This window comes from Anarhichas minor, unplaced genomic scaffold (genome assembly GCF_050575085.1).
Source record: "Anarhichas minor isolate MPS153535 unplaced genomic scaffold, ASM5057508v1 ptg000054l, whole genome shotgun sequence".
NCBI classification, from domain to species: domain Eukaryota; kingdom Metazoa; phylum Chordata; class Actinopteri; order Perciformes; family Anarhichadidae; genus Anarhichas; species Anarhichas minor.
In genome coordinates, this window is record NW_027466500.1 from 4,705,124 (window position 1) to 4,777,212 (window position 72,089).

Genomic DNA, 72,089 nt, shown 5'->3' on the forward strand with positions numbered 1-72,089 from the left:
GACATAGAACCCTTGATGGCGTTCATCACATCCTGGGTGAAGTCGCTGTTTGCATGACAGGGCAGCATGTTCGAGATTGTGCCAAATACTGCACACTGGATGTAAGCCATTACGTTATCAGACATCAGGTAGGAGCAGATCTTCAGGGCCTTATCGTCTATCTGACCGCCCATCATTTGCAAACCGAGATCCTTAACCATGAGCATCCTGTCTCCCATCTGGGGAGCCACGAACCACAGTTTTTTACTTTCACGTTCTATGGTCTTGCAACCCTGCATACGTTTCAATACAGCGCGTTCGGTCCAGCTGAGAAGATTCACATCAATCCCGCTTGACACATCAGACCCTTTGTTGTCCAGTTCATACCCAGTGAACAACCTGTAACATTTCAGCATCGCCTCAGGGTCCTGATTGTCACTTCCCTCACCCTTTCTCTTTTTCTTACCCCCTTGCTCGTAGAATGGAAGGAACATGGGTTTCATCAGAGTTGCTGCGCACAAGGGATTGCAGAAATTGGCCTCCAGGAAGGGTGCCGAGGCAACACTCATGATGGTAGCAATGTCATTATCCTCCATACAGCTGCTCACAAATATAGCCAGCAACTGTATCAGGTACAGAAATAACATGTGCTGAGGCTCCTCTCCCTGTTGGCATATTATATCATCGCAAAGTTCGGCATAGTCGAACAGCTCCAGTAACTTGCGCAGTAGAGACACAATCTGACCTGCTTTGTTTTTGTGGAAGTTCACGAAAACGCGTGGGTATGCGTGTTCCCCACCCTCTTCATTGTAGGTCATATCATGGATTTGACTCAGAGTTTCGTCAGTCAGGGTATTCTCGTACAGGGAGAGGACCTTTTCCCGAGTGAATAATTTACACAGACCCAGAAACAGCGTCCGTTCGATCTCTCCGTCTATAGGAGGCACGTTCTGTAAAGCCAAGAAGTGACCCAGGTGTTCTGCGTGGACCTTCAGGACCTCCTGTGGAAAGAGGTTCGGACAATAGAGATGCAACACCACCGGAGATTTGAGAATCACAGGCGCGAATGGTTTAGCGGGGCAGGGGTAGATGATAGCAGAGTCGTCTGGTCCCGTGGCTATGCAAAATCCATCCTCTTGCAGGCTTACTTGGAGTGTCTTAGTGCAGTGTGTCATTCTAAACAGAAAAATGACGGGCCTACACCCCGACTGCAGGCACAATTAGTGAAAATGTTGACGTCTAAGACAAAGATTCCACACCACGGTGATGCTCACGACTTCTGTTGGGAGCTATGGGAGGAATTGTCCTTGCCCCTACTTCAATCACAGGACTGGAGTGCTGTGCTGCCGAGTAAGGACGCGTTGGCTCAGATGCAGGGATGTGGAGTTGTGATCAGACTGGCTCTCCTTGCTGATTTTTATAGGTACCAAAAGGAGGACCTTGCTTTAAATAAGGAGGAGTCCACGGAGAAGTTGTGTGCCATTAGAGCAGAGCTATTCCGATTCCTCACAAAGGGAGTGAATGTCCAACCGCAGCCGAATCATCCGACCGAGGACAAAACATCCGACCAAGGGCTGAACATCCGACCGAGGACGACTCATCCGACCGAGTGCGAAACATCCGACCGAGGACGAAACATCCGACCGAGGGCTAAACCTCCGACCGAGGTCGAAACATCCGACCGCGGTCGAATCATCCGAGCGCATCCGAATCATCCGACCAAGGGGAATTTCTCGTTTGTCCTACCGAGTGACCATGTGGAGGTGGGCAAATACACCCCGCCCACTCGAGATTCAGAAGTGGAGACATCTCTCAGTCTGAATGAGAGCGGTGTCCCGATAACACCTAAGAGTGGTGTCACGGTGGAACCCGGGTCAAGAGAGCTGAGCACAAGAGAGTTCTGCAGGAAACGCAAACTGAAACCGGGACCTTGTGGGCCTTCGGTGTGTACGAGCAAGTACAAGAAGGGGAGGTTGAATAATAATACGAATGCTAAGAACAAAGGAATTGATCGAGATGACAGACTTTGCTTGCAGTCCGTTGAAAACACAGGAAAGGGAGACGATTGTATAAAATGGTCACAATTCAGTTTTTCGAGGCGGAGGAAATCGTACTACACAAAGCTCATAGCAGCCTTCCAGGTGGTGAAAACCGTAGGCTACCCTATGCTTACACTCAATTCCGAATGGGGCCTGAGTTGTTACTACAAGTTAGCTCTCGCGTACACAACCGATCAGCCACTGGAGATGGCCGCTGCGTGTATACCCGAACTACGCGAAGCCGTACAGATTATCCACAGTGAGCATTTCCAGAAGCTGCGTGAACTAACGCTCGAGTGTCAAATGCTCCTATACGCGGTGCTCAACTGTCACATTAACTGGATCGACCACAACCACAAGAAGATACTCCTCGTGCCCGGAGAACCCAGCACCCGGCCTCCTTGTGAGGAGGGAGACCTCAGGTGCTCGAGATGTCTAAAGAATCAGACGTTCCACTCGTCCGAGGTAAAAGGTAACCCGAGAAACATCGATGTGGAATTCGATTTCGAGCAGATGAAATTCGGATCTTCGTGTTGCGCTGCACCCATGATCAAGGTGCCGCTCAGCACCACAACTGTCAACACCTGTACGTTCACCGACATGAAACAGATGTACACCGCGTGTATGAAATGCAAGCAGCCTATATTTTCTGAAGTACTAGTGGACATGGAAACGCTCCACTCGCGCTGTGTAGTGTGCACATCCAAAGGTCTCTGACACGGGCTCTCGATCTCACCGAGAGACACGTACTTGGGTATGACTGAAACCACGTCAGGTCTTGTGTATCAGACGGACGTTGCGTTGTTCAGATCCGTGCACAATATACCCTTTGCCAGGTTGAAAGAAATCATCTGCACACACTACGGAACTAAAGACTTTAACAATGAAATGCGGAGAGTACGAGGTACTCGACAGGGTTCGGTTAGCTGTAACAATAACCTCTACCTGTACCTGAGCATCACAAACAGACTGGGCAGAAAAGAGGGAGCTGTCGGAGACATTATGAGAGTGTACAAAGACATCAGCCGAATTGAATCTCTGAACAAAGACAGAGTTGAGACCTTGGCCTCACAGCAGACAACGCCTCTAGTGGACCCTGTGGACCCCTCCGTGGCCTCACAGCAGACGACGGCTCTCGTGGAGCCGGTGTACCCCTCCGTGGTTGATAACGTCATCATCGAGGCGACTGACAGTGTCATGGAACTCGAGGATGCTGAAGATGTGCGCAAGTACATGGAGGCTTTCAACTGCAATACAACTCGCAGCTGCTGCCTAGAACTTGGGATAGCGTCTTACAGAAGCGAAGATTCAGACGATGACTGTGAACACGAGAGCGAGTGGCATTCGGACCATGATGAGTCTGGGTCAGTCCAAGGCAAAAAAGTGATACACGGAGATAATGGGGACCGGGGTGTATTAGAAGACGAAACTGTTGAGAAGTCTAACGTTGTCATCGAGGAGGAGGAGTAGTGACTGTGTACAGTTGTGATTGTTATACTATTTAGATTATCTCATGTCTTCGTGCTTGTAACACTGAAAAAATAAAACGATTCCAAACGCAAGTCTGGCTCCTATTTTATTTGCGCACTTCCCTCGAGCTGGTGACCATGGAACCCTGTCAGAACGGGAACTGGAGCTCTACGCGGTATTTGGCGGTATGTTTCGACGATGTACATGTCATACATTGTTTAGAGTACACATGGGTGCAAATGTTCGATATAGAGAAGCGGATACCTATCACGGTAACCCTACCGAAGCCTGGTCTCGATGGGATCTTTCGTGTACCCATTGAGTCCGATGTGGTCCCAATTACGAGTTATATAGTTCTCCGGGGTGTATACACACACGGGGGCGATAGCTACGGTCTCGTTACAGGCAAACATTTTTCCGAAACGTACACTGACACCAAGGGGCACAAGGTGAAAAGAATCAGCGGTCTAGCCAGCGCGCCCTTGGCCTGGGTGAAGATGAACACACCTCCTGATATGGTGTGCAACCAAACCTACCCTTTTACAGGGGACACCGTTTGCGGCCATCAACCCGATATGATCGTTGCGAGGATATACGCGAGTATGACGCGTTACGTACACACTGTCGCTTCCTCGTACACCTCGGACTCTACAGAACGGTATAATGTCTCCGAACTGGTAAGCGAGACGCTATCCGCGCTCGGGGCTCCGCTTGCGTTCAAGGCCTTACATGAGCAGAGCAGGCTAACCCTTGAGCGGTTGCGAAACCGCAGCGGGAATGACATCCTCGCGATACCCGATGCACGACACGCAGTATGGGGAACGTGTGTACTGTGGCAGATGGAATCCGACCCACACACTCTCTCACGTGCAACTGTTAACAAACACGAGCTGTCACCGGTCCCCTCGTCCGATCAGTGGTTGCAGGTAAGGCTCACGTACGAGGGTTTAGAGGTGACCAGGTGCTCAGGAGGAACCTCTACCAAAGACGTTATAAAGGCTCCTTACTGGGCAGTTATACTCACGGCCCTGTGTTGCGGAGCGCTGGGCCGTTGGTCTCGCGAACTAGACAAATTATCTGAGGTGTTGAGAGTCGAGGCATCTCTCTCGTGTGATCACAAGGATGAGTTGTGTCAACGCTGCGGGTACGCTTATCGGATATCACCCGTGGTTTGTGAGCCCGAACCCAAGAGGGTTTCAGCTGTGTTGCAGATAGACAAGTTGATCCTGGGCAGAATCTGCACTACCTTGTGCGCTACGGTCTCCCGATACACCGGAGATGTATGTATTGCGGAAGGATCAAGTGCAGAAGCACAAAACCAAGGCCTCGGATGGGAACCTAGATATTGTCTCAGTCATCGTAGGGTCTACAGCTCGAGCTATGAAGAACGCTGGGAAGAAAGAAGATCAAGAATCGACATCTACCACGGTCAAGCAGATGAATATGATAGCCCGCAACTGTCCCCATGTGACAAAAGAACGAGACCGGACCAGATCGCATCATGGTGGGAGATCGGATCAGGGTGGTACTGGGGACAGGAGGAAGGAGAAGACGATCAACAAAAACTCAGATCGAGGCAAATGCTCTCCACTTACAAGGAAGGCGAAGAAGAGCGATCGAGTAAGAAGCGAAAGATCCGAAGAGAAGACCCCCAATATGACCCAGATCCAGGTTGGTGGTCGTGGCAGAAAGACTCTCGACAGAGAGAGAGTTGTAAGATGGATGGACAAACTGTCCGCAAACATAGGTTCTGGGAGCTCTACTCATCCGGACCACACAAGGGGGACGAACACTGTCGAGTGTCCGCTTCAATCGGATATTGGAAACAATTCTCGTGTCATGTTCTTGGATATCATATCAAAACTCTTCCCTTTGGACATCAAGGTGGAATCCTCACCATCTAGCACAACCCCTTGCGTCTCCACAGCCCCGGGGTTCGGATCGCCCATGCCCAGCTCCCTGGATGAGACCTTAGTAGCAGTCGAAGCTTTGGAGAACAATTTCGAAAGCCTGGCTAAGTGGTTTGAATCGTTTGAGAGCACGAAAGCTCGGGACGTGATAGGGTTCGATCTTGCCATGGAAGTGTGCGGTTGTTATGATATCATAATCCGTAGACTTGGGAATGGTCTAAGAGACACATTTGGAGAGTGTAGTTTTATACAAAGCGCACAACAGGTCAAACACGCTGACCATGTGCTGAAGTACATTCAGGTTGGGTTTAAGTCATACGTTGACCTTGAATTGAAACCTGCCCTGGAGAATCTGTTGAGCCTAGTCAAGGACCCCACAAAAACCGAGCCTGAATTCGAGGCCCTACAGAACGCTGTCCAGACCTTGACGCGTGACCCTGGGTGCCTATCGTCTACGCACCAGCTCGAAGAGGTTCTTAAGGTGCCATGGGTCGGTTTACTCGAGCTAGCACGTGCTGTCATCCCGATACTCGAGAACCACAGCACGCGGGCTACCCGGATGCAATGTGAGTGTGATGATGCAAAGAAACGTGTGGCTGAACTCCAATGTAATCAGCTCAGCATGGAACAAATGTTGCATACAGCAGAACTGTGCCAGGAAGAGACGGAGTCGAAGTACAAGGAGACTATCAATGTCATCGCCGAGTTAAAACATTTGCATGGCAAGACTTTACAGCAACAGGAGGACATGATAAAGGACAAACTTGCAATGGCGTACATAAAAACCAAGTCTGAATGGGACAGGGATCATGACTATGTCCTCAAGCAGCTAGACACAAGAAACGAAACAATGCGGAAGGAATACATAGAGAAACGAGGTGCACTTGAACAGCAGATCGTAACTCTGTCAGAGTGTAAGGCTGACTTGACAAGGAATATTGCAGAGCTAAAGGTTAATATGCAAGAAGTGAAGAATAATGGCACGCAAGAGCTCCATGAAGCTCGAGGTGAAACAAGTTGTCTTGACGAGAGACACTCTCAAGACGTAGCCTTAATCAACATGCTTAATAGCACCATCGCTATACGTGACAAAACAGTAGAGGATCTCAATAGGATTGTGGAAACACTTGCCAGTGAAATAGAGACTCTGAATATTAGCAATACTGAATTGTTCAGGGTTCAGAGGGACTTGTCTTCACTTGAGCAGTTCATAGGTGTTGATAAATGTGGTGTTGGAACTGCGCTAAATAGACTCGAGATTCAGATAAATGCCTCGATTGAAAGGATCAACAGTGAGCTTCAACGAACGTGCATTCAGGTGGATGAACAGGTTAAGCGTGATCATAGCGAACACGATGTGAACACTCTGTCCGATACAGGTCCGATGTTCAGAGAATATGAGAGTCAGATACGCGCCATTATACAAAGACTCAGGGTTGAGCATGAACCCATGGAATGTGGTACAGAAAGAGTACAAGTGTCGCGCGTGCGCATGTTAAAACGAAGGCGTAGTGACACGAACACCCTCCGCGCAGCATACCACCCTCCTGAGAAGCAAGAATACAAGCTTGAAGAATCGAACCCTGGATACAATAACCAAGAGGATCTCAAACATGATGTACCACAAAATTGGCTCGCTTTGATCGATTCAGTCCGGGACAGCGGTCACAGTGCGGTTCACACGTTTGATATTGAACTTCGTGAAAATGACACCGTTGTCAGGACATCAATCCCCGCGTACATCGCACAAAGCCTGATTGAACACGGGGACGTAAAGATCGTCAGCTTAGGACATAGGAACCCTATCCATACTCTCTTCAGTCTGTTACAAGTAGATGGACTGGAATTCGATGCTTGCTTTGAAATCAGACAAGGCGCCTGTCATTGTTCACAGTTGAGCCGAGTATCTGGAAGACTCAAATGTACCATTTTTACATCATGTACACCAGGGGGAGAACACGAGGTATACGGGGATGAACACAGGACGCAGTGTGTGTATACTATGATAGTATCCAAACAGGAGAATGTGAGATGGTACTACCTACTATCTATCAAAGTCGATGGTTCCTACATGTACAACCTTGCAAAGCTACCATTCGTATCACAGTTCCAGCCACCCACACAGGCCTTTCTACATAAATCAAATGGTACATGTCCCGGGCCAAGCTTCTACAACCACCCACATACCGATATACAAACAATTGAAACCGGTCAGATTGTGTTACGTGAATATTGAAACCGGTCAGATTGTGTTACGTGGGAACATACGAACATGTGCAACAATGTGAGTTGTGAACCGTTTTTATTTCTCACAGGTCAGTTATTAGATAGAGTACGTTGTAAAAGGACCACAAATGGATTATGTACATTGGGAACAACAATTACACTGTATATCATTGTCACATATGGATAATGTACTAATAAAAAACACTGTTATGTCAACGTTTCGTCCTCGAGTCTTTACAATGGCGAGGAAACACTCTTCGAAGCTTGGTGATGACCTTAGAACAAACAGGGCATCTTGTGTTGTGGCACAAACATGTTACACGTCCACAATCTATCCTCCTCTCCTCCTCTCGTCCTCGAGTCTTTACAATGGCGAGGAAAACACTCTTCGAAGCTTGGTGATGCCCTTAGAACAAACAGGGCATCTTGTGTTGTGGCACAAACATGTCACATGTCCACAATCTGTCCTCCACTCTTTCAGTTTGCAACATGCCTCGCATGTATAGTTGAAGTCCTCTGCTATGTGCATGCGTTTGTAAAGGGGGGATGTGTCTCTGCATACACCGCATGTTACCTTCTTGCGTAAGGTTGCCATTCTCCTCATACAGGCTGTGCAACACACGTGTCCACAGTTAAGTATAGTGTCAGCAGACGTGTAGCAGAAGATACATGGGAAATGTACCACGTCATCAGACTCATCATCATTTTGGTCATTTGAAGGCTCCGTATCTAAGGACATACAAATGGCATTGTTAGAACAATGGCCGAAATTAATGTTTACAAAACATGTATATATAACAACGTCCTTACCAGTAGTGCGCGAATTCTCCAGGTCATCTTCCGGTTCCTCATCTGCCGTAATGATCAGGTCATTTTCCGGTTCCACTTCTACGATGTGTGTCCCAACATGCTCCTTGTTTTTATCCTCACACCTGACAGATGGAACAAATCGACCGTCCGCTGCGAGGATATCTGCAAGTGTCGACATTAGATCAACGTAGTACAGGGCAACTGGTATACACTCGCTCTCGGTATTTGTAGCCATGTTGTTGGTCACAGTTAGTGATGGTAGAGAAGGTACTACCGATCGGAGGAGAGGCATGGTGTAGGGTCTGTGTTTTAGAACTTTGCGCTTGGTCTCCATTCGGATGTGTCTCATGTTGTGGTAGAAAGTGGTCAATTTGGGCTCTTCACCAAAGGCATCCGTGTGGGAGATCCTGTTTACATGAACTATCTTCATGTTGTGGTCACGCAGTGCTGTACAAGGAGCCCTGGCTGACAGGGCTATTTTGGAATCCCACACATTGGAACATGGCAGGTCGTACTTCTTCATCAGGTCATATATTCTCTGGGGCTCCTCACATCGCACTCTTGTCATCTGGGTTGTAGACCCCGTGGTGCCAGACCTCTGGACTAACACCATCACACTGTGTGGTTCCTACGGGTGAAATATGCAAAACACGTGTTGAAAGGAGCATAACATAGTTCCTGTGTGAATCAGTTGATGGTGAGATACTTACATGTGCGCAGTGCAGCTTGAACATTGTCCTCTTGTCCGCAATGGTGAGTTCCTTCCTGATGTTCCAACCGTACCCTTTCACTAATGTCTCAGTGTTACTGACATGTTCGTAAAAACTGAATCCTGATGTAATGTCCACGTGTGTGACACTATAGGTGTTGAAAACGCCGTTGAACTCGGTTGTGGTTTCCAAGAACGTATCAAATGCTCTCGAGTCCATTATATTATGTCTCTGGTCTATCCATAAATTCTTCATTACATCTAGCGTATCTCGTATATATTCAGTAACATTCTTAGATTTAACTTGAACACAGATAACTGTCAAATGACGCTCAGGGATTGAGGATGTCCACCTGCTCATGTACCAGTTTGAGACTTTATCCGTGATGAAGTTGATGTGCATGTGTGGGGTACAGCACCATCTAACAACTATTGTCATATACTCCATTATTCTAATGCGCTGTGAGGAGAGAGAATGCGAGACCCGTTGCTCAGAGTAGACTTGTACAGAATGACAGTGCCTCTGCACTGCTTCTATACCCACAGCAGGAGGTGTGACCATCCAACCTTGGCTGAAACATCCGACCAGGCTTCGTTTATCCGACCAATGTTAAGCCTATGGGGGGGTTTCGAAACATCCGACCAGGCTTCGTTTATCCGACCAATGTTAAGCCTATGGGGGGGTTTCGAAACATCCGACCAGGCTTCGTTTATCCGACCAATGTTAAGCCTATGGGGGGGTTTCGAAACATCCGACCAGGCTTCGTTTATCCGACCAATGTTAAGCCTATGGGGGGGTTTCGAAACATCCGACCAGGCTTCGTTTATCCGACCAATGTTAAGCCTATGGGGGGGGTTCGAAACATCCGACCAGGCTTCGTTTATCCGACCAATGTTAAGCCTATGGGGGGGTTTCGAAACATCCGACCAGGCTTCGTTTATCCGACCAATGTTAAGCCTATGGGGGGGTTTCGAAACATCCGACCAGGCTTCGTTTATCCGACCAATGTTAAGCCTATGGGGGGGTTCGAAACATCCGACCAGGCTTCGTTTATCCGACCAATGTTAAGCCTATGGGGGGGTTTCGAAACATCCGACCAGGCTTCGTTTATCCGACCAATGTTAAGCCTTACATACTGTTCATACTGACTGCCTTCTACTCTGTCAATTTTGACCCAGACCAAGAATTCCCTTAACGCAAGTGTCTATACCAAATTTTAAACTACAGATCTATTTAGAATGTCTAAATAGCATATGTCTCATTAATACATGTATGAGTAATCCTTAATAAATGTTTCAGAGAGCAGGGAGAGTTTATTTTTTTAAGTTTTACAACATTCGTTTTTGGAGAAACACATTATCATGTCCTGTTTTACATACGATATAAAAGCCATAATGATCTAAATACATTTTAGTGCATTTGAAAATGTCATTAACATTCTGGAACTGTATGAATGTATAATATAACCATGTAATCACTATCAACCTCCTCATCTTGGAAGAACAGATCAAGGGCGTATTTCACACTAAATCCTGCTGCCATGATGTCAGTGTCTGAATGGCAGCACGTGTACCTTTGTAATGTCATTTAATTATAATACCATATGCAATGAACATCATACAATCACACCGTGATCAAAGGTAGTCTGCTGTATCTTCTGTTACTGGCATATAGCACATAAATGTAATACAAGCCGTGCATAAACAAAATTACAGTCAATATTACAATCATAACCATGCTCCATATGCACAGACTTTGAGGGATTACAAACGATTGGTACAAAGTGGTGTTATTGGGAAAGGTGGATGTAATCTCGGCCATCTTCGATCCTCCTTACTCCTCAGAATCCTGGCGCTGGCGCAGTTACATCAGAGCAGAGCACACAGTCTTTGCGAGGTGTAGAGCGTTTTCTGCAGAGGCCCTTTTTGCACTTCTCTTGTTGACCCCGTAACCTGAACAGATGTAAATATTGTCTTAAGCTAAACACGACTGACATACTCGTCCTGTCAGATATAAGACAAAAAATGCCTACCCTTCACACGTATCTCGACTTCACCGTTGTACCTCTGAGCGGTCACATTGACACTGCAATGGCACACGTACAGACCAGGTGTAAAGTCCTGTTCGGTGTAAGATGGTAGAGGCCAGTTGTTCTTCTGACACAATTCCTAGGGTACAAAGTGTGTATAGTGAAAACATATCCTTGGGTTTATAGTTAAAAAAAACAACATAGGACAATGATCACGTACTTGCAGGTCTCCAATAACGTTCTCGCCGAATCCGCATGGGGTCTGAGACTCAATTGTGTATATGTCACTCTTAGGGGTTTTGTCAACCTGGTTTATGAGAGCCATCAGCGATCGCGCAGCTTGTACTTTGGCTGCTTTCTTCGTGTTACCAGTACCCACAGCTTCAAGGTTATCGTCACAGAGGAGTGTGACTTTGGTGGTGAACGTTAGATTATGGGATGCTCCGCTTGCACACATGTCGTTGTAGTGGACGGTACACTTGTTGACATCGGCATATTCCTTCAGCGCCACGCACCAGTTTCCACCTGTACCAGTCATGGTTCTGGAAGCGCTAGATCACCGTCGACGTGGAGGTGTGTGATTCTCTATAATACTATGAAATGAAGTGGAAGGATGTCGTTCCTGTTTAAATACACCCTACCATTACACAGGCTACAGGTGAGGAACAGTGGTTGGATGAATGCAAATACTCCTCGACCTACAATCTCGTGATTATGTCAATGTCTGAGCTAAGGTGACCATCTCCCATGTTCCAAACCCCCATAGGCTTAACACTGGTCGGATAAACGAAGCCCGGTCGGATAAACGAAGCCCGGTCGGATAAACGAAGCCTGGTCGAAGGTTTCGAAACGCCTCATAGGCTTAACACTGGTCGGATAAATCAAGCCTGGTCGGAGGCTGAGGAAATTTTATGACTTTGCTAAAGTGACCCAAAAAATACACAATACAAATATTTTAAAATGTTAGTCTTTATATGAGTCCTAGTAATCTTTATTATCTCAAACACATGTAATACAAATACAATTATAGTATTCTATATAACGCTGAAGGGGTTTTATTGACACGGAAGTTCCCAGGTGTCAGAAGGGCTACAAGGGACCTGTCACACTCCCCACGGGTCCCGGTGTGGCATGATGACCCTCGACGACCTCCGGTTCTGTTGAGCAGCAGCAGAGTGAGAGTAAGACAACAGACACTTGACCACAGTTGTTTTTATATACTGACCCGAAGGCATATTACCCCTTCCCACAACACCGGATCACCTGAGGCGTCTTTAGCGTAGATGACATGTTCATCGTCTTGATCGTTCACAACATCGCAGCTCACGAGATCACATCTCGTCTTGTCAAAGGCACACGTTGTTGGACCATACACGGGGTCGTACGGAGGGGACTGTACACGCGAACATGGTTTGTAAATACGGTAGGACCGTCTGCTACAGATCCTGTGAGTGATCAGCATCAACCCAAACACAATCATCCACACCGCTACCCAATAGTCCGTCTCGATACTCCTCCACAAGTAAATAGTGTAGTTCTCATTGTGTTCCGTCATTGTTAGAGTCAGGTGGTCGGTTTTATTAACTGAGATTTAGTTAACGGGTGTTTCGTCAGTATCACCAAAACGGGACTGTTAGTTTCGGTTCTTGTCAATGAACACTCGCCTCGTTTACATAGATGTGTTTTATTGTATATTGTATATTGTACACATAGGGGTTACATAGAATGATCACAGAAAGCGAATAACACTCGGTCCCGGTCCAGCATAGCCTGTTGTGTTGCGGTAGCCTCATCCAACTCAGTCACCTGGGATTCAGTCAGTTGAGCCCTTGGGTCGCTGAGGTTAGTGCTACCACCTGGTCCATTTGCTCGATTTGTGTTAAGATCAGACTCATCACACACACTGTATCATGGTAGTACTTTCCGCAAATATGTTCTGCTAGCGAGCATATCGTCATATGCTCGATTTCTCTGTAGGGACTATAAGGGTAACCCTCAACGATTTCCCAGGACAGCAACCTTTTCACTCGTTCAACATCAGCTGCACAGAGGCTGAAGAGTGTCCTTTCCATGACATCCTTGATGGTGGGATGGCAACGCGTTTTACGGTTTACAACCTTCTCAAGACCGTGCGCATCAAGATCGTCCATGTCGAAGGAAAGGTCGTTTTTCTTCAGCACGTAGGCCAAAAAGTTGCACGTGTCAACTCCGGTCAGGTGGCTCCACATTGCATCAATCAGACAATCGGGATGTTTCTCAATCCCGGCGGACTTCTGCATCCTAAACATCCTGACAGTTCGGGCTGTTTGGACGCTATCAAATGGTAGATTCGCGTAGTCTTTTATAGTTGCCACCATTTTATCAAAGGCGTCCTTATTCCTCATAAGGTAGTTGGCCATTTTATATTTCTTGGTAAGTTCCATTGCGCGTACCTACTCTCTGGCCTGTAGGATCCGTGGAGATGTGCAGGTGTACAGATAGATGTGATTGTGTATATACACGCTTTAACAATGCCAATCCAAAGGGAGGGTTTATCCAATCACAGTGGTCGGATATATCAGCCCTGGTCGGATGTTCCAGCCCTGGTCGGATGTTCCAGCCCTGGTCGGATGTTTCAGCCCTGGTCGGATGTTTCAGCCCTGGTCGGATGTTTCAGCCCTGGTCGGATGTTTCAGCCCTGGTCGGATGTTTCAACCCTGGTCGGATATATCAGCCATGGTCGGATGTATCAGCGTTCAACAACTGCTGACTCTAAGGCGGTGACTTATCCAACCAATGGCAAGCGACTGAGGACTCGGTCAAAGTCTTGCCTTTAAAAGCCCTTACACGAGCAACACCAGCATTACTCTAGGACATCGAGAGATGTGTGACTGTCTCTCCTACACTGTATCCTACAGTGTACAGTGTGATTGATTTAAGAGACACAGGCGACGGAGGGTCTTCAGCTTGTAACAAGATGAATGCTAAACCGATGCAATTCGTTGTGACAGAACACCCTCCGTGGTATGTGAAATCTGATTACAAAGATGTTTTCAATTGTGAAAGCACAGAAGGACTGTTTGATACAGTGGTCGAGATGATGATGTGCAAACAAGCGGACCTGTCCGAAAAAGAGAAAAGGTACAAACCTAAAATCATCTACAAGACTATCAGGAGCAAGGTGATCGAGGACGCTGGCAATATACAGCACAAGCCCTCGCTCTCGCTGCTGCTTGCGCTGATGGACCTAGTGGACATTGAAGGTGGGAACGAACTGGACTCTATGGCAAGTGTAGACAAGGCTGGTCTCAAACACGTGCTGCTGGCATATGGTAACTACACCAGTTTCTATATACCGAATAAAGAACTGATCAGCACCACCGGTAAGAAGGTGATTCCTGTGGTCACGCAGTACTCTGAAAAACACAATCTCGTATACTACGACAGCCAGAGGTCCATGATCGGAACCTACACCGTGGTAATACCGACAACGGGGAACGGTAATGCGAAGTCATACTTCGTGCAGGAGGTACTGTTCGTGCCGGGACTTGAGAGCCTAGAGCTGCTTAAAGGGGTCACGGGTAACAAGTTTGATTTTTGGGACATGGCCCTCGAGGTGCCCACGCAGTTCACAGCTCTCACCCCTTCCTTTCAACAAATCCAACCTTTCCAGTTGTTGCGCACGGACACCAAGAACCCGTCTACCCACAGCCATACCGAGGCACTGGTCTCTCGCATGGAAGATGTACACCCCATGTGCTGTGTGATAGGCACGGCGTCGGCTGAAACTTTAAAGAGGAAGAAGCGTGATGCTAGCGTGGATTGTTTCACAGAAAACCAAGTGAGATGTGATCTGAAGCACTTCCGCTATAAGAACGGTGGCACTCGTACTGTCTACTTTAGAAGGAACGGTAAGCTCCTGGATGGCAAGCGGGTGAACCTGGTCCCGGTTGTTGCCTTGAGAAAGGGTCAGGCTCGGGCTCCCGAACTGTTTGTCTCTACCACGGTGAGATTCTGTAGGGCCGTGAAGCACTGTTGCGTAAAGGGCAACGGGGAGTTGGTGAGCTGTTGGAATGACACGCTAAAAGAGTTCGAGAGGGACACATTTATCACCGGACCGTACATGTATCAGGAGATACACAAGCCCGCTTTGACAGCGTTCATCAAGCGTGTGAATCCAAACACCTGGTGCAATCATATACCCAAGCACGTTGAGAGTATGATTATGGACCCTATCATGGTGGAGGTGGTGGAACTGGCCATCGCATTCATGGACAGCAAGATCCCCAATGCGTTCGCAGTGGCAGAGCTGCTCTATTGCCCGATTGAAAAGGTGAGTGAATACCTCAAGGTGTGGAACATGTACTCCTCCGACAAGACCATGCACACATCCATAAGGAAGAGGCGTATCGGTATGGTTGAGGAGCAGATGAAAAGTGACTGGGCTGCGTTGGCCTATATAGCCTCACATTACGGTCGAAAGAGATACGGCAAAGATGGAAACTCCAAGATGGTCTCAGCGTGTGAAGAGTTGTACAAACATCAGACCCTGGACAACGCAGGCAAAGCTCAGAAAATGTGGCAAGGCCTGGTCAAGCATGATACAACCAAGATGAAGGACAAGGAGCTGGTACAGATGTATTCCGACGCTAAGGTGCTCTTTTTAAAACTCCGCACTTATCACAACAAATTGAAGAAGGGGCTTAAGGTAGGCGAAGGAGAGCGCGATCCACAGAGCGGATCATCCTCCCCACAGTCTACTGAAGCCCAAGACGCTGATGTGTCTACTGAGTGTCCTGCTGACGTCGAAGAGACCAGTGGACAGGTTACGATTTGTGTCACTGAGAAAGATGAGAAAGACGACCTTATGTATTCTATCGTGACACCGGAGTCTGTTCCTATCTACACGTGGATCAAGAGCATGTCAACACTGCTGCTGAGCGAACCCTGGTTGAACGACGATAATATCAGGAGAGAAGCTGTTTGCACTCTCCTGGCATTGGATAACACTCTTCTGGACAGAAGACATGGCAACATCCTTAGCGAGTGGGTCCTTGCCAACCGAGCCGTCGTAAACATACTCAAGATGTACGGATTGCAGGACAGACTCAGCAAAGCTCTTGTGGATTGTTTAGAGATCACGTCCACCGACACCTGGAGACACAAGGTATTGTTGTCTTTCCAGGGTAGCAAGGGTCAACCAAGGGAACATTCGGACCACCATCCCGTGGCTAAACCGTACACGAACCCTAGTGTTCATGAAAGCGATCAGCGTGGCAAAGGGATCGGAAAATGGGATAAAGTGCCTTTTCATCAAACGAAAGCGGAGAAGCGAGACCGCTCAGCTTCCAAGGCAAATAAGAAGACTTCAGCTTCCAAGGCAAATAAGAAGACTTCAGCTTCCAAGGCAAATAAGACTTCAGCTTCCAAGGCAAATAAGACTTCAGCCTCTAAGTCATCCTGGTCCAAGAGCGATGAGAATGACCTCGGTTCACAATCACGCAGCTCGGGCACTAGGTACTACTGTCTGACTGAGGCTGAGGACGTGAGCATCAAACGTGGGGTTCGTGGGAATTTCCAGGCATATTATGATGAGGAATCCGACATTAACGATTACGATTACAACGACGACTTCATAGACGAGGGGGCCATCGAGGAGGACTACAGTAGCGAAGAGGAGGATGATGAGACATTCTGTGAGCAGCGTAGTACCAAAGAGGCTAAGTGTAAGAGGAATGTTAACCGCAAGTGTAAGAGCTTGTTACATCCACCGTCCGAGGAGGATTCCCCCGAGCCTGCCTCTAGTGGTGTCAAAGGCATTGTGGGTTATAAGCGCTCCCTGGAATCTGACTCTGAGGAGGAGTTGATCAAACCAGATGTAAAGCGCGTGAAACGTACAAAAACGAACTCACAGTCCGACAGGAGTGAAGGGAATAAGCCTGGCAAGAGTGTCAATTTGTTTAAAGCGACCTCTGTCCAGCCATTTGACAGTGAAGCTAACACTGATAAAAAAAAACACAAGGACAAGTCTACCAAGAGGTGTGACAAAGATATAGTAAAGTCTGTTGAGAACAAACACACCCCACAGCGGGAGTCTCCTCTGTACAAAGGTGATCTCTCAGACAGGGAAAGTGATGACTACAAAAGGGAGGTTCCACTGAGGAAAGGTATAAAGAGGATCACTTCCAAGATAAAGGGCACTAGCTCTCCCGTCATTGAGACCGATTCAGAGGAGGAGGATAGAACCCAGAAGACTCAGGGTAGACCTGTCAATACCCTCAGTCAGAAACGCAAAAAGACAGCGGAACCTGGGAGGTTCCTCGATCAACAGGAGGACGAACCCATCAAACGCCCGCGATCTACACGCCCGCGATCTACACACCAGCGGAAGATAAGTGGGGAGGCTGCAAACTCTGGGGAGGTGACCGGTCGAGCTGGATCCCCTGACAACATTCAAGATCCATCTAAGGGACAGGAAGAGGGGGACCCTGCAGAGGAACGGATAAACAGAGGAGAGGCTCACTCGAGCCACACGGTTGGGCCTAGATCTGCTACAGAGTTGTCCGAAGAGGATTCTGATGAATCTGAAAGGACTGGGTGTAGCGAAGAGGATTCTGATGAATCTGACTCTGACGACGAAAGAGTAGCCAAACCTGAAAGGACTGGGTGTAGCGAAGAGGATTCTGATGAATCTGATGAAGACGAAAGAGTAGCCAAAAGACCTGAAAGGACAGGGTGTAGCGACGTTGAAACGGACTCTGGTGATACCGGGTATATTTTTTCTATGTGAAATCCGGCATGTCTTCTCATGTCGTGAAAAGGAAGCGGTCTGTACATGGGCCCCAGAGCGCGTCTGTGATCAGATATTTAGAGGGTTTGGCCAACAATGTACAACATGTGTCTCAGTTAGAAGAACCTTGCTCATCTGTAGAACTGTCATCTACGTATTCAAATCCAGATCATAGAGCAGCGGAACCACAGGTTGTTCTTAATACGCTGGATAGTTATTTTATTAAGAAGTGATTATTGGTGTGACATGACAGCAGAATGTGGATACCCTGTGTGACGAGTGCTTGCAACCCAGCCTTACGATCTAATAAAATGATCTAATAAAATGTAGATAAATGTCTATGATTGCGTCTGTCTCTTTTCTGAATGTTATCCTGTGCATGTTATCATCATCATCATATCACCACGCGAAACAATGTACATTTCGTGAGCATTTATTTTACTTGAGTGAGACAATATACAAAAACATGACCAACAGTAAGTAGTATTGTACAGATTTGTATTGTCACAAGAGGTTCAATGTCTATTATTCCTGCGGTACATGAGCATGTAAGCTACCCCATCATACAAGGTAGATCTCGCTTCGTAGGTTGTCTTCACGTCCTCCCAGGAGCACAACCGTACCTGAGTATCGTCTAGAAGATACCAACTGTCCTCTTCCCGCACATAAGCGGTGTAATGTCCACAGTAGTGAGTACCACTGTGGGCTATAACAGCGTACAGCTCGTATAGAGCATCGACGACGGCTTCGGGTTCTTTCATCACGTCTTTCAGATCCAGAGTCTTGGGGAACGTGAAACGTTTCTCTGTCTTGACCATGTGAGCGGTATCTCGGCCAATGTTTTTAACCCGTACGAGCTTAATACACAAAACCGAGGGTAATGACAAAACCTTTGTCGTTATTTCGGTTGAGTTCTTAGTGTGACACTTTTCACACTGGCAGTCACACGGTGTCAGAGTGTTCTCAAAATTGATGTAGTCCTGGAGCTCATTAGGGAGATCTTCTTCCATGTGCACGGGGATTGAGTTTGCGTAATCGAGTGTATACGTGACAGTGTTGCAACCGCGGCAGCGTATACGTTTCTCCATCGTGATGTCCCACAGTTGTCCGATCCTTTTAGCGGGCCCTCCGTCATCTGTTAGAGCTTCGAGGATGCACCCAAAGACGAGGTCCGAGTCCTCCTGAACATCGAAGGAGAATCCCTTGTATCTGCTCATCGAGTCTACGAGAAAACTCGGGTCGCACGGTCCGTAGCTGTTTTCGGTCATTTCGTAGATGAGCCGCTTGAGCCTCCCGGCCACCATGTTCTTTGTAGGATCACAATGGGCTTCATCGATGTCCCGAATTAGATCCCTTAGCTCACGTGTCCCGCGCAGGCACTGGACCACGCTGTTGATGCTGCAATAGCTCCCATAATTGATCAGACCTCGCATGGTTATGAACTCTCCAGCGCAACAAGCAGATTCGCGTTCAACGAGTGTGTGTGAGAAATGTTAACAACGTTAAGCTTTGTAAAACCGTGTGCATGAGGTGTGATGGATACACACCAATATCCTTGGTAACTTAGTAGTCTGTCACGCTGAACGTTGCCACGCTCAGGAACAGTTCTTCAAGGGATCTCACCTGTCCCTGTTTGATCAGCTGAACTACGAGGATTGTCATCTTGTAATATTCGAGACTGAACTCCTCCACAGGTCCACTTCTTTTAAACTTTGTGAACATTATGACAGGGGCCCATTTGGAATTGGTATGAGAAACCGCGTCGTGTGTGAAACAGTTACCATTGGTCTGTAACCTAGACCGGTCCAGTTGATCTACGCTGGAAATCCCAGACAATGCGGAGTCTCTGAGAGTCACCTTCGTCAAACTCTGAGTGCAATCCAGCGCGGTCACCTCGACCCTAGAGGATCCAAAAATCTTGGCTCTCATCCTGAGCATTAGATTCCTGGTCAGTGTGCTCAACTTAGTATCACCCATACCCTCTGCATTCTGGTTGCCTCTGAAAGGCTTCGGGTTTCCATACACCAGCAGTTTGGCACCACTGCTCTCGCGCGGTTCGTCTTCACCCAAAGGTGTCAGCCAGTTGGGTATACCGGACGTGTAATCCCTGAAGGTGAAATAGTTCCCCTCTAGGGTCAACAGGGACGGGGTGCGCCTTTCACACGGATCAAAGTTTCTTAACCACTCGATCGACTTGGTCAGCACCATGGAGGTCAATGTACCTGACCTCAGCTTCTGAAGCCATTTACACAGATTGGAATCTGGCAAGTGTCTTCCCACGATAGTAGTACAGAGACTGACCAGGTGATCACATTGATCCCCGAACATGGACGAAGGTGGCTTGTTGAAGTTTCTGCTGAGATAAGCAACAATGTCTATCATTACCACCCCTTTGCCTATCAGGACATCCTTCCATTCCGTCATGTACGTGGGCAACAGTTTCAAGTCTAGTGCGGTCTTGAGCGTGAGGAAGACTTGCAATAGGAAGATGTAGACCGAGTTGGGTAGGTCCGAGGGGGTCCAGTACAACACTTGCTTGGATTGTTCGAAGAACTGGGCATACTGGAAGATGAACAAACCATTCCCTTTGGAGCACTTACACAATCCGTTCCGGGGCCCAGCTAATATAAGAGGTTGCATTTGGGTCATACTTTGTGAGAGAACAATTACATTCTCTTTGAAACGACCAATTTCCTTATCGTTGTAACTCTTCAGGATAACCATAACCGTGTCTATCTCCCCATCGACCTTCTTACCCCGCAAGATCACCGTACCCTGAGGCTCCTCGCAAGCTTCTCGGTCCATTGCGGCGGTCCCATCCCCGGGTGGTCGGGGTGCTTCGTCGACACCCACGAGGATATCGCACCCCGCGGCTTCGCCGATGCTGACAATCTCAGCTTCAGGGCTTACTTGGGGTTCGGTCACTGGAGCCCTGTTCGGGTTTGCGCTTGCTACAGACACATCAGAATTGACACTACAGAGTACCGAATCGTCCACATAGCTACTGCTCAACATCATGGCACAGTTGTCGCTCCATTCGAGGTTACACGAATTCGGGTATCCCGTAGTGTTTCCAGCTGCACCTTTTCCACCCGTGTGATGAGCCTCGTTGGGTTGAATGGACAGAAGCTCTTCGTCCTCGTCGGGCGTCTGTGGCAGATTGGTGACTGAAGTTTGAGGAGGACCCCGACCTTGTTTCTCACAGACCGCAGTGGAAGTACCCTCCCCGTGATCATCGTAGACCCCTTGAGTCATCTTCGAGCGCCTGACCTGGCCAGGGTTGTCGATGGTACCGGCCTTGCGTTTCACGTAATTACTATTGTACAGACTTTTGAGCGCTTTCACCTTCTTTGAGTACCACTGGTAAGGTTCAATGTAATCGGGAGCCAACCTAATAAAGTCTATTCCGTAGTACACTTTTGAGTTGGAGTTGATCACTGTAATGGGGGATCCAGATGCTGATCTCGCTGCCACCATCTCACGGAGTCCGGTGGGAATACAATCGTCACCGACTATGATATCGGTTGTCCTGTACTCCCCTACCTGTACGGACAACGGTATAGATAGGTGTTCAGGGGGCACCAGCGCCTCGTCTATTTCCAGACTCAAACTCTGGTATCGAGGCAGGTCCAACAGTTGGGAAGGAGACCATCTCTCTTGAGGGAAGAGCGTAATGCAAAGCACTCCCATAGAGACAAAGGGCTTGTCCGATATGTCGCAGCCCATGGATTCGAGGCTCCTCTGTATTGCATGCACACTAGGTCTTACGTCTTTGTGTTTTGCGTGTACGTGTTGAGCGTTCATTGCTTTCATGTAGCCGAGCTCGAACGTTTCCTTCATTTCGGGGTTGTAGACCCCGACCAAGTTGGATAGATTGTGAGCGTACGTCTTTTTACAATAACCCTGACCGGGTCCTTTGTTATATGGAATCAAAGGGGAGTGGCTGTGTAACTCCCACATCACGCAGTACCAACTGAATATGTCGCTCCCGGTAGCCGAGGTCATGCACCACAGGACTTCGGGAGCCATGTTAGTCCGGTTACCCCGCGGCTGATCTGGGGTAGAGAAGTTGCACGAGGTACCAAAGTCGCTGATCTTGAAAGCAAAGGGTAAGGGCTTTCTATCCGGCTGGTGACAAACCAAAACGTTCCTGTACGTGAAGTCCCTGTGTTGTATGGCTCTTGATCTCAAATAATCCAGCCCTCTTAGGGTGTCCAGTTCCACCGCTGGCGTGACCGCAGTGACATCTATACGCCACATGAACTCCTGAAGCGAGACCAGGGCTCGTTCCATGATGATCACGACTCGACCTCCCAAATGATACCCGGCACTTTCACACCAGAAGCCTCCGAATGTGCGCAGGATGTTGGGGTGTTTTATCGAGACACCGATCATGACCTCTTCCATCTGAGAGGCAATGTGCGCGTAGCGATTGAAGTCATCAGATATGAAAGGAATGCTCCAGTTCACCATTTCTGGAAACAGGTTGGTTTTTGCAACGAGGTGGTCAGTGATCGAAACGGTCACCCCGAAGCCTCCTCTGCCCAGCACCTTGTTCGGTGTGGTTATCAGTTCCTCTATGTCAAATTCACATTTCGAATCTCTGGGTACCACTGCGTCTGCGTAGATGCTCCACCGATTGGTCACTCCTGTAGAATGTAGAGGATTGTATTGTCGCCCAAAGGTGTCTCCGGTCACGAGTGGCGTCCTGGGTGGTATCGTTTTGTAGCTTGAGGGCAGGAAGCCGTCTATGACGGGATGGTTTTGCTGACAGGGTTTAAAGTTCTGAAGACGACACTTCTTGAACGTGGGGAATAGAGGGGTCTGAGAATTCCTGATTTTTGTCCGGGTGTCCCGGATAATGTTCATGTCCTGAGAGTACGGGGCTCTTGTACTGCATTCGATCACAAGGAACAGTACGATCGAGTCATACTTACATCTCGTGCTATCTGGCTCACACTCTTGTTTTATATGTACCACTAGGCGATCTTTTCCCTTGATCTGAGGTTCATCGTAGATGTCCATCACGCGGACTTTTCTGAGCGAATGCAGTTCAATAACCCTGTTGAGTACTGTTACGGTGTCTTCATCTTGCCTGAAGCTGAAATCGCTACGGTTTACCCCGAGCCACTCGAGTACGCCTTGCACGTCATTGTAACGCAAGGTCTTCACGTGAAACAGATTGTAACGCTCTACCAGTTCTAGCAACCTCGCTGGGCTACTTCTGATTCGGTTCGTAGCCTGCGACATTGTCGGTCGATTACCAAAGACTACGGAATATCGCGGCTAACACATCGCACTGGTAAATAGGAGATGGTTCGTAGAGAGATCGTGTTCTCTGAACACGCTTCCGTTTTACTCTTTGAGTGCCTGATAGTGGCAGGCGCGCCAGCTACGGGGTTGCTGTGTGATACCGGGTTCAAAGACAGAGGCACGCTCCAGATGACATTGCAGCTCTTGCGGGACATGTGGCAAAGAGCCGATACATTGTGCATACCCACAGTGGATCTAGAGTCTCTCCACCTAATGGAGTGCACTAGCGCAGGGTGTCTCGAAACGCGTATCCCTGATCACATAACAATGGAGGCTCGCAAACTCTCCAGATACTACATATATCTGTTGTATCGATACTGCGTGAGCTCCGCGGGCCCTAAGAGATACCAGGAGGGTTTCGCGTCCATGAGCCGCTTGTCTCCCCGGGCACACAAGAGACACTCAGTCTTAGTGGACATACCGGGGAGCTGGCTCGATAGTAAAGTGTGTACCAGCTACCCTTCGGCTCCACCTATCCCAGGAGACGACTTTGTGGGTGTGTTCCCCCATTATCTTCCTCAGCAACAACATCAGCCTCCGCCTCCTCATCAGCAACAACATCAGCCTCCGCCTCCTCAACAGCCGCAGTATAGGCCTCCACCTCCTCATCAGCCGCAGCATATGCCTCAGCCTCCTCATCAGCCTCCGCCTCAGCAGCAGGTTCGGGAGTATCGAGACATCGAGTGCACCGAACAGCAGGATCAGCGGTTGCTGCACCGCACTGATCACAAATTTAGCGCACCGTTACATACCAAACCTTTCAAGGGGCAGGATAAACCTAAACCAAAATCTGTGTTTAGCAAAGGATGTTACGATTCCAACGTTGACAGCGAGGAAGATTACTGAGGAGCAAGTGACCGCTCAAGGACAGATGTACAAAGTAACCTTAAATCAGTGGGACCTTGCAAATGTGTACACGTGACCATGACAGGGTTGCTGCACTACATGACCAAACTCGGATTAACCTTTGTGAATAAGACCCCTCTGCTGACTGCCCAGGAGCGCATAAACACTCGATTCTGAACCAATGAACCATTAACATCATTACCAACCAGACCTCAGCTTACGCCGGAGCATTGAAACGGGTGCTGGTAAGACTCAAAGATGCCGCTAGTCCTAGCGAAAAGACGGAGAAATGACGTAAAAGGATTGTGTAACACACAGAATGTTCCTGTCTGCTCGGGTCTATCACAGCAGGAAAGGGACACTCGTATACTTCTACACAACATGACCAGACTGGGTATGAACCCTCTCAGGTTCCAACTGATGTTCATCGTGAAACTTTCAGGTTATTCCAGATACAAGACCGCTATGATCCCCGTGGGTTACCCGGAATTGAATAAAACCTTGGACGAGATAAGCACACGGCCCAGTGATACCTACCAACGGCTTTTGCGTGATGTACACTCTTCATCGGTCTATTATCTGGAGAAAGGGAGATCTATCGTCAAAGAGCCTGGAAACCCCTTCAGATCGGGGTTCGTAGACCCAAGACAAATGTCCAATGGAGACTTTGATTTAGAGCTCACCTTAACCGTGGATCAAGATCTGATGCATTCCACCAACGTTGAGGTCAACGACAACTGCTCCGATGCTCTCAAGTGGGTCTTGACAGAGGGGTTTCAGGAGGACATGTATAGCATCTGGAAGCCTATGAAGAGCTTTGTTTATTATGTACTTTTCAAAACATTCACAGCTGTGTCATAAGGCTACCCGTGAAAATGTCAGGAAGGATTTGTATACAGGACCTGAAGCGGATGATAAATGAATTTGAAAGATCGTGGACCTCGCGGCTCCCAAACATATGTTATCTGACACCCCTTTCATTACGGTGACAAGGTTGATGATGGTCATGGTAGAGTGAACAGTCATGGCTCTATAGGGTGTTCCGTACTGTACACTATGATCCTGTATGTAACACTGAAATAAGACAATGTGATCAAGGTTCCTTTCCAAGTTTTTTTATTATTGTGTATGTACAAGTGGCAAGATGAATGTACGTGTTGAATAAAAATGTACACTGAACCATATCAATATGGTCCTCTTGTTACTATTGTCCTTGTTTATATAATCAGTCCCCGGATTCCTTTCTGCGAATCTGGTCTCTGACCAGAGCTTTGTCTTCCTCTGTCATATGAGCAACCTGCATCCATTCTGTGTCCTCCAGCAGCTCGTGAGCCAGAAGTCTCTCCTTCTCACGGAAAGCCAGCAATCTGAAAACAATTCTTTTCACTAGTTCACTCTCCATCACGTTGGGCATTACGGTGTCAGGGTCCCAGGGTGTAGAAGTTGCACAGGGGTGGTCTTTGGGACATAAGGTCCTTACAATGATCTGGTACGTGGACACCATCTCACCGCGATGTTTACGCATTAGGAACACCTTGTTCCCTTCCATCGCGTCCGCTATCATCACACCTAGGCTCCACATATCTATGGAACAAGTGTACTCTGGCCAGTTACAAACACCGAACAATTCCGGGGCCCTGTATGGTTCAGTTACCACACATGGGCTCATACATGTGGAGGATTGTCTCGCTAGGCCCATGTCAGCAACCTTAATGGTGAAATCTTCTGTCAGCAGCACGTTGGCAGGTTTCAGGTCTCTGTGCACTATATTCAGTCTGTGCATGTAAGAGAGAGCAATAGCTACCTGGGTGGAAAAATGAGCAACGAAACTCAACGGGATCACCTGTACCAGCCGGCCTTCTTCGTAGTATTTCAGACCGTGTCCGTTGTGAATCGCTTTACTCAGCGTGTAGGGTACGTAGGGCATGAGCATGGCTATCATTCCATCATCCACGAAGCAATCGTACATCTGGATCACATAAGGGTGGCCCTTTAGTGCGGAAAGACATGAGAGTTCTCTCACGGTTGCATCCTCTACTCCGTGGTTGTGATATTTCAAGGCAAACACCTTTCCAGTTTCCTGACACTTTACTTTGTACACGGTTCCATAGGCACCTTGTCCGATAACTGATTCTTTCAGGTAATTATCCATTCTTTATAGATATAACGTTGCATCAGTTATAGTTGCAAAGAAGCACAATGGAGCATTGAGGGGTTAGGTTCCCTATAAGGGGTTGTTCAACCATCGTTAAATCCTCCAACCACGCCTGAAACATCCGACCAAGCCTGAATCGTCCGACCACTCCTGAATCCTCCAACCCTGGCTGAATCGTCCGACCACTCCTGAATCCTCCAACCCTGGCTGAATCCTCCAACCTTGGCTGAATCCTCCAACCGTGGCTCGTAAAACTGAGGGTTGTTGATGTTGATAGCGGTACCCGTCCTGAACCTACAAAAATAGTATGTTTGCCAGTGTTTTTATAGATCTGTTATGCATCCTTATCAACATCAATACAAATACAGTACCCGAACAACCGTTCCGGAGATATAGTCTTTATTCACATACATTACACGACAGCACTCATTTCACCCTAAGTAAAAGTATATTATCTACAATTGCTTCTGGCAGGATGAGGCCGAGTGGTAGTACTTGGCGTAGCGAGATCTTTGTTTCACCATGTCCCGAGAGCTCTGTGTGCTGGACTCCATTCTTCTAGGGGAACGTATTGACATCCGATTCCGGTCTGTATCGCGGGAACGGTATGACAGTTTGTCGCACCAAAGATATTCGCAAGCACGAGTGTATTCTTTAAGCAGCGCCTCACATCGGTCTAAGTGTGGGAATTGGCTCCTCAGGTAAGGATCATCACACGCGTGGTCGGTTATTCTCGTCAGATGAAGCCTGTATTGTGACAAACGTAGCTTTTCTCCATCAAAAAACTCTCTCTTCATACTCCTCGATATTCTCCTCCGCCCATTTCTCCGATCATTTTCTCGGCGCACTGTGCGATCCCGGACTTTGTGACTGGATTTCGCCTTTCGACGGGCTCTTTCCGGGGCTTTGCGACTCGATGTAGCCTGCCCTTGGGCTATTTCATCAGGGGTGGTTACATTCAAGGCACCTCGGGCTCGATAAACCTCATCGGGTGGCCCATTATCTGAGCCGGTCGACTTGGATACGGTGTTCGGAACGTTTGCGGATTTAACCCGGACTTCGAGGTCTAACTCTCCGACATGCTTCAAGAACATCTTATCTCCAAACTGCACTGTATAATTGAGACATTCGACGCACTTCAATGCCTCTTCGACCGAAGACATTGTGACAAGCCCGTAACGAGTCGAAGGGTCGGCTGCGTAACAAGTCGAAGGGTCGGCGGTGTAACGAGTCGAGGGGTCTGTGATGATTATTCTAGCGATTACGACCTTCCCGTACTTACTGAAGATATTTTTCAACTCGTTGGCCTTGACTTGAGCAGAGATCCCGATAACAAACACATTACCACTGCCCACGTTGGTCTCAGGGACGCTCGGTGTATTCATCTCAGTCTCGGACATTTCCTCCAACTCGCCCTCAGAGATGTCCTCGTATCCCTGGGTGGCAGTAGTCGGTTCTAACGCCACGTTGACTTTATTGGGCCGGGGGGTCCCGGTCAAGTCATTGGGGGACACGAGAGCACTCTGTACAACTGCATCAGTATCCTTCTGGAAGCGGATTAAAAACACTTTTTTGAAGCATAGTACGCTGGTTTCACTGACACTCTTCTCTGCCCCATGTCTATGACATCCGTTCTGCGAGGGGGTTCCTGTGCGCAATCCTCCGTGGTTTACCATGGTTTGGTATTTATTGGCTTCAATAGCAGATCTCGTTCTGTCCATGGTCTTGATATTGGCTTCATTACCCATGTATTGTTGAATTGAGGTCATGTTCGTTGTTTTTTTTACTGTTGACAAACCACAGGAGCTCGTCTTTGTATTTTAGCAAATATAGCGAACTTACACCTTCACTCGGTCAATGTATTTTCTACATGACTTTGAGTTGGAATTGACCAGTTCTTAAATCACAATGTGAAGCGGAACTCCTACCCGACACATCAGCAGTAGCATTTGGCGATTAAAGAGTTTATGTTAGCTATGTCAAGTTCTGATGTTCTGAGGGTCAACATGATCTTAAATCCTGACTGGAGTTTGCATTGGTTGGATAAATGAGCGGTGGTTGGATAAATGAGCGGTGGTTGGATAAAGTGAGCGGTGGTTGGATAAAGTGAGCGGTGGTTGGATAAAATGAGCGCTGGTCAGATTAATCCCCACAGCCGGACGACTCCCCAGTCTTGGTTTGTACACACACTCCTGTCACCCTTTTGTACAGTTGGATTAATAGACTACTAGTCCATCTTTGTCTTCAATTCAAGGGTCCTTTATAAAGCAACCATCAGGACTGTCACTTGTACACTTTGACGCTAGCGCTACCAGATTTTCTTCTGAGGTCCGGAGATGTGTCTATACACAGCCTCAGACACGGCAGTAGTAGCACTGACTGTGTTTCTAGCCCTGGTCTCTACGGGACTGACCCAAAGTCAAGATATGTTACACTTCACCACTTGGACAGGCAACGGGGAGAATCTGATGCATCACATGAATGCTATCAAGGAACAGGCCAAATTCTTCCATGACAACAGACTGGTAGTGGACGCTGGAACATTGGAACATCTGAAACAGACGAGTGTTGTGGACGACAGTACAGTTGTCATGGAACTGGATACCGATGTGTTCAAAAAAGCTACAAAAGTAATGACGGCATTGGGAAAAGATCCAAGAGTGGTCCAATCAGTACAACGATTTTACAAAAATCTAGAGACAGCGTACGAGGAGTTGAGAGTCAACAACTTTTATGCTTCGGCCTCAGATATCCTGCGCTATGTCGCTTTCACAGCATACTCTGATCAAGCGGATCACCTAGTGTATCACGACGCAGATGTTCGCTTCAAACCCTTAAACCAGGACCGTAAGACGGACCTGGGAACTGGGGCAGACATGAAGGTGGTCATGATAACCTCGACCCAGCGTAAAGATCAATCCCTCGGCAATCAACTGTCCTTTGTAGAACCGAGTTACTTCTACGAACGCACACCATACGAGTACCCAGAATACACCCAGTTCAACTCAGATTTGATCTTCATGCGGAAAGCTGCTGCTACACGGTCCGCAGTCACAATCGGAGTGTTGCAGTTGCGGACTGTAGCTGTAAGCCAAAGAACGATAGTTGAGAAGATCTTGGGAAATGAAAGAATTAAAATGACTTTACATAACGCAATTCGGACAACTCACCCTGAAGAGACCGTATTTGTGATACCTCCCGAAACATCTATGTTACTCCACAGAAGAAGCACCCCCCTGCGGTCTGAGTACACTCTGGCAAAGCTGAAAAGTGCCTACGTGGGTGCTCTAGGCCTGAACCCTTTGGACGTTGTACTCGGAAAAGGGATGGAAGCCAAGTACGCCGCTGCCGGTCCACACCCTGCATATATAGAGATAGGTGGTGAGAGGTATCTTAGACGTGAAACATGCACTTTCCTTCGTACCCTTGAAATGAAAGGGGATACGGATACCAGGAAAGCGTTCCTGTCTGAATCAGCTCTCGACCCGGCTGATGTTGGAGCCGTGTCTCGGCAAGATGCTCAAAATTGGTATGGTGAGTCAAAGGATGAGTACCCGGATGTGCCAGTGTACACTCTGGAAGAAGAAGCTGCCATCACAGTCTCAGCTGGCTCACCGGATGGCTCCCCTTTATCATCTCCGGAACATTCGAGAGCCTCCAGTCCCGAACTCACAGTAGCTGGCTCACCGGATGGCGGCTCCCCTTTATCATCTCCGGAACATTCGAGAGCCTCCAGTCCCGAAGTCCAATCACATCCTAATCATCCGGTCAAAACCGGTCTCGCTCACGTACACGCTCCTGAAGTCCCTGTCGGGTCCGATGTGAACGTGGACATGAGTACACTCTCATTCGGTCCCAACAGAGAGCCTCTTGTTGTCAATCCTGAGACAGAACCCGAAGCTTTCGAGAAAGGTATAGTAGCTTGCGAGAGTCACAGCAAGCGTAGACGCAGGGCGGCCTCACGTTGCTCCCTGTATGAGGAGGAGAACTTCTCTACCAGGCACGATGGTGAGTTCGTGTTTAAAGACAAGTGGCCCGTGAAATTTACAAGAGAGGAAGGGTCTCTGAGGATGATAGTCGAATCCACCGCTAACGCAAGGAATGCCATCACTCGAGTAATCACTAAGATTCCAGCGGCTCTGGTCAAGGTTTTTGTACAGAAGAGGAGGGCGATTGTAACAATGGCTCGCGCTCAGTTGGAGGAAATGATGAGCAACCCCGATGTTGAAGTCGCGATGAACGCGATGATGTCCGAAGCCCACAGTGTCATCCCCGGTGATCGCGGTCGAGTGGTGAAGCGCATGGGCTCTGCGTACGCTCGCATGGCCACAAGTGGCCCTAAGTCGCAACTAGCCGTCAAGACGTGGGTCCTTGGAGCTCGAGCCTACGGGGTGTTCACTAACATCGGTGCCCTGGTGTACGGAGATCCCTTGGTGAAGACTTTTGCTGCCTTGGATCTTAGTCAAACCGTGAACGGGTTCATGGCTCACAAATTGGCTCAGTACGCGAAGACCACGGCTTTAGCCGAAACGTTGGAGCTGTTGGCTAACAACCCCGTAATGAACATGGCCGGTGCAGCAGCTAACATTTTCTTCTTCGCTCAGAACGTCCGTAACGTAGCAGAGGGACATCACAGTCCTAGCGACTACTACTGGCTGACAAGATCCTCGATGCAGATGTTGACCCTGGTGTTTGACAGTCTGAACCCTGCCATGTTACCCATGGTCTCCGTGGACGTTTTAGTGACCCTCATAACACAGGGGGAATACGCGACTCACATGGTGCGGTCAGTTGCTAACAAACTACCTCTTAGCACTAAGGATATGTGGAAATTGGGAGCCACAAGTTTTTTTGGGTCTAGATCGTGGTTGGACTACTATGGGAACGTGGCCGATTTGGAGCGTGTCAACAGCGGACTTGCAAACTCTATGGTTAAAGCCTTGCACATGGTAAACGTGGTGGTCGGATTCCCTGTATCTACAGTCACTAACGAGTGGCGTAATCGGAACAGTAAGCAATGTGTAGATAGTGCTGTCGAAGTGTGGCCCGCTGTATCGGACACCATTAACCACGACCTGTCCCAGGCCGATTTTTCGATGGAGCGCAGTGTGCCCATGAAGGAGGTGTACATCGGGAACATTGACACTCAGCAGCTGTGTTACCAATTGGCCCGTAGAAACTGTTTTGACGCCGACAGGTCTGGATTCGACAGGTTCATGGAGTCTTTGAGCCAAACCGTGGCGGCGTTGCCCACCAACGAAGAATGTGTATTTTACGATCAAAGTATACCCAACGCCACTGACCCCTGTGGTACCATGAATACATTCATAGATGACGCGGTCGAGAGGAAAAGGTTTATACCAGTAATAACCCCGAAACACGGTGATCCGCTTATGGAACCACAGCTTAGGGCTGTGACTGTTAAAGCGTACAAAGCCAAGATGATTTCACGACCTATTGGGTGGATGAAGGAATCCCACAAGTGTTCCAAATTGTTGAATGTCAAGAACAAACGACAACCCTTCCTCACAGCCAGAGCTCCGGATGTTAGCATCTTCAAGGCTCGTAACTGCAGTTGCCTGAAACAGTGTATCACCCGCAGGTATATTGACACAATCGAAGGTGAACCCTACGTGTTTAGGCGAGCGGGTCCCGAAAGCCAAGAGATTGTACTGTACGCAAATGCTCCTATGATGAAGACGCCCAAATACAAACACATGCGGACCGAAGATATAAAGCTGTACAGCAAAATGTTGGTGGCTAAGACCGATATGCGCGCGGTTATCATAGTAGAGGGTTTTGGTGTTTATAAAGGTGCTACAAATGCTACCAATGTCTTCATTGTCTCCGAGCACACTAAGGCTATCGTAATTGGGGGTTCAGGTGTTGACACAGTGATCATCGGAACCCCAGAAAAACTGTGTATAACTATAATGCGAGATGTGACGAAAACTAAGATCAAGAGCCACGATGTGACACTCACACCCATATCCATAGAGAGCATCAGGGCTCCCGAATCATCTGCTCATGCAGTGTTGGAGCAAAGAATGGACTTGCATTTGGGTGACAATTCCCACGTTGTGTTGGAGAACGGGAGTCAGTTCAGCACACTGCAACTGGGTTCGAATTCTACAGTTTTAGTGAAGGAACACACAACTCTGTCTCTTTTGGTAGCAAAGGATACCACGGGGGTGGTTGTGAGTGCCGCTGAGCATCTGGACGTGGACGATATCACCTTAGTCTTACGACCAGAAACTAGTTTAGTGCCGGAACCCGAGTACGTGAAGCGTGCATGCTCCGCGAAGGAGGCTGGACTCTCTTTACACAATGCGGTGCTTTTCAAGAAGGGGAGCTCAGCCGTGTCCATCGATCCTGAGCGCGTGATGTTGACTTGCAGCGTGACAGGGGAGATTGTATATCGAAGCGCGTACAAGGACCTAGACACAGAGGAAGGAGAGAGGTTTAATTCCCAGGAATGGAGGGAGAAACTCGACGCTTTGGTTCGTGCCGGTCTGGATGAAATGACTATAACGACACAGCAGGGGGTTAAAGTTGTAGCCACTGCATCCCAGCAAACGGTAATCAGGGTCGATGGTAACACCAAAAGTATTCACCAGAGCTTCGGTCAGCACTCCATTGCAATGGACTTGGTAGTGGATCGTGACGTGACTCACTGCGATCTATCATTGTACGGGTCTGGGTCCACCATGACTTATTGCTGTACGGGCTCGGACTGTTTTCCGATGGGTCTTCGGGATGTAAGTCACTGTGACCTAGTAACGACCGGCGTATTACCCCAGGGGTCCAACTCTACCACTCAGGTGACCGTTACAGCTAAAGGGTTTGGGATAGCTGCCCTAAAGGGTAGGGAAAGCGGTCGGTATGAAACACCGGAGGGCTTGGAACTTCATTCCAGGCTGGACACCGTCAATACCGTTCGCATGGTATTGAGTGAGGATGTGACTATGGTGTTCAAGGATCAATTTTCGGGGATGGAGAGGGTTATACCCGCTCACTACGGAGAAGTGTTTTTGAAGAGGGGTTACGACGACGAAGACCTGTTGCTTCACGGTGTAGAAATGATGACTCCTGGTTGGTAGTATTGTTGAATGTTTATGTTACCTTATTCCAACTGTTATTGTGACACTCCTTTGTATTGTACTGTTTCACACTTTCAATAAAGTACATGGACCGATAATGTCATTGTATTCAGTGTTAATCCAACCACATTGAGGCCAGGTTGGTATCCAACCAGGGTTATCCACCTTTCAAGATGATGCTACAATAGAGGGTGTGTCTACGAATGAAGACAGAGCTGCTATTAATTACTCTACACCAGTGTTTGCTATACCAGTGCACCATGCAGAACCCAGGCAACAGTCGCGCTGGAGCCCAGCTCTTTCCCGAAGTGCAGATAATTCAGGGGGTTCCCACGATTGTGAACATATGTGATGATGATCGGATGGAAGCGGACAGCAGCCTGATCAGAACCCCTCGATACACGGCTCACAACCTTGGTTTAGAGTGGAGGGATGAATACGAGGTACTGAATGACCCTAATGTCATGACGCACGTACTGGGAACGTGTGACACATACAAGTGTAACGATTGTAACATTGTACTCTCTGGGTACAAAAGAGGTGACCCTGGTTTCAATGAACACGTTCGGAGCGGAGGAGGAGAGTGTCGGTACATTAAGGCGAAGTACAGGGGTCGTGAAAAGGAGCTTCTCATCATACAAGGAAAGATACGGTTCCAAAGGGGGGCTATAGCATTCCCAGAGTTCATGCTGTACTCCAAAAAAGGGTACGTTACGATCCACGGGACCAACCACTGCATTGTCTGCGCATGTCCATCCGGAGAAGGTCATTACATCGCATGCGAGGAGATGAGTAACAGTCTCAAGACAACCTTGAAGCATATGAAACTGCGCGTGCCTATGTTCGAGACCCGTTTGTTCACTAGAGGACCCGTTCCTACAGTGCTGAGACCTGTAAACTTCTCCTTAGTGACCGGAGACTTCAGTGCACTGGGCGAGTTTGCTAACATGTACCACCTTGAACATACGATTGACACACACAAATGTTTCGTGTGTCAACTCGAAGTCAGCAATTTTGTTCAGGATGACACCTTACTGGGCGAGCACATCTTTCACGTATACAACTCAGGCGGGGTCTGTCCGTACATCGCACAGAGGTTCAAGAATCGGGAACAGGATCTGATGCTCATACTCGGGAAGGAACGTTACAGAAAGCTATACATATCGTTCCCGGATACCACCAATGCCACTTACGGGTACACTTCAGTTGGCGGAGTGGAACGCTGTGTTATCTGCAGCGCAAGGACCATCCAGGGCTCTCATGCTCATCGTCTGTACTGCGGTGACATGAAATTGGCACTTCGGATGAAGCTGAAGAATATGACACTTCTAATATAACGTTTGTGTTTTTGTATGTGCACACTTAGAACCTCTGGCTGTAACGATCACGTACACACTGATGTTCAATAAACGGAAGGTCATAAGGATAGTGGCACCTACACATGGTGATGTGGATGCACTGTCTGAATAATAATAAAAAAAACCTATCACACTGTGACAACCTTTCATTTCACAGGGCAACACAAGGAGATGTACACGGTGACTTTATTACCATCATAAGTTACATGGTGTACATAACAAATTTACACTACACTGCCACGTTCTTATTATATCGTTTTATATTGCTGTCCGGGTCCAACTGACACACCGCGAGCATTCCTTTTCCTGCCGATAAGGGTGTCGTTACACGTGGAGCAGGACATAGACGATATCCTACGTAGAGAATTGTACACTTCAAGGTTGACAAACAAACCACTGCACACCACACAGCCCTGTGACAATAGCAGCTCAAGGTCACACAGCTCCTTTCGTGTAAACTCGCCAGGCTTCAGTTCTTCCAAGAGTGAGATGAAGCCGTTTTCCATACGGATCTTCTCTTTAGTAGTGACACACTCCTTGATCACCCCTAACAAGCTACACACAGCGATGACCTTCCACCTCCTGAAGTGTAACAACCGCGTGTCCAATGCAGTTTTTGATAAAAGCTTGGCTGCCGTCCTCGTGACACGTTGGTCCAGCCTGTGGTTAGACTCGATCAGACATCGCATGTTTTGATATTCCAGGATCAGATATTTGCACAGTGCACTGATCATGTTTTCAGCGTTTGCGGGGAACACTGCACCTCTCAAAGAGCTTACTATTCGCTTCTCAGCCTCTTGTATCCCATGTACATCTGACAGGACGAGCAATGGTAACCTGGGCTTACCCGTGTTGCTGGAAGACTCCACCAATGCATTCTTTACCCACCTGTTGGATTTGTGAATGTCTTCTAGATGAACTCGCGTGTCCACAGAATGCATCTTGTAGGAGAGCGAAATGCATGCCGTTCGGATGTCACTTATGTTCTTCAACAGCTGGCTCAGGTCCTCACCATGGTCGACACAGGTGGTTATGTATCTGTCCATGATATTCACAGCTGGGAGAAAGACAGAGTGGTGGTCCTCATTGCACACCAATTGGAATGGTATCATGTAAGCAAACCAGCTCACGGATGCAAGTCGATGGTTCTGGTAGTCTGTGACAGCATCACTGGTTACCTCCTGAGGGTTAGGGTGATCTATCCCCGTCTTGTTCGCCTCGTTTGTACTATGTAGACCAATTTGATGGGTCAGGACTTGCTTCAGTTCAATCTTACCCATTGATGGCATACCGAAGTCCAATCTGGGAAACATGAACGTGTGGGTATCGGGAGGGGTAAATGGAGAGTCTTGCTCGTCCCTGAACATGTCTTTGGGGATCAATTTTCTGTTTCGCCTGGTCATGTGTGTCTCAACTATAGGACAGTGATGTGTAAGGATGTCTTGATCAAGGGGTTTCTGTTAATGAATCCTCCTGTTGAGTGTAAGCCTCGCCCTTAAACTAAACCGTGGCTGAACCATCCAACCAGTGTTACAAACATCCGAGCATTGTTCACAACATCCAAGCAGTGGTCCAGGTATCTGACCAATGTTCCAAACATCCACCCAGTGTTCCAAATGGGTAAATGGAGAGTCTTGCTTGTCCCTGAACATGTCTTTGGGGATCAATCTCTGTTTCTCCTGGTCATGGTGTCTCAACTATAGGACAGTGATGTGTAAGGATGTCTTGATCAAGGGTTAATGAATCCTCCTGTTGAGTGTAAGCCTCGCCCTTAAACCAAACCCTGGCTGAACCATCCGACCAGTGTTCAGAACATCCAACCGTAATTCAAAACATCCAACCAGTGTTCCAAATATTCAACCGTAATTCAAAACATCCAACCGTAATTCAAAACATCCAACCAGTGTTCAAATAGCCAACCAGTATTCAAAACATCCAACCAGTGTTCAAATAGCCAACCAGTATTCAAAACATCCAACCAGTGTTCAAAACATCCAACCGGTGCTCAAAACATCCAACCAGTGTGCAAAACATCCAACCAGTGTTCAAAACATCCAACCAGTGTTCGAACATCCGACCAGTGTTCAAAACAACCGACCAGTGTTCATAACATCCGACCAGCGTTCCAAAAACATCCAACCAGTGTTCCAAATATTCAACCGTAATTCAAAACATCCAACCATTGTTCAAAACATCCAACCATTGTTCAAAACATCCAACCAGTGTTCAAATAGCCAACCAGTATTCAAAACATCCAACCAGTGTGCAAAACATCCAACCAGTGTTCCAAAAACATCCAACCAGTGTTCCAAAAACATCCGACCAGCGTTCATAACATCCGACCAATGTTCCAAAAACATCCAACCAGTGTTCAAAACATCCAACCAAGTATGACCACTCCAAATACCATCCCATTTATCCAACCAATGCAGTAGGGAAAGTATATATAGCCAGACTCTAGTGCATCCACATCATTATCGTGTCTTCTCTGGCATGAAATGGCCTTTTCAACTAGACCAATGCGCAATCTACTTTTCACTCTATCAGCTGTCATTCTCTTGTCTGAAGAAGGCCAATTCCCACACTCTGCTACCACCTCCGCGTATGTGGTGACCAGGCTTCATAGCACTGCAACCCCAGATGCCGAAGTGATCACGGTACCCGAGGATGTCACAGTTTCGACGGTGATCAGCGGACCGCTTGGGTCTTCTCAGCCTGCTTCCACACAGCCTCCTTCTCTAACTACATCTGCAGCCCAGAGTGTTGATGTGACCAAGGATCCAAGTACTTCTACCGAGCCTGCTTCCACTGGAGCCCAGAATCTTGTGACTAAGGATCAGCGTACCTCTACGCGTAAACATCCACCCACTACAGCCCAGAGTGCGGATGCGACCAAGAATCCGAGTCTTTCCACAACGAGACCGAGTGCCACAGCTCTCGATATCACAGAGCTCCCTTTCCCAGTTGCTAGACAGGTGAAACTGGTTTGTCCGAATGACGACCCCGATCGGTTTCTCTCAACTACCTGGTTTATGTCGAAAGCGAAGAACGAAATTTTCGGACTGTATCGCATAGACAGACAAGGCGTAGTCTCCAAATATATCAAATCGTACACATCTGGGTTCAATGTGACACACAACGTAACTAGTGACAAGGCTCTAGTCATATATTGCGACCCGTGTAACCACACTGAAACCTACCAGTGTAGGAGGATGGCTAGAGTGGGCTACATGAACGAAGTGTACAGTTTCTCTTTCGCCAACTGCACCGTAGTTAGGGAAGATGTTTCACCAGACCGAAGATCACTCAATAAGGCGGTGGTCCTTGGAAACGCATCGCCCCGTGTGATATCCTCAAGTCTCACACTTGCAATAGGACCTATACTCGGGTTCATTGCTATATATTAATGATGTTTAAGTCAGCGCCTTTTGGTCAGTCAAACCTTGCTTTGTCAATCTTGTCACAACTGTAGTTAGGAAACCGTACGATGGCTTCTGTTAAACCTACCAGAACCAGAGCCTCTGCCAAGGCTACTGGTACACCGAACCCAGCACCGTTGATCCCTGAGCATAACAAATATGTCTACAAGCCAGCTCCAATGACCGCCTTTGTCCAGGATATCGTAAAGACTGCACGCTCCAACAAAGTGAAGATTGAGGTCCCTGTAACTCCGTACGCGACTATCAAACTGGTTCACACCTTGTGCTCTGCTGCTGAGGCCAACTCTTGGAGCCCTGAGTGTGAGAAAGCATTGGTGGAGAGTCTCCCCTTGAGAGAGCACCATAAGGCTTTCCTGTCACACAATATGTTTGTGACCATGATCGGAGCTGTGGTTGCCAGAGCTCTCGAACAAGCGACCAGAGGTTGTGAAGAGACTCTGGACTTACTGGCCGATCGGTACTACGTGAGAAGCATCGCATGTCACGACTCTAGCAAGACCAGTACAGTTGAAGCACCTGCGTACGCTGGTATCATGGCAGTACACATGGAGAAAGAGGCCGGTGTTGTGAACGCGAAGAAACGGAACCAGCTCAATAAACGTTACGGACCTCACCAGACCCAGGAGGAGGCGAATGTGTGCTCATTGGAGAAGCTGTACATTGACACTGATGTTCTCACAACCATGGCCAACCTTGGATTCAAGCACCATTACGAGAAGAACCCCCATCATCCTGAGCACTTCCCCGGAGGTGAGATGGATGACATGAGTCTGATCGAAGCCATCGTGGATGGCTTGGCCTGTATATTCGAAAGGACCAAGGATCACACAGACGTGCAATCTTGGCTGAAAATGTACTACGTGGACAGGTTTAAGGGTCCCAATAAGGAACTTGCCCAAAACATCATAGAGGCTCTCAAGCTCTATATAACGGCCGCTGACTATAACACCCTAGAGATTTTCCGGAATTCCATCTTCTCTATCATTGGTGAATCTATCCCGTGGTCCCCTGTGATGATGACGGAATGTTGCAATCACAACCCCCAGCAGGATTATGTACCCGTGCGTGAATTTGCATCATGTTTTCTATAGACAAATTTTATTTCCCTGAGCTATGTAACCCCTGATGGTGTATTACAGCCTACATATCCTAGCTTGTGTGTGACATGACTGACTTGGTGTAACATTGCATGCAATGCGTATTGATTGTACCATGAGCCAATAAATTGCGTTTTAAGCCTGAATCAAAGCTTGTGTTATTCTTTACTCCACGTGTGAGATAGAGTTGTATGTCTCTCCGGATATAATCAATGACATGTAGAGTACGAAGATTGTGTTCAGTGCTTGTGGCCGGGAAGGACCCTGAGTCACCACTGTGTAATTAATTCCCTGTACAACAATAGAATGATCAGATAGGGTTGTGAACTTTGGTGCAAATAAACAAGTCTTTATTACAAAAGTCAAAAACAACAAGACCATTTACACAGGTTCCACTTTGTAAAGTGACGTGTTGACTTTGGGGCACGTTGTGCAGGCTTCACAGAGGGGGTGAAAAAACAAGTCTCTCCCGTAACGGTTGTATGTGCAGGTTCCTAGGCTGTATGCTATGTCAACAACAAGACTAGGTTGCACAGCCTTCATGTTAACTTCCAGAATGCGTGAAATGTTTGCCAATATACAATCGGCCATTTGCACGGTCCCGTGAGGCAGCCCGCACCCGCGTACACTGATGTGGTTGTCATTTAGAGGCATGTCCCACACGATCATCTCTATGGATCCCATTACAAGAAGGGCCAAATCCCATCCCTCCTGGTTGAACGGTACGTACGAGATCGTAGGCCACTTCTTGTGATATTCCATGTCGGTGGTGGATAAGGTAGCGCTCCACTCGAAGGAATACATACACCACTGTACGAGTTCATCCGTAAGCGGGATCGCACTTCCGCAGCGCCTGGGCCAGTAGTATCTGGTGAACGGTTTGTTGCTACAGTCGGAACATCCAACCCTGGAGGCGAAGAGTGCAGGAAAAATCATCCTTTTATCCGTAGGCATGTATTCCACTCTCAGGGGCTTCGTTATGAGCAGGAGAGCGTCAGCCACAGTGACTCCTATGTCCAGCGGGGAAATGTGGGGTGCATTGTCACACAGTACAATTAGCTGTTGGTCCAGCATAGCCTCAACGTGACTCGGACCGCTCAGGATGCCCATTGCTCTTGCCTCCAAGAATGCCGGTAACAGTTCGAACCTTGTGACTTCTGTTTCACTGAGACAATGTTTGTATTCACGGTCGTCGTCTAAGGTTGAGCGCCAATGTCGAAACCTCCAAACCTCTCGATCTCGGAGTGTAATCTCATCAGACTCGGGAACGAACTGGTGTGTTCTACCATGTCTAAAGATCATATACCCTTTGGATTCGGTTGCCATTCTAATGCTGAAGTATCAGCACATTGAAGTGTTCTTCGAGTATGTGATGCGAAATCGTGCGAATGTCGAGCGCGATTGTCCGACCGATTCTTCTGGGAGACCGTCTGAGTTGGGATCGTTTCTCCACAAGAGTAATTTCACAGTGTATATATAGGCAACTAGACAGAGAGTTAGCATTGGTTATAAATGAGCCCCTTGGATTGGATGATTTCGTCTCCCATAGACATGACATTGGTTGGACAAATGAGCCGTTGGAGGAACCCTAAAAAAAAGGTTACCATTGGTTGGACGTTTCAGCCTTGGCTGCGCGTCCCTGTTTCTTTGATAGGCCCATTCCGTGGCTATGCTATACGAGTCTTATTTTCTCTTTGTGCAAACTAGAGACCAGTACCATGCTCTCTCACAGCATGTTCCTCACAAACACCTCCTGGTTCTTAGACCTGAGTTTTATGATTATAACAATCAATAAAGGACAGGTTAGAGCAGAGAGGGTGACTGAAGCAGCAGCCATGAACCGACTGTGGCTTATCATGCGCTCACAGTCAACAACACATTTGGTCCCCTGAAACTGAGCTGCTGTCTCTAGGTAAACTTTGTCAATGTATTTCCGAGCAGCGCGATCCATTGCGACGATGTTATGTAACACAGTCTCTCCTCGCATCAGCAACTCGGACGAACGGTAAGATTGGTTCCGAACGATGGCGAGAGACATTTGTATGTCCACATCAGACAGAGAGTACACCTTAGAGAGGATCCTGGGACTCTTGGTCACGAGTATCAGATCGCTCGCTGCGTTGATAGAACTCGCTGGGCTGGATGCGGTCCTCAGTGTGTACGTGTCTGTTTGGGACTGATAGCAGATAGGACCGAAGCATGGGGCGCCACACACAACGGGGCATTCCAAACTTATCTCACCGTTGTCGTTCACCTCACACGCTGACACGGTCTCATCGTCAAGTTCCAGAGGTTCACACACCCCCCTCGAGTCACACTGTGGCACCCTGTAGTTTCCCTGCGTATCGCTCACCATAGGCCTGTCCAGCCAACAAGTCCTGTTACCATTCCAAGAGTCTACAAAGGGCATGTACCAGTGGGAGAGCGCTACGGGATTCCAACTCTCTCTCTTTGCGACCATTAGGAGCCTGGAGGATGACATCGAGCGGCTCGCCACAGGTGTGTCCGTGTAAAACTCGGAGATGAAGTCTGGTTCACATCCCATGATATCAGACCTCTGTATACCCTGCGCGCACGAGAGTAAGCGCTGTTGAGCGCCCTGGAAGGCGAATGTCACTGCGTTGAGCTGGACTGCCAACTTGAATGCTCCGCTCTTCCAGGTGTCCAGTAAACCGTTGAGATTGGTATCGTTGGACCGTGAGACTGTTTCGGTCGTGATGTGAGCATACGAAAACGCACTCGGGGAGTGTTCCACTATGTTATTCAAGGCTTGGTCAATCAACGTCCTGTGATGTTGCATAACATCCACGATTTGAGGACCTGTTGTCGATACCTTACCGTGGTATGACAATAGTTTGGAGACTGTGTCGGATGTACTCCGCTTGATGATGTGCGTGTCCATGACAGCGGCTAGATCATTGAATACCGCGTTGAGCGATGCCATGGCCCTATTGTACTCAAGTGCGGCTGTTTTCAAGGCGACAGTCGCATCACGCCAGGTGCCAGTAGAGCATAGGTGATCGCAACCTTGATGAGAATCAGGTAAGCCTCTGCAGGCCACCTCAGAACACTCGAGGTAATCGACTTCGAGCTCGGTCCAGTTGAATCCTAGAAAGAAATGGTACATGAAGTAGGTGCTGCTCCTCTCGGGTGCGCGTATCTTCCATCTGCCAGGGTGGAGTATCACCCTGTGATCCAGGGTGTCAAGATCTACGTTTTCGTGGTCTCTGATGAGCCGAGCTTGTGTTGAAGGTGTTGAATCGGGACGAACCGGGGGTTCACTGATACTTTCAGTCTGCGAGTGTCGACCGGACACGGGGCAGATAAGACACATAGCTGACAGTAGCACATACGAAAGACTCGAGGTTGCTATGGGGGTTGTCATCGTGGCGAGTTTTGTTTCATTGCAGTTTCCTATAGCGTTGTTCCCTATAGCGTTGTTCACTATATCGAGTCCCTTTACACATGGAGCAAAGCATTATCAGTAAGGTGATGTTGATTAATACAGCAAGTGCAGTACCGCTCAGACATAGGGCAGAGGTGCGACTCGCCATGTAAAGTACACGTTTCACCGTGAGCTCGGCATTCTTCTCATTCCAGTCAATGGCAGAATCCAGTTGAGAGAACACATCCCCAAGATCAACGAGAGACTCGTTCATAGCGCTCACACATTCGTAGGTCTTTCCAAAGTACATATCTGAGGAGGGTATGTGATCGGTGAGACTCCGGGTCGTGTCAGGGCAATAGAGCAACGCGATGGGTTCCACGATCCATCCTGTGACCGGTCCCACACTTGTCACGTACCTTTTCAACTTGGTAAGCAAATGCTCTTCTGTCTGCATGTAGTAACCCGGAGGAGGTTCAGGGGACGAGGAGGGGTGTTCCGATCCTAAAGAGAATGGTTTCCAGTTGCAAGGGATCGTAACACGCATCGCCCCGTGGTTGACATGGATTATCATTTTAACCAAGATAGTAGTATTGTGTGATCCCACCATGCTCGAGATTGCAATCGGGTACCCTGTGCCTCCTTGGGGCCAACTGTTATCCGCGTAGTCTCCTAGCTCCATGCACGAACTCGAGCCCCTGATACACTCGACCGTCTTTGATACCAAGTGCACACTGTCAAAAGTCAACCACTGTGAGCCTTGGACAGGGGGAAATGTGGTGCGATTTGACATCACGGACTTGTTGGAAAGCCAGTCTTCTTCCTCTCTCGTGAGTACAGGTGTCCCGAGCCAGCGATTTGCGGTCAATATACTCTGGACAACGGACTCGCTCCCCTTTCTGGTGATCGGCAATGACACCGATACCCTAGCACGATGCACAGCCCCGCTAATGTAGCTGTAGCAAACGTGGGGCAAAATCCCCTCTTCTTCGCTGTGTATACCAAAGGAAGGTAACCTGAGACTATCGCTCCGTACAACCGTAGAAGGAGAATGAATGTAGATTCTGTCCCTATCCTGATCTACGAACGCAACCATGTCTTTGTGATTCAAGTTGATTACCTGCGCTCCGTACGGTATAAACTTAGCCTTCTCGATAACGTCCCCGATGATGAGTTCGCTGACGGGCAAGGGAGCGCCTACGTTCACGTCTGACGCTAAGCCCAATCTCAAGTTCGGAACGCCTGGCACTGGGACAAAACTTTTGGTCAAAGGTATCCCATCGGCCACTCGCTGGAAAAACATACCGCCTTCGAGTTTGTACACTCCATTCACGTGAGCATAAGAGTACCCTCCGTCTCCGAAGGTCGAGTTCCTGGTGTATAGGTAATGCAATGCGCGGATGTTGGTGGCAGCAGAGTTGATTATACGAGAGAGCTCCGTGAAGGTCGGTACACCTTCCGAGTTACCAAAGGTGTAGTCGAGGTATCCTAGCGAGTATCTACACACTCCCCACTTGGCCATATCCGAAATTACCATGGTTAGGTCTCGCATTGAGTAACGGACCCTCTTGTCGCCCGAACCACCGGGGTCAGTTGTGGTGTGTCTGTTGAGCAAGCGTATCAATTTGCAGTGACCGCCAAGGATGTAATCGGCAGAGGGGATCGACACAACTATCCCCGCACGGTTGTTTGATCTCTTGCACAGCTCCTCAAAGACCAAGAGTCCTGTCCTCTCCGGATACTGTTCATCACGGGGTAACCTGATAGCATAAGGGTTTTCGGGCGTGTACTCTCCTATGCGCCAGCGACCAGGTCTCACTTGCTCACAACCTGGATTGCTCTTCGTGAACAAGGATATTGTATCGAGGTTCAGAAAGGCTCCGTGTGACGAGACGATTAGGCCTACCTCATGTAGCACAGTCTCGGCTTGCTCCTGCTCCGGTGTCAAAGAGTACGCTGTTCGATTGTACCACCTCGGAGGAGGGTAGCTTTCAACAGTCAGCGCTCCTCCTAGAGTGTCCTCAAAGCCTGCAGGATTAAAGCTGGTCGGGCAGACGATGATCACGTCTCGATCTCGGCACACGGTGCAGTTCTGGGAGGACAGTGGAGCCTCATGACACTCTGGAATGTGACCGTTTAATGTTCGCTGGTACAGGAGGTTGCCCTTGCCGTCATATATCGCGTTTATCATAGAACATCTCTCTGTGTCACTACATTTAAAGTGATTGTACGCTGTATTGTACCCTCTGGTCAGTACGACGGCCGCTAGTGTGTCGGCTGAAACCCCGGGGATCAACTCTAACTTTGACCCATATAGGTTGTTGATCATAGCAAAGTCTGACGACTTTACGGTCCCTAGGTCCACGTCGATGACTACCACTTGTAGAGCTCGGTTCTTACGCAACTGCAAGGTCAATATCCAGTCGAGTACAGCTGCGATCTCCTCCTGGTAAGGGGCGACTCGACTAGAGTGGACGAATCTGAACTTAACCCCGATCTTACCCCCCCAGGACTGACGAATGACAGTTTGCAGGGTATCATTGACTGCTATTGGTATGTGTATCTCGTTTACACGGCGCCCGTTCAATAAGGATCGCCGCACGGGTACTGGAAAGTACCGCTCTTCGAGACCCTGGGGAGGGTCTTGTATCCAGATTTTAAACTCAACGAGTACGACATCACATCGTCTCGCATCTAGTGGAGCAGACGGCGCATCTTGTTTTGGTCCAAGTGAGAGGTCGAAAACATGATTCGTGACTAGACAGAATCGTTCAGTTTTAGGTTGGACCGAACCATACAGAACCCGACCCTGGCCCATGATCGTGGTGTCAGGGTCCTCTTGTGTGATTTCTAGCATCCAATGGTCATTACCCTCCACTCCTTTTAGGTGGTGTGCGAACGGGGTCAAGATACAGGTCGGTGAACACAGTCCAGCTGGATTGGTATAGTCTAGCAGCGAGCGTGTGCAATTGCAGACCGAATGCCGCTTGGGTTTCCAAACGCAGTTGACCTCCAACGTGTTGTGTAACCCTACCACCTGATTCTCGTGCTTATCATAAACCTCGACATTTACATACACAGAGTCGAACAGACCACAGTGGAAGTTTTTCACGACCATCGAGATGTCCAACATGTACACGAAGAACCCGAGTGATTCCCCTTTGGTCCACTCGAGACCTCTGGTGATGTTGTATCGCCACTCGGAAGAGACGATGCTCCTCTTTTCGGCTCGCACCACCCACTTGTCCCCCAACCTGCCCGTGTACCAATGGAGCGCGTTGGGTGTGTACCTGTGCGACATGCCAATGGGGATAGTGAGTCTGGTCTGTATGATGAGGGTGTCCTGGTCCCCTACCCACCACGGATTGGGTTGTAGGAACTGAATGGACACATCTGGCTCCACATTACCAGTAACAAAGGGCTTCACCACCGTGTCATACAGTTGCTTGGAGGTGTGGTAAAGGGAAAGCGTGTTCATTTTGTAGTACAGGGATTCAGCTGGGGACACCATGCCTTGTAACATATTTTCAAAGTTGAACATGCATGATGTCAGTTGTTCATAACTGGTCATCTCTCTGCACAGTTGTTCTACTTCGGGAGCAGATATGGCCCGCACCCACCTTCCAGTCAGGTCTGCGAGCGTAACACGGAAGGAGCTGGATTTTACATCATTCAGACGTCCCGGTACATTGTGTTCCGGGTATCCACAAACTGTGTCGTGCCAGGACGTACCGGGAAGTATCACGCTTTCCCCTTCAGGGCAGGAGAGAGTGTGCAGTCGACAAGTCTCTTTGTTATGGTACAGTCCCACAAAATACCCACTAGGGCACATTGATGCGCATCGTCGTCCTCTGCTGGGTTTGTACGGCATGGAGGGTTGCCCCAAAGGACACCGGTATAGACAGAGTCCCTTACCGGCGTATGTGCACTCGACCAGAGTCAGTGGTGGATTGTATATATCAGCACAGTAGTCCACGTCGGGACGGCAGTTGCGTAGATTACTGGCATCCCACATGTTATCAGGTCTCCCCGTACAACCCAAGACCCATAGCGCTATTAGCAGATATGACACGGTATGCAGCATCATGCTTATTCTTCTCATGCGCGAATATCACCCGGTTAACAAATCTGTTAATTCAATGAAAGTCACAGACAGACACTCGCATGTCAACAATGGTAACCCCCTCACGGAAGACCCTCCTGAGTCTGTTCGATGGAACAGGTAGTATTTGCATACCCTTCGTTGAAGCCGGTTGGAACGTGCGAAGGCTAGACATCGAAGGTTGTCACAATGCTGATATTGTTGTCGATATACGCCACTGGGACCCCGCGAGAGAGTGGTCAGGGCCACCTCCCGACGTTATATTCGCAGGACCACCTTGCGAAAACTACAGCTCGGCCAGGACTCACGCGAAGACACCCAGGGACCTTACACTCGCAGACTCTCTGGTGAGAAAGACTATAGACATCATAGAGTACTTCCATACCATCAACCCTGCCATGCAGTACTTTGTGGAAAACCCTGATTCTAGTATGCTCTGGAAGAGATGGGCTTCGCACAGGCTTTACCACGACATCAGGAATCACCCTGCGAGCGTATTTGTCAAGCTGATGAATGACGGGGGAAATAAAACGTGTCAGAATGTCACACGGGCTAACTTTGATGGGTTCAGGGCGGCATGTAAGGACAAACGCGTTGTTAGACTTGACTACTGTAAATACGGCACCAGGTACAGAAAGAGGACCCGGTTGATGACCAACAACCCATTCCAAGGCATGATGTGCAAAAAGAACTGTGGCAACATTAAGGCCGGGAAGCACATCGAGGTAGCTCAACGAGGACCGCGTGTGTACTCAAATACCAACGGATCGACACTCTCAAAGCGTACGCACACCTTGGATGAGCTTCATGCGTACCCCGCAGGTCTAGTGAATACCATATTTAAACACGTGAAGAACTCCGGGTCCTGCGAGAGAGAAGGTGTTGGTTCCACGTGTCCGGAGCCTGTATTGACTCCACTGAGGACTTCATGTGCACCGTGAGCGTTTCTTACATTTCCTCCTTATATAGTCTGAATCTGTACTGTCCACACATAGCATTGTTCGATTTACACAGTGATGATATTGACATGACAATAAAGCCCTAAACCCAGTGAGTTGTTACATGGTTTGTTTGTTTTTATTCAACAAAGGCCACATGGTATATGCATGTCAGGGTACAAAACATTTCGGTTTAGTTTGTGCAGCAAAGACCAGAGCCCCGAGCTTGGACTTGGAGTGCACTCTATTGTGTATAGGACAAGGGTATGTTGTAGACCTTTCGTTCGCCTGGACACAAAAGAGTCCCGATCCGGTCGTCCTAATAGTCACAGGGACACCCCAGAGCAACGCTAGTCTCCGAGCTTCGCGTTCGACCCGAGCTTGATTCGGTACTTCCTCGAGTCCCGAGAACACCAACGGTTGCGAATGTCCCTTGACTTTCACGATGTCTCGAAAACGGCTCCCCAGTGATGTAACATCACTCAATATGGGGTTGGAGGACAAGCCCACGGAAAGGGACAGCGGGTCATCAAAACCCGGGTCTTCTACATCTTGAACGTTGAACGTGTCTACATACTCGAACCCAGTGTCCTCCTTATAGCAGTTGGGCAACCGTACGCACTTCCTAAATGAGTACGGGGCCTTGTCAATAGACGAGCACCTGTTCTCAGCTTGATCCGAGTTGAGCCTCAGATACCTGGACCCTGAGAAGGAGTTGTTACAACCTCCCCTTTGCATCGAATCTCCCAGGTTGCAGAGTCCACACGATTCAACGTTGGCCGGGTAGGACAGTAGAACATAGGTGAGAGAGACATTCTCCATCTCGTCCAGTAAATGTTTGTAGCCCTCTATCCCATTGAAACTGCACAGTTCTACCGGAAGATACCACAGCATCCTCAGACTCAGCTTCGACTTGGTCGAAGAATCCCTGATGTACACAGCGATCTTACCCACCACCTTAGCCAGCTCTCTGAGAGACGGGTCACTCTCAAACTCGGTCCTTTTTACCTTTGCAGATCTAAACAGAGACTCCACGATCACCAAGATTAGACTCGTGGTCAATGCCTCGGAGACTTTATGCTTGGTGGAGCGCTCGGCGTGGGTCGCGAATTTATTGTTGCATTTCTGACAACACTTGAGATCCACATCCAGGTTCAATCTGGTGACAGGTCTGCCTCGTAGAAACACCTCATTGTAGCACAGACCGACTCCGGCTCGGTTCGCGATGATGGTACTCAAGTGTCCCCTGGATGTTACAGTGTAGCGACGCGATATCGTACCCGTTGTAGGGTCGACAGGGTCTTCCATGAGCAGCACTGGGTTGACAGAGCCCCAATTCGCACGTGGTGGTAGAGCCCCCAGGGGTCCACATGCGCGCGATTGACAGTAATTCACCAGATCGTCGAATTTAAGGTCATCCTTTGTGTGCATTGTGAAGATATAAGGGAAAGCAAGCGGACCGTCTGTTAGAGTCCCCGGAAAGTTGTTGAAGGCTTCTAAGGTGTTCACGGTAAAAGTTTCACTCGTTTCTTTCATCGAACACGCTACAAGGGACGGTCGTCTACCAGGGCTCGGTTCACATAAGTCCGTCTGCCTTTCAGCTTCGTCTACAGTGTCGCGTTTCTCTCGCGTAGCCTCGTGCTGATCGGAGGAGGGTTCATCTCCTTCATCTCGACCTTTGCGGTCTTGCTCCTCTCTGTTGTCAGGGTAGTTCCACTGTGAAAACAATATACGATCTAGTCCTACCAACGGGATCCCATGGAGAGACTGGTGAGCCTCAGCACTCCGGTCCAGTAGTCCCTCTGTAGCTATCATGTCTTTCAGTTCCGGGGGTTCCAGGTTAACCTTATTGGAGTAATACAGACCAAGAGCTCGGTTGAACAGAGGGTAGTGGTGCATGATGTCATACTTTCTGCTGAGCATCTCACCTACCGTCTGGACAAAGAGTGAGCACACTCGGGACCCGAGTTGTAGTTCTTCATCCTGAGGGTGCTGTGTGTAATGCTCTAAAAAAATAACACACTTGACACCCTTCGACGTACACATGTTCACAAGATCAACCTGGGTAGCTACCGATTCCATGTCTGTGATTGGTTCCTGGAAACGTATCTCCCGGTCAAGCACGCAGGTTGTGCTCCCCATTCTGCTGATGGTGAAACCCTTGAGTACCCGTACAGGGCACAATGTTGCATCTTCGAAACTGGATGAAACTAGGCAGGTGTGCAGCGAGTCACCCCTTTGCAAAACGATAGCTACAGCCGAGGTGTTCCATATGTACCACTCGTTGTCAATGGTCCCTCGGGTCAGGTAGCACGTAGCAGGAGGCTTTGACACCGGGCTATCTTTACTAGTCACGGTTTCTCTCAGCCTGAGCCTGTGGGCTTTAGTGGCAATGTACTCCATGGCTTACAATACTGAAATGGTAGAGTGTATGAATGGGTACGCTGAATACCTTAACATGCCGGTTGAACGTAACCAAATTTTTCGTCAGTCCTACCTGTCGGATGATTCGTCCTCGGTCGGATGATTCGTCCTCGGTCGGATGATTCGTCCCCTGTCGGATGTCTCGTCCCCTGTCGAATATCTTGTCCCCTGTCGGATGATTCGTCCCCTGTCGAATATCTTGTCCCCTGTCGGATGTCTCGTCCCCTGTCGAATATCTCGTCCCCTGTCGAATATCTCGTACCTGTCGGATGATTCCTCCTCGGTCGGATGAATGATTCGTCCCCTGTCGGATGTCTCGTCCCCTGTCGGATGAATGATTCGTCCCCTGTCGGATGATTCCTCCTCGGTCGGATGAATGACTCGTCCCCTGTCGGATGTCTCGTCCCCTGTCGGATGTCTCGTCCCCTGTCGGATGATTCCTCCCCTGTCGGATGATTCCTCCTCGGTCGGATGAATGATTCGTCCCCTGTCGGATGTCTCGTCCCCTGTCGAATATCTCGTCCCCTGTCGGATGATTCCTCCTCGGTCGGATGAATGATTCGTCCCCTGTCGGATGTCTCGTCCCCTGTCGAATATCTCGTCCCGTCGGATGATTCCTCCTCGGTCGGATGATTCGTCCCCTGTCGGATGTCTCGTCCCCTGTCGAATATCTCGTCCCCTGTCGGATGATTCCTCCTCGGTCGGATGATTCGTCCCCCGTCGGATGTCTCGTCCCCTGTCGGATGTCTCGTCCCCTGTCGGATGATTCCTCCTCGGTCGGATGAATGATTCGTCCCCTGTCGGATGTCTCGTCCCCCGTCGGATGTCTCGTCCCCTGTCGGATGATTCCTCCTCGGTCGGATGAATGATTCGTCCCCTGTCGGATGTCTCGTCCCCTGTCGGATGATTCCTCCTCGGTCGGATGATTCGTCCCCTGTCGGATGTCTCGTCCCCTGTCGGATGTCTCGTCCCCTGTCGGATGATTCCTCCTCGGTCGGATGAATGATTCGTCCCCTGTCGAATATCTCGTCCCCTGTCGGATGTCTCGTCCCCTGTCGAATATCTCGTCCCCTGTCGGATGATTCCTCCTCGGTCGGATGAATGATTCGTCCCCTGTCGGATGTCTCGTCCCCTGTCGGATGAATGATTCGTCCCCTGTCGGATGTCTCGTCCCCTGTCGAATATCTCGTCCCCTGTCGGATGATTCCTCCTCGGTCGGATGAATGATTCGTCCCCTGTCGGATGTCTCGTCCCCTGTCGGATGTCTCGTCCCCTGTCGGATGATTCCTCCTCGGTCGGATGTCTCGTCCCCTGTCGGATGTCTCGTCCCCTGTCGGATGATTCCTCCTCGGTCGGATGATTCGTACTATACTCGGTCGGATGATTCGTCCTCGGTCGGATGTCTCGTCCTCTGTCGGATGTCTCGTCCTCTGTCGGATGTTTGGTTTACAGGACAGCATCATTCACTGGGACTCCGGCTCCATATATAAAGCGCTGTACCATGGAGGTTCCTTACACGGATTACAATATATTATGGGCTTATATGTTGAGACAAGTCAAGCTACAATACTGAAAGGTAGAGGGTGTGAATGGGTACGCTGAACACCTAATTTTGTACAGTCCTACCTTTGGATGTTCCGCCCTCGGTCGGATGTTCCGCCCTCGGTCGGATGATTCGTCCTCGGTCGGATGTCTCGTCCTCGGTCGGATGTTTGTTATACAGGACAGCATCATTCACTGGGACTCCATAGAAAAGCGCTTTGGTTGACATTGTACCATGGAGGTTCCTTACACGGATTACAATATATTATGGGCTTATATGTTGAGACAAGTCATATAGGAGTAGTAGTCACTTTGTGCTCACATTGGTATACGATTACCACCTTCAGCTTGCTGGATCGGGTTCTCTAACATCAATTAAGTAATGCTGCTGCAGGTCAGGACTGAACTCTATCATAATGTTCCACATTGTCCTGGTCTGCTCCCTTTCATTGGTCACTGTAGGACAGCAGATGGACGAGGACTGTAGACCCATATATGTTTAACTATGATCCCACTACCAAAACAATGCGGAAGTCCGCAAAGATGGGTCCCATTGTGCCAACCAAAAGAATAGAGTACACTGAGAGAGTTCAGTCGCACGAAGCTGGCTGTGTGTAACAGACACCTCGCGGACATGCAGAAGCAGACTCAAGACCAACAGAATACGATCACTACCCTCTCACACCGGCCCACATGTAATCCAGTCTTCCAGCGATTCCTAAGCAGACTCCTCAGGAAAATCGAGAGGCTTGGGTCCCCGAGTGATTCCGCAAACGTGCTCTATGATGCTACAGCCAGAGTGTCCAAACAGACCGTAACAGAGATTAAGACTCTGCTGGACGGTGATAAAAACTGGAGGACAGGGACTCTGGACACAACGCCATCGGTCAAATAGCTGTAGAGCTGAGCCCCCACGACCGCGAGGCCTGGAAATCGCACGTTGGAGAGCCATTTGGTGTAGAGATCGACATCATACTAAAAAATGTGTGTCTTGGTCATCATCTGCATTCAGCTCTGGTCCACAGTGTCCTGGGTTGTTCAGTTTAGTCGCCTGTTTGCCGTCTGTTTCTGCGTGAGCGTTGTCTGGAACTGGGTCTATCTGTAATTGCCTTTGCTGAGCACCACAACAACATCGTTATGGACATTAAATGCACTGGAGTGAAGGACTGGAGTGACAGTTTAAAAGACTGGTTTAGACGTACATGGACACTTCAAGAAGACCCATGTAAAAGGTACCATGAAGCCATCACGGTACACCCTATTCTAATGGTACCGCCAACCAAGGCGATCTCTGTCACCCTCACAACCTTCATCACTGAAACACATTGGTCAGGGGATCAGCGAGTTTTTCCGAGCTCTTCTGAAAGATTTGCCCGTTCAGCTGCAGATCCCTGTTTTTCTCACCAGTATACACTCACCATTCTGGTTGTCATGTGTGCAGGAGTGAATGCGGCCTTTCAACATGGCATCACAGCACCTTTTCTCAGACATAGGACCAACCCACCTCCAGAGCTTGGACAGTATGAAGACGATAACCCGCAAAACGCAGAGGTCCCCCAAGTCCACGGCGAGCGGATACACAGGAACCGGGTTCACGATGGACCCCGAGTTCACGGCGAGAGGATACACAGAAACCGGGTTCGCGATGGACCCCGAGTCAACAGAGGTGGAGAGCAGCCTGACAAGGTGGTCGTGGAGACTCTCCACCACGTTGCTTATCCAGAAGAGGAAGGACGCGGGATCTTAGCGAGGGACGTCTCAGAGACAGAGCACTCACAAACAGAGCGCTCCGAAAATGAGTTTGATTCGGCAACCCAACATGAAACACAGGAGCCAGTTGTCACCGCTGCTACTCAGCACACTGATTGCTCCGTGACCTGTGAAATCGAAAAGTCCCTGAAGCTAGAGGGGAGGCTCTGTTCAGCCAAAGATCAGCTCCAGTCCCGAGACACTGTGCAGACCCAGTGAATATACTTTACCCGTACCAGGGACAACGGACCCAGTGGAAAAAGGATAGGTTGGAGCGTGATCGCAATAGAAGTCTCTGTGTCAGGATGAAACACGTAACACTGTGCAGACCCCGTGAATATACCCCGTCCGTACCAGGGACAGACCCGGTGGGGAAAAAAAAAGATAGGTTGGAGCGTGATCGCAATAGAAATGGAACTCGGTTCTGTGTCAGGATGAAACAGTCATAATCACACACAGTTCATACTCACATCGTTACTGGAAGACAAGAAGTGCGCGAAGGAAGATCCTTTGTAACCCGGATCGAATCTGTAGATCCTGTTCTCTGGATTACCGCAGATGTTGACGGGTTTCTCAGTGTGTCTGAAAGATGGCAGTTGCAGTAGTTCTTCCATCGCGCTCTCAACCCCCAATCTCAATGTGGTACACATGTGTTTATTCTGAGCCTGAACCATCACGTTGATGTCCAGGTGTAGGAGCACCGCAGCTAGTAACAGCCTCATCATCAAGCTTTTTCCACACTGTCTTGGGGCTAGGCACAGAGTGTAAGGGTTAGCGTAGCGAGAGAACTCTCTCTCCACTTGGTAGACGTGACTGAGGGAAGGGTTGACGTGGTCATAGTCCTCGGAGCCTAGAGGGGCTAAGCCCAACTTGGCCAGCAGAGCGTGCTTGTACTTGAAGAGAGCATCGCCAAACTGGTTCCTCGTAACACCCAACACCACCCCTCTGAAGAGCTCTACCTGAAAGGGTTCCATTCTCATGCCTTTGACTTGGAAATATTCATACACCCTATCTGTCAGACGTTCAAAGCGGTACATGACAGAGCTGGACTTGTCCTTCACTGACGCACCGTGAAGCTGTAGCTCGCGCATCCTAGCCTTGGCACCTTCCAGTCCGAGCTCCTTTATCAGTGCGGCTTGTGCTAGGCGGTCCTTCATCAGGCGATTATACTCAGTCATTTTTTGGTTCTCGATCTGCTCCCTTTCTCTGTTACCCTGGTCCTTGGAGAGCCTGGTTCTCACACAGTCGACAGCCACCCCAACAGGCACAGACCTAGAGTTATCGATGGGGTCTCTCACCAACTCGCTGAGCAGCCAGCGCGTTTCGTTAGGGTTTGTGGAAAGCGGTCGATGTCGTGTTCGCAACCCTGTCAACAACGTGTTACACCCGGAGCTTCGCTGGAGCTCAGGCAAAGACGGGAGCATCATACTGTGCCCAAGTGAATGCATAACAGAGAGCCTTTCCATGTGTCACACGGATAAGGAGCAATCAAGTCCCTCCAGATCTACCGTAATAGAGTCTGTGTTACCACTGAAGATTCACTTCAGATACTGTTGGCTTTTCTCGGGAGTGCCCTGGAACAACACCAAGCGCTTGGGAAACAGACCGGATCAGTTAACCGATCGAGAACTGCTTTGCGTTAACCGCAAGCTGATGACAGGGGATGAACCGGAGCTGTGCAGCCAGGTATGTTGTGAGAATATCGCATACCAGCAACACGTGAAAGCGTTCTGGTTGACCACAGACGGGCGACTGGTCTACGTAGATCGAGTATCTGAAGACGTGAAGTTCCGCTACATCAGACAGCACAACCTGCGTGTAGCGTTGGCCCTGTGGACTACCAACCCTGAGCTGTGCGGGCAAACGATACGGGCGTCGGAATCGGCTCACCTTAACCTGCTCCAAATATGCGGAGAGGCAGCGCTTTTGAGCCAAGGTAGGTTCTACAACTTGTACGCAAATTACCCTCTCCCGATCAACGCGGACGGTGAACATGCACTACAGTTGCCAGGGGTGAATGAGAAGGACAACATAGTCAACACCAAGGAGATACGAAACGGGGGTGAGTTACTCTTAGAGCTGCACCCTCTTTACACTGCTTATTTCAGCTTCATTACGGACAGCTCTAGATATGAGATATTGAGGGAGAGGGTCTCGCTTCTGGGTGCTCAGTGGTTGGTACAAGAAGACTGTTCGGAGTTGCAGTTTTCACTGAACCTGAGAAGGAACTGGTTTACAAGAATGGTCATTAGATTGGCTCTCTTTCTGGCTATGTCATGAACATGAAGCAACCTGAACTACACTCTTGGAGAAACGGGGTAGAAAGCGCGATTTGAAAGGCTCCCCGTTGGACAAATGGTCTCCCGTTGGACAAATGGTCTCCCCGTTGGACAAATGCTCTCCCCGTTGGACAAATGCTCTCCCCGTTGGAGGATTCAAGAGGATTTATAAGATGTGGACATGTGCTCACATTACAAACCTGGCTTTCAAAGATAAATATTAACTAGCGATTGCCTTACACTTGGAACATTTGGAGCCTCTTTGTCCATGCATCACCAACCCACAATCACACCGATAATGATTCGCAAACCGTTCAGCAGGAGAGGAGGTGTCAGGGAAAAGATACATGTCTCGGATCCCGAGAAACAAGACCTCGCAAACTCGTGGGCCATCCAGATGCTCTCGCACAGGTTTCTCAACATAAGACGACTTGACAAGGCTCTTCAATACATGTGTGACCAACCGATTGGTTACTATGTTTTCATGAGACCCGAAACCGAAGGTGGAAATTTTGCGGTTCTGCTGCGAGACCAAGGTGGTACGCTTCACTACAACATTCGACCGAATCACGATTACAGTACATACATAATGTCCACCCTGGAGGGGAAAGATACATGTTATGATAGTATTTCCGAGCTTGTAGAACAATGGACCGATGGCCGCGGTGACTACGATATGATCCGAAAAGTGGAAATTGACGCGTCTGCAGGGTCCCAAAGTCACGGAGATCTGCACTCATCCGAGGGCGAGCGAGGGATAACACAGAATCGCAGCAACCTGGACTCTTTGCTCGGAGCCGTGAAATCTGACCCACCCCAGCGCCCCAGTATCCACCGAAGCCGCAAGGTGCGTTACCACATCCCGGCTCAATGGGCTGATGAACCCCGCACCACGAGGGATCCCCAGGGTGCACAAGATGGAACACGGAGTCAGGGCAGCTTAGACGATGTATACAGTTTGCTAGGGAACGTGAACCTGTCTGACCCACCACCCCTGCACCCCAGTATCCACAGAAGCCGAAAGTTTCGTTATTACCAGAACGCGGATCATCCGCATGTATACCAACAACACGAGGAACCTCGTCCTTCAAACCATGACTGCGTGGACATCATCGATACATACAAAGCGGAGGCCAACTACTACGGGGATGAGACAAATGACGTGAACTGCACGAAGGTTGATTTTGCAACACTTGGCGGCCGTAGAAGATGAAGAACCTCTACGTTCATTGGCTCCCCTCACACCGATTTGTACAACAAGACTTGATGTACCCGCTGTATGTGTATTATTACAGATGTGATACTGGAATGTATTTTGTTTAGTATTATTATCAAAGAAAGATCGATTATCTAACCACTCCGATTATTCAATGGTATGTCCATAGTAAGAGCGTAGGTGTCACACATAGAAAGGTTTACAATTACCGCTGATAGCTGTTGAAAGGAGTACGATCTGACCAACCTGGAGAATACCCGTCATGCGAAATTCAAGCAATGTGAGGTCAGTGTAATTATCAAATCGGTATTTACACAACCCCCTAATTTTCGGATATTAATACGAACAGTCGGAACCTGAGCAGTACGACAGTGTGTCTATACAGACCAACACCCTGGAGATGGAGATGCGCACTCGTGTTCAAGAATTCCTCGATAAGTACGGGCATACCAATGAAAGTTTCAAGTTCCTGGGAATGAGCTTTCTAGTGTTTCTCGCTCTGCCGGTGAACGCTCTACGTGCAATGGGTGTTACTGACAAATTCATATGTGACCATAAACAACTGGGAGATAGGACCGCACAAGGGTGGAGTGCTCTGTGTATCCCATCGCTGCACCAGCAGCAGCAAAAACAGAAGACTTTGGCCGATAAACGATGGTTACCCCAGAACGTTGGTGTCACCACGCGCTCCATAAGCCCGGATGGCGCATATCACACTCCAGCAGTGCCCGTTGATACGGTATTTGCCACGCGTCAGGCCAAGCTCGGGGATGATTGCTGTGGACACTCTGGGAGAGGTAAACATGAAAGTGGGCAGCGTCCCAAAGCACGGTGTGCTGAGCCGTCTCAACGGCAGCTGAGGTCCGATTCGAGAAGGGATGTGCGCCAGCTGAGGTCTGCTGAGACAAGGGACGAGCGCCAGCCGAGGTTCAACGTGAAACCAGGGGGACAGAGTGTCAGTCACTACGAGTAACCAACCTGAGTGGACTCATCCAGATACGGTTAGACCATAGATCTCAATGATCCAACCAAAGCTCCCATTCATCCGACCAAAGCTCCCATTCATCCGACCACAACTCCCCTTCATCCGACCACAACTCCCCTTCATCCGACCACAACTCCCCTTCATCCGACCAGAGGGTTCAAGTGATTGTAACCAACAGGATTGGTTAAAAGGGTGCGATCTGACGGCGGTTTCAACTCAGAGCTGGACCAAAGTTAAATAGGTTTGGGCCAGCTGTGATTTGAAACGCCTCACATACTACAGCTAGACCATCCAATCTGACTGTTGGTTACTCGCACTTCAGCCTGCCTGGGAGTTTCACCTCTCACACACCTAGCCGAGAGCTTGTTGAGATCTACACGACTCCGCTGTGCGCAACAGTAATGGACTGTACCACAGCCCAAGCTCAAAGTCACGCCAGCGCCAGCCCCGTAATCACCGAGAGCACTACCACTCTTACATTTTCACTAGCTGGCAACGGAGTCATAACTTCCGTTGTGCCCAGCCGACAGATTCCAGTGTACGATTCCAGGGATACGGACTACGAGGAAGCCAAGGACTTGTATAACGAAGATGCGGACACGAGGGCCGAGGGGCCATTCGACCCGGAATATGACGAGTCATCTTTGTCAGACACAGATTGTGATCCTGCTCTCAGGTATTACCATGAAGACGTTGTTGGGAGTCTACGCGACCAGGGCCTAGACTTTCAGGAATCATACGATGGAGGCTTTTGGTACAGGAGCGGATGCTGCAACTGGGATCAACGAGCCAAAGGCGTTGTATTTGAGGACGATGAAGACCATTGACTTTCCAACATTGTGCCTATAACCCACACATCTTGTATAGAGAATCTGTGTGTATACCGTGATAAACACCCCACTTGCTCAAAATAAAGAGAGATCCATAGTGTATAATATACGTGTGTATTCTTTATTGGGTCGAGTCACAATTACACCAAACACTGTAAACACACACACACACACACACACATATATATATATATATATATATATATATATATATATATATATATATATACACAGACACATGCTACTTGTAGTACACCTCACCTCCGAGTCTGATAGACCTGTCCCCTCCGTGTATCTCGTCTCTGGTGTGACATAAAAGCAAGAAGGCCGAGAGCATATCGTCCCTGGTGTACTCTCCGTCTACAGACTTTTTACCACCAGTAGTCACCGTACTACCTTTCGCGGACTTGGTGATAGTGACCATTGTCATTTCTTCTCTCAATTTCCCCAGTAGCAATTTACCTTGCTCTGCGTGAGCCTTGTCAGTGAGCCTATCCCCGGGTAGAGCTATTACCTCGCACGTCTCCAATACACTCGCTGTTATATCAGTGGCCAAATTCACTCCATTTCGAGAACGCCTGTACATGAACACGTCCATATTGGAGCCCATCTTGTTGCTGGAACCCGAACCCTTGGAGGTGCCGATGTTTGACTCGAGCATCCGAGTTTTCTTGGTGGCCTCAGACAACACTGCCCATCCCAGGGACATTACAGTGTCACAGTAATACAGCGTTTCTCTATTGATTGCTGAGACTGTACTGAGAACCATAGAGAGTTTAATCTTGGCACCAACGTGCTTTCCGAGCATGTACTTGTTGTTGATGTGAGACCACTTGCTGTAGAACATGACCTTGAACCCGGAGCGTACTAGCGAGTGCTCGATTAGATTTTTGACATCTACCAGTGCGTTGACGTATGTGTTTTGTTCAAATACCATCACCACGGGTACTTCCTTCCACATCACTCTGGGCAGCAGACGTTTCAGTAGTCTAATGTGAGCGCTTAGCAGAGCCGCGTAGACTCGTGTAACCTGATCCAAATCTCGTATCTCCAGTTCCTCCAGGGCCATAACCTGTGTGACAGTAGAGAGACAGATGGTGTGTGGTGAGAGAGGGGTACAAATGCACTGTTAGCGCTCAGAGGATTTGAAGACACAAAGACACTAGCCATCATGTTCTGTCCCATTTGCCAATCCGCTCGAGAGGGCGTGGAAACGATGATGAGAGCTCCATGGAGGTACCTATTATCACACTATGAGTTCATGATAGTGTTCACCTCGTTCCAGCGCAACGTGCTCTTCTACTCTAACATGGATCACGGACAGCTCCGAACCCTATACAGTCAACTTGTGTCCTTTTCGCCTGCTAGGATACTCATGATCGACACCTTGATATCCATTTACAACAAAAGAGGACTCGGTGAAAGCGTGCAATGTTATTCACACGCTGTTGTCCCTTGCGAGTTGTCGAGGGTTATAACACTCGCGATAGGCAACCGTGTCCCCGAGCAGTTTCTACACAAATGCATCTCAAGCTGCAACTGGAAGGGGTACGAGGAGATGGTACTCGCGGTGTTTGCGTCAGCCGAAACTATTCGCAGCGGACCCCTCAAGTACCTTGCTATCATCAAGGAGAGCATACGGGATAGACGATCTCTTCACACCATCATATCTCTAGCGGTTACTGGGTGGATGCTGAAACTCTCAGACTCGAAGTGCACATGTGGCACCTGGGACCAGGCCCTCGAGCTGATCTCATGCTTCGTGCCCGACACGGAGACAACGTTGACGATCCAGCACGCGGCTCGTATAAGCGCTTACATTTGCACCCTATTAGACCTAACCCACTATCCGAAAGGACCGTCCGATTGTGAAAATCAGCACAAGCCTTTAGATTACGGATACATGTTTAGCGACCTCCTGGTGTCGGATTTAGATTCGGTAGACAACGTGACAACTCACCACTAGATTGCCACCTGCCAGCTCCACAGCACAGCACACCCCGGCGCAGGACCTAGAACCTCCTCCGAATGTGGGGTCGAGACACAGGTACGCTCTGACCACGGAGGCCCGATTTATATATTCCAGGGTAACGCTGTTATTGGACAGGAACTTGTTTATAACCGAGGGCTCGAAAGGAGTGGTGTTGTCAGTCTTGGTGTCGGTACTCGAAGTGCTGCTGCCACCAGTGACTTCACTCTCGAATCCTTTCGGGGTGACCATGTTCATCAGCTCCTTCAGATGGTTGTCTACGGATATATGTTGTGGACAGTATACTCCGAGGCAGAAGCACGTCAGTCCCGGATCCCTCTCGTGATACCTGCACTTATAGCTCTGTGAGACCACGTGGTAAGCGGGCTCCCCGTTGTCCCCTCGAATATCTGCCACTTTGTTCAGCCACGGGGTGTTGTTGACATGACTGGTGATGTGAACTTGCTTTCTCCCTCTGAACGCGATGTTTGGCAGCACAGCCAGTAGTACCTTAGAATTAACAAAGCCCACTTCGTCTACCAGGATGAGATCGGAGCTCTGTCCTCTGCTAGCCTGGTAAGACACAAGAGAGGGGGACACTGAATGATGTAACATTACTCTTCAACATAATAATACATCACATTGAACATTGCGTGTTGTCATTCCGAAAGCGCAAGAGGAGAGGAAAGCATAGGATCTAGAGAAGACCAAGATAAGGACAGCGAGTCTGCCAAACCCGGCAGACTCATCATGAATCATTCACACATAGAGTTAATAGAAGATCCCCAATGGTTGAGCTACTGTGTTGAGAATAAATGTTCTTTCGGAGACCACATACAAGGGTACGTGTGCCGAAAGCACTGCAGCCGGCACGTGTGCTCAGGTTCCAGTTGCGCTTTGATACAAGCCATGGTCACGCGGACACAATGTCGGACGGACTCATCCGACTCGTGCCCAGTTGAAGCTTTGCGCCTCTTTCACAGACCTCAGTTGGAGTTCAGAGGTCCGTACGACATGCCCAATGGAGGGAATGTCGAAATGGGTTACGGTGCGATAGAATACGAACCAGGAACGAATCGCTGCTACTTGGAGGTGGACGGGAACCATCTCATGCTGAAAGCCAGCCTGTCTGTCATGATCGCGCTGTTCTCAACAGCGCTAACCGAAGAATTTGGTCGCCAATATGAGATCATAGAGAAGAGCAAGGGGGGCACCACTTCCTCTAACTCCTCGTGCTTCTCCTGGTCGGCTAAGATATTCGACCTGGCTGAGATGATACAGTTTAAGACCAAGCCCAAACTGGGGTTCTCCAGTGAGATGTCCTCGGCTGTAAAGGACGCGGTATTGAAGAGCGCAGTGGCCATATCAACGCTGTTTGATTCGCGCGATGATAAGATCAACCGCTTCATGAAGAAAATAACGTGCAGGTACAACAACAAGGACGTAAAGAGAGGGGACTTCTACACCATGGTAGTAATGCTTACATTATGCCTTTTCCCATATTTAAAGCATCGCGTGCTGGGCGAACTATTTAACAACAGGACGTTGGTGATTATGTGCTTTGACAAGACTCGCACCAGACATAACCAGTGGTCTACACTGGCCACGCAGATCCACCTGCACGTGAAACAGCCAGAGTTTGTACAAAGGGTGCTATCCAACACAGATCTCGGGATCTCGCTGCCCGTTGTGATCACGGTCACCTTGGAAAAGTACTTCTCGGATGCTAGCTACTCAAACAAGGATAGCTCTATGTCTCACCGCCAGTCTGTCAGAGCCCACCGCGAGCACCTCGAATCGTCTGGGGCTGGACATCAGACCGAGACTCAAGTGGAGTCATCTCTACACCTAAAGGAGATCAAGCCACAAATTGGGAACAAAAGGAGGACTCCTTGCTCTACTGGGTACTACGAAACGCACGAGGGGCGACTGGAGGAGAAAGTGATGCGTTCACGGGACTCGTAGCCATAGCGATGGTCTCACCTTTACTCTGTACTCTCATGTTCATGTGCATTATGTGACTACAACACAAATAAAAAAATGTATCTCCAGCCGACCGTCTCCTTGGTTGATTCATTCACATAACGAGACACAGTTCAATAAATGACAGAGGTTTGACTAGTTTCATTCACCGTGCTTTATTCAGACATTTGCACAAAGACAAGACATGATCTTGTGGGCCTCGGGTCAATCGGGTCTTTTTCGTATTCACATCGGGGATATCTCAGCCTTTCTGGTCTTCTTTTGCATGCAGACAGGCCTTTTCCACTTGGTTACACCCTTACGCTGCTGCTTACAGCGCACCTCTCGAGTCTGCCTCCTTTCTGTGTACTCCCTGAGTAGGTTTTCGTGATTGACAGCAGAGCGTTTTGCGCGCTCAGCGTTGTGTCTTTCCAGAGCCTCACGTTTCCACTGTAGGTTGACTATGCTCGTTATAGGAGCATTACCAAACTGCACCAGGGCATCGTAGGAGTGATCAGGCCCGGCTCTGATCACTCTATCAGCAAAGTCTCTCTTGAACACAATCCCGCAGTGCAAGCAGTTCCACAATTCGTGAAAAGGGCATGTACGCCGAGGCTGCTGATGTTCCTCCTCTAGACCGGGTATCGGTTGCTGATAGCCCAGGGGTTCGGGATAGTCTGAAGCCCACATGGTCTTGGTCAAACACGTAGATTCCGTCGCAGGACATCTCCTCGAGTGAGTCTCCCGTTCGTACATATCCATGATTGAGCTGTCGAAGCGTACAGTATGCCGTGATGTGCGAAAATAACCATATGAGGGAAGCTATCTTTCTGTTGTAGGTGGTAGGGTGAACGGTTTTTTGCAACTGTAGCGCAACCCCCTTGTCCAAAGGTAAAGCGATCATAGACACTCTCTTGGACGCGGTTATGGTCTTCACCAGACTCCAGGTCGTCTCTATAGGAAAGCCCGATGCTATCAAGTGCTTGAATAACACGACTCTCTCCGCCGTGAAGTTGTACCTCGGGTTGTATCTACGGACGGGTCCTATCATCGCCATGCACATGTATGAGAGCAGTTTGTCGTTGGTACCCGTGGAGGCGGTGGACATTAGGTTCATTCTCAGCTCTTCAACTTTTAGCTGAGCCCGGGACCTGTCACCTTCCACCTCGGAACACCGCTCGGAGAGGAACTGGGCTCTCTCGCGGCTCCTATTCAGCGACCCGTAAAATTGGTAGAGGCAACGCAAAGGGTATGTGCTCAGATACCTGGGTGCCTCTAGCTCCTCGAGTGTGCGGCTATGGGATTTCAGTTGGTGGAATATTTCTTTACCCAACGTCTTCTGCTTGGTTATCTCGTCCAGTCTCTTGAGTGACTCCAACTGCTCGAGGAACTTGATGGGTTTCAGGAGGTCGTCCGACCCACGACCATCCTTGTTCGCATCGGTTAAGAACACGCTACCACAAGGTCCAGCTCTCACCATTTCGCCATTGTCGTCGATTCGAAGATTGCATGAGTCCTGGATGTCCACAGGCGTTTCTCCGACCATGAACTGCTCGTGCCTGAGCGTGAAGTGGTAGCACGAGAGATTCCTCCTCACGTCTTCCCACGTGTCGACCGTGATCTCAGCTTCGAAGTAACACTCGGGACACTCCTTGGTGTCCATAGCCAGCTTAGGTACCATGGGGTACCGAAGCATGAGCGAAAAAAAGTCCTGTAGTGAGTCCAAGGTGTTCAGAGACTCTTCGTGAGAGCATGTGATGAAATCCCTGTTCAGCTTTGCGTAGACACTAACAGCTTCAGACAGTGTGAGCGGTTGATTCGGGTTTCCAACTATGGTTTCGCCGTTATCGACGCCTCGTATCGTGAGCCACACCGTGTACTCGGTTATCTGTTGGTTACAAGGTTCTTCGGGTTTCGAGGACGATCGCTTGGGCTCCTCAAATGAGTCTACAAATTCCTGAAGTTGTACGTGTATCTCTCCCGTCAACCTCGCTCTGCACGCGAAATCGTACAGCGTGATAACGCTCACTGTCATTCCCTGGCCTTCGTGAGGCTCGATCGCAGAGCCTCCAGCGCTCCCGGGGCTACAGCATCCGCGATCTGTCTCTGACCTTGCCACTCCGCTAGACACACCATGAGTCCTATCCATCTTGGATCTCGTGAGCACGCTGGGTGTTTCACATCACTTCTCTTAGAAACAGAAGGCCAAAGTGTCGTTAGTTGAGCAAATGCAGATATGCCAGTATCGCAGACAAACTTCTTGGGCAAGAGGTAGTGCGCGGACAAGTTGTCCTTGGCGGTCCACGGCAGACAGACTTCTCTCTCTAGGTTGTGCGGTAACTCCCTGAACGCGTATGCGAAGGCTCCCGCTCTCTTTCTACGTCCGGTGGTCACGACGATGCAGTGGCTAATCTCGCGAGCGAGTTTCAACATCTCCTCTCTTCCCTCGCCTACAACAATCACAATCTTCGGGTGGCTAGGACACAAGACATTGGGGGAGAGTCTGTCGGACAGGGCAAGTGTTCCCATGACCAGGTTACGAACCCTGTCCCCCGCAGGGTCCGAGGATCCATGTACAAACACGGGTGTCAGTCCGCACCCGTAGACAAGCACGGTGCAAACATCGTACATCAGGGAGAAGAACTTGTGAGGTTTGTAATACCTGACGAGCCTCCCGTTGTCGTCCAGTCTCACACTGATCCTGTGGTGGTCATCGTGTACAGGTTCAAAGAACACGTGCCCTTCATTACAAGGAAGCCCAGGGACAAATTCAATCTCGAGACGAGAATTGAGTGATAGGAAACACGACACTCCTCTCTCACGCCACTCACAGTTCACCGTGGATTCGGCTGCATCTTCTTGCCTTTCGTGGTCTTGCCATTCGTGTTCTACTACACGTCCATCCGAGCCACTTTCGTCATGATCATCACCACCATCCGATCTGGTTTCGTCACCCCGCTCATCAGAGTACTCTCCTTCGCTGTCAGACAGCTCAAGTTCACTATCAGTGGAGTTCACAACCTCAGCTTTATTCTGTCTAGTGAAGGACTCCTTGTAGTCGATCAGGTGCCAAAACCTTTCTCGCCAAGGTATCAGTTTCCCATCAGAGCACCTCTTCCAGTCTTGCAGATGTGTCCCGTACCAAAAGCAACCCCCAGAATCTCGAGCGAGCGCCTCTGTGAAATCCGTCCTCCCAGACTCCCATCTGTACTTTAACTCGGACACCTTCGAACAAAATGAACCCGGGTCCCTCTTTGACCATGGTAAGGCTCTCTTCCAGGTTTCAGGGCCTCGAATTCCCTTTGGAATCCCGCGCAGCTTGCAGAACTCGCTCAGCGAACGGTTGCAACGAACGTACACCTCCGCGCAGTCACTTTCCCCACCTTTCGCGCTGTCCGCAGGAGTCACGACAACAGCGTGCACCCCTGGCTCCCCTTGCATCACACACGCTTTCAAAGTCCCTGGGTTTGAGTGTAACACCAGATTACCAGAGGAGTTGACACGAATGACCCTTTTGGAATTGGTAAGTAGAACTGACACATCCTCCCTACCGCAAGGCTCTTTGCAGGATATGAGGTACCCCGTGCGACTAGTTTTCAGAACGTCTAAACCCGGGGGTAATGCGTGGGTCCAACCTTCTGTCACGGAGTTTGCCTCCGGCGTGAAAACAGTCACTGTTCGCGATCTGAAAGGTCCCGTGGCACCCGCAAACCAGGCCAGTGCTCGCTGTATGTAATTGTACACACCGCGTCTCAGGCATCTTATCTCTAGCTCTTCGTGCACCTCTCCCGAGAGCATTCTACACGCAAGGGCAACCACAAAATCCGAAGCCGAGCACACCTCGTTGTGGACAATCAGACTCTCTTCATCCTGACCTGGCCATCTCTCGTTATCACCGTGTACATCGTCATCGTGGCAGGGAGAAGCGTACCACTGTCCGGGCTCGACAATCACGATCAGGCTCGCAATCGGGACCAAAGCGGTGCGTTTGAACGTGTTCAGTCCTTTGTTCACCACCTTACAAACGCCTCTGGTCCAAACCTTTTCGGTGGGGCACGTAAGCACGCGAGAGCACAATGATTCAAAGCCTCTCCATGCGGAGGGGTCTCGGATTCGAGCCATCCTGGAGTCAATCTCCACATATCCGAGCAAGGGGGCTAGCATCCTTCCACCTCGAGAGGTCTTTAGTCCCAAAGAAAAACTGGCAGGAGGAGCGCTACAGCGCCATTTAGTAGCTATGTCAGAACCCCGGTTCCCAATCACTGTCAGGTTGTCAGAGATGGGGTATTCCCGCTCCCAATCTTGAATCCTTTCACCAGGGGCCTTTTCGAACATCCAGCGGGAACCTATCAGTTTGCCCCAAGACCGAGTCTCGTTCACCTCGTACCCCTCTAAGGGATCTCGGACTCCGTTGCGCATGAACATGTCATCGATGACCGAGTTCTTGTTTTTGCACTTGATACGTTCTCGCACGTCTATCGATTCGGGACAGGGCCACTCGGGGTCCTCATTCTTCAAGGCGTCTGTCCTGTACACCGAGCTACTCTCTACAACAACCGCGACCGACTCCAGCTTTTGCACCAAAGGCCCTTTCCCCCTGAGGTAGAACAACGGGGACTCGGAAGCAAATGCTATAGTGTAACCATCTACCACCGTTGTACCCGGGTAGCGGTGGACACCGGAGGACCTGCTCGCCAACCGCATGAACGTCCAATCCCCAAGACTGGTCCTGACCTTATTCGGGAAACACTCAACCTTCTCAAACTCGAACACAGGCCCGAGTGTTCTAGAGTAGGCTTGTAAGAGGAGCTCCTCTTCGTCTCCACGAGGCAACAGATCGTAACCTTCGCGGAGTTCCGAGGGTTGTATGGGCTTCGGATTGCAACACCTCGCGAGTAGAGGCGCTAGCCTGTGATCCTGAGCGCACAAGAAGGCTCCGATTGTGTTGGACCTGGCCCTCTCGGAGTGGAAAGGCACATCCGTTCCCCTAGTCCACACCGAGGCGCCTCTGTGTCTACTGAGGGTGATCAACTTGTACATGGGGAAACAGTTGACCCTGCAGCTTTCCGCTAAATGACTCAGGAGAACGTAGACAGGCGAGAACTCACCCCTCCCGTGCAGGGTAAACTCGTAGTCGAGCATCACGTCTCCGATGTTCATGTCTGGGACGCAGGGGTGGACGGATCTGTAAAACAAGGTCAGACAGGCGCTCACGTCAAAATTCTTTTTGGCACCCCGTGTGACAGAGACTCTTGCGCAGTGTCCCAGTAGAACGGCCTCGTCTACGCACGCTTCGTACACGGATCCACATTCACCCCGGGCTCTGTCCGCTCTAACCATGGAGTACCAATTCGGAGAAGATTTGATTGTGAGGTTGAGATTGTATTCCGACAATGGGTATGAGATCATGTCTTGTTCACTCTCCTCCAAATCGGTGTCTCTCGCTATCTCGATAGAAGGGAAGAACTCTCCGTCTCCAATGGTAGCGGGAGCCCTCGCAAAGGAGCCCAACTTTCGCGCCTCGAGCCAAGATGGCACAGGGTCGCTTGAGGGGTTATCGACAGCAACGTCGAAAACACACTGCTGCATCTTCCTGCGAGAGGTCTTGAAAATACGGATGAGTTTATGGTCCTCGTAGCCTATCGCGTTCTCGCTACGTATGGCCTGCTCTATTCTGGACATCTCTACGAATCCGAGCCCCTCTGAAATAGCACACTCCTTACCGGCCCTCTTCGCAGTCTTGGGAGAGTAATTGAGTTGAAAGAAACATTCACTGCAATCGAGCAACGGGGTAGGCACGACTGGACCTTTCTGTGGTGCAATGATACACAGGTCATCCGTGAGCAATGTAGGTTCCCTTAACCAGCTGGTGTCAGGTACAACTCCCTTGGTGTTCGGGATCTTCAGCACAGCGCGGCTGTGGCCGTGCTTCGAGTGGAACACACCGCAGACTCTCAATATTTTCAAGTTAATCAACCCCAGCGTCCGTATCCCAATCGTCATCCACTTGAAACTTGAATCACAACCTCCCCCGCGTCCGAACAGGACCAAGTGTCCCGTTCCATGACCGATCCTCGGAATATTGCACATGACTCTGGATATGTTTGCGATGACTCGATCTTCAGTGTCCGTGTCATCCACAGAATCACAATCAGAGCTACTACAGCCTTCGCGTTCTTCCTCTCCGGAATAATCGGTTTCGGACTGACCGGAGTCTGAGCTTTCCGCCTCCTTGTCTCCCTTATCCTCCCACTCATCGTCGTCAACATCTCCCTTGTCGGAGTCTTCGTCTTCCTCACCGGTCTGACTTTCCTCCCCCTTGGTGTCCTCATTGCTCTCCTCACCAGCTAAACCGTCTCGGATTTGCAATATTTCATCTTCCAGCTCCTCGCGCATTAGCCCCTCTTTACCCGAAAGCTCCACGCGCACGAGCCCCGAGTGTACACTCGGGGCTGCGGAAACTATCTTTCTGAGTTCCGATAAAATCGAATTTGATTTCACTGTGAACCTGAAACAGCTCTTCTCAGAAGCAACGAAGGATTCCGCCAGAGACAGGTGTGACAAGAGCAGAGCCTGGGCCTCTGGCAGGCTCAGGGTTGACACGAACGAAAGCTGAACGGGGATGGTAGTGCATTCCGGTTCGTTGACAGCGAGCTGACCGAAAACCGAGAATGCGTACATTATAGCGAGACACCCCGGGAAACGTAACACTTGCGGAGCGATGATATCCATAGTCCCTGGCAGCAGGCATACCGATTGATTGAAGATGTGGCTACGTGACCTGAACCCTCTCGGTAGGACCCTGTGATAATCGGAGCTCCTCAGGACCTGTAACGTCGACACGTCCCCTGCAGAACAGGCTTTCCGTGGTCCGTTTTCCTCATCTAGGTTGCAAGATATCACGAGGGGAGGCACGCTCGGGATGCCACTTTGTACTCTAAACATAGAGTACCCACACGGGAACCATTCTGTTATATACCCGTTTGGAGCCAGCGTATTATTGCTGCTCCTCAGTTGAACCATCCCTCGCGCCTGCTTTGTCATACCAGCCCCCGTTTTAGGTACAATCACCACAGCGTCTCTCAATATGTGTCTCAATACCAACACGGTGTCATTCTCGGCGAGAATGGAGAACCCTGAGGGGAGTCTGGTCATGTCTCTGAGACACACTAATCCCTCGTGTTCGCAGCACCTGAGGGGACTCGAGTGTTCGTCCGCAAGCGGCTCTTGGTTACACACCCCTGGGGTGCGGATGTCTCGCAGAACCGAGTCTGGTTCTAGAGGGTCCAGGTCTCTCAAATCGAATCCTTTCCATCCATCAGGAAGAACGCATTTCAGTTTGAACTCCATCCCCAACTTGCAGTCCCCCATAGCCAGAGCACACAGCGTGCGGACTATCTCCTCTCGGCAGCCTTCGTCGAAGATCAGACAGATGTCGGTCTTCCACGAGGCTACCAAGTTATACAGAGATAGTCCGTCTGTGGTGTAAATGTAGCCCTCTCCCACCTTCAGGCCTCGAATGTCACGCTCCTTGACCGTGTAACACGTTTGCCAGTTTGAACACAAGCCTGCTAAGATGTTATGTGAGTCTGAGTGTCGACAGATCACCAGCGAAAGCGGAGCTCTCGCTCTACTGCAGTGTGTCCTAAAAGCCGCGTCCGAGAACACCGATAAGGTCTCCTCGAAGACTGCATATGCGTTATCTCCAATTGACAACTTCCTGGGGATAGAGGGGTCTGTAAAATTCTCGATTTGAATCACACGACCTCTGCTGTCAACCGTTGTGAATGAACCCTCCCCGGTCCGCAGCCTGTACACTGTATCGGATATCCTGAGGATCGACCAACACCTCTTCAGTTTCCCCTGGTACGAAAGTCGGCACCTTGTCATGAACTTAGATACCCATTTAGGATCTAACTGGGCTAACACATCGCTGCGAGCGCCAAATAGGTACGAACGTTCAGCATCCGTGAGCTGGACCTTTCCCCATCTTAGGCAAGTGTAGATATAGAAGATGTACTTATCACACATGCGAACAAGAGATCCCGCTCTACACCTGTTGGACCTCATAGTGACGAGAGGTTCGTGGCCCTGGTGAGCGGGCAAGTTCGTATCAATACCATGTCCACCCCGAACGGACCATTCTCGCTCTGGAGGAAGAGAGGCGAAGCATTTGATCATTCTCTCCACTTGGGTGTCACTTTGAACAGGGTTGTTAGAGATATCTTCTCAAATTACGAAAAGGTCATCAGAGATGAGGCTATGTGTTACAACGTGGCTCCGATCAATGGTCCCCGCGACCAAGAGGCTATCAGTATGAGTTCCAAGTGTTCCTTTGATGATTTACATAAGGACCCGCATAAAGTCATACGTTTTGAACATAGCGACAGCGAAGACAGTATGTCAATACCCTACTCCGAGCATGAGGAGGATGATTATTATTACCACAACGAGGAAGAGGAGACGCTCAGGATCGGTCCGAACATTCCATCGCCGAGAGTTACACCCCGAGACCTGGATAGAGAAAACACACCCGGAGGAGCTCACGGGGTACGAGCTACGGGCCTCGAGCTTGAATGCACACGATGTGTGTCCTACGATGCTCACTGTAAGTCTGCTGCTGAGACCTACAGACGGGTTCTGACCAGCTACACCAACACCGTGTCCGAGCTCATGATAGGCTTCAAGAAGGTCTTAGAGAGGTACCCCGAGCTGAGGGTCAACTCGAGCGACGAACATCTCCACTATATGGTCCAGGCTGCGCTAGGGCGCAACAACCTTGTGCAGGAGATGGTTCGTCTCGCTGCAAAGAGACAGGTGCGAGAGGCTGTCAAAAACGAGCCTGACGAGGGTCAGGCTAAGTGCGACAATGTCATCGTTTCGGTTCGTGAAGCCCTCGACACGTGCTACACCGACAGGGATGCAATCAGGATGATCCTCCAGCGATACACCGACCTGTACGTGCGATACATACAGGTGTGGAGAGATATGTGTTCCAAGGTGTCCAGGGACATTACGGTGATGGAATTTATCAACTTGACTCAGGACAGACCGGGTGTAAGCCACGGAGAGCCTTGGTCTGAGGCGAAAGCCTACGTTGCTCGCATGCTAGACAAGGTGGACTCCATCAACCCAAGGATCGTAAGAGAAGCTTGCACCCGTGCGCTGAAGAACATAGATTTTAAACTCTCGTCAGCGCCTACGGATTTCGAGAAACACAAAGAGGTCGTCGACGCTGCGATAGAGGACGTCCGCAGCCTTCTGGACAGCAGTTCACGACAGTGGAGCTGGGACGCTTGTATGAGCGATCTGTACTTCGATATGCGCAGTGACCTCACGGTGTTAGAGGCCCTGGTCAGCGTAGGAGAGGTCTCTGTGAAAACTCTGCTGTACGAGAGGTCTATGCTCATCTCGCAAGTGAGGAATATGACTAGGAACAAGGGCTCTCTCGAGCTCC

The 72,089-nt window shown here is 49.3% G+C and overlaps 1 protein-coding gene and 1 pseudogene across 1 annotated transcript; one reads left to right on the forward strand and one right to left on the reverse strand.

Moving 5' to 3' along the window:
• Positions 1-18,457: 18,457 nt before the first annotated feature.
• On the reverse strand, positions 18,458-19,375 carry LOC142931669 (ubl carboxyl-terminal hydrolase 18-like). The gene has a single exon (XM_076075695.1). The coding sequence runs from the start codon at positions 19,373-19,375 to the stop codon at positions 18,458-18,460; it is 918 nt and encodes a 305-aa protein (XP_075931810.1).
• Positions 19,376-52,058: 32,683 nt separating this feature from the next.
• On the forward strand, positions 52,059-53,610 carry LOC142931670 (chloride channel CLIC-like protein 1; annotated as a pseudogene).
• The last annotated feature ends 18,479 nt before the right edge of the window (positions 53,611-72,089 follow it).

Bases quoted from the DNA above. Each gene is read 5' to 3' on its own strand.
- LOC142931669 (XM_076075695.1), bottom strand. From the start codon at position 19,375: ATGCGAGGTCTGATCAATTATGGGAGCTATTGCAGCATCAACAGCGTG.